The 72,089-nt window shown below is 43.9% G+C and overlaps 1 protein-coding gene across 1 annotated transcript; it reads right to left on the reverse strand.

Annotated features, from left to right (window-relative positions):
* Nucleotides 1-19,413: 19,413 nt before the first annotated feature.
* On the reverse strand, nucleotides 19,414-38,148 carry LOC126443333 (speckle-type POZ protein-like). Its single transcript, XM_050090927.1, has 4 exons — nucleotides 37,583-38,148; nucleotides 28,579-28,740; nucleotides 19,692-19,801; nucleotides 19,414-19,538 (listed from the first exon to the last, which is right to left on the reverse strand). Exons 1-4 carry the CDS (start codon nucleotides 38,146-38,148, stop codon nucleotides 19,414-19,416), a joined length of 963 nt encoding a protein of 320 aa, XP_049946884.1.
* Nucleotides 38,149-72,089: the final 33,941 nt, after the last annotated feature.

A 72,089-nucleotide genomic window follows, 5' to 3' on the forward strand; every position in this document is an offset into this window, starting at 1 on the left:
TACGTAACGACTATCAGGCTTACATACTTAGAACATATACTGCTAATGAGATTTTAATGCAACATTTTGGTACTTGAAAAGATACTCTTTATTTGAAGTACATTCAGTGAGATTAAAGATGACTTAGCATTTGATTTCTTTGACAGCTACACAATTATATCACGACGCTACTAATATGTCACACAATTTATATTGTTGCTTTTCCTGTGAATCTGTTTCATATCTGCACAGTTTTTCTGTATTATTCTGGAAAGTAAAATATGTTTTAGTGGTATCTTTTGTGGTATAGCTACAATGAGACTGCCTTTTTTGTAGCACAACAATACGTTACATTATAGTACTTTCTTTATCACAGTAAGGTATGTAATAACTACAATATCTATACGCAAAGCATTTCACTTTCGTTTATGATGAGGTAAGTACATTGACTTCAGCAGAACTTTGCCTACAGAGGACGATAACTACGACAGTTCCACAGAATTATCTTACAGCAAGACGCACATTTAGCGCTATAGGACACGCATTTGAGTGATTAATTTTGTACTTAAACCATTTATTTTTCAAGATTTTTTAATTACAAAGAAAGTTTTCCATGATACATTTCATTCCATTGCTGTAATCTGTAACACCTGAGGGTATAATTACATTAATCCTCAGGGGGGTACACGCTTACTTTGTGTACCATGTGTTTGGCAAACACAAGGAGCCCTAGCGAATATGGTATTTGCTTATACAACTTTACACATCGGTACCATATTTCTGTAACACAGAATTACACAGATATCTGATTATTTGGTAGAGAAACAAACATTCTTTTTCCTACGTCAGTGACACATGTTTACGCAATTACACAGTTGGATAACTTCACACTTATGAAATTGTATTTTGTCTGTAGTTTGTGAATTGTTCATATTTTTTCAGAACCATTGTGATACTATGAGAGCTTTGAATGTCGTACTTGGTATGGGATCATGATTTTTAAAGTACGTTTGAGGTAGCTGACACTTTTGAAACGAGCGGAGAATTTTTTGTAGGTTTTAAAATATTCAGAAAGCTACGACGATTTTGAGATGTGATTGATCTGTTATGATGTTATTATTATGACAACGATGTGTATTATGCTGTTGAGGTATGTTTATGATCAATAATCTGATGCTATATGAGGAATTTGGTTATGTTATGTATTTATTATGATGAAATATTTAAGTGTCGCTGCAAGATTGATGTGTCGACGAATATGTACATGTGTAATAAGGTAAGGAATAAGGAGTAGTGGTTAGGGACTCTGATTTATGAAAAGGATGTTGGAAACAAGAATCGTACTTTAAGAGTTATGAAATGTGTGTATATTCGTGAATGTATCACAATGCCGATGAAAATTTTTTGGGCACTGTTATATTTACAGGATTTTGTTTCTACACATTTGTAACAAATTCTCAACCTGTGAAAATATTTTTATATGTGACTGTCACTGTAGCAGAAACTGCTGTCGTAAATATTTCAGTAAGAAAGGTAAGTGACTTGACGTAATGCGGTTTGGGCGCCCAGCTGAGAGATAGTCGTCTGACAAAAGAAAGCCATTAGGTGGAGAAAAAAAGAAGATGCCATTATCCTCGCTATTGACATTTCTTTGTCGAAAGCATCGCAAATATGACACACTCAAACTCGAAAACATATGATTACACTGTGGAGCTCTTAATTTATGATATTTACTAAAATGCCTAATGAAATGATGAGAAACATTTTACATCTATTGTCTTTCCAGTTGAGAGATTGCTCATTTTGTTTAATATCTAGTTTCTAGCTGGACTGCAGCATTGGTTAAAATAAAATTTTATAGATGTACTAATATAAATATTTTATGCCTACAGATCCAGTAAATAATAACTTTATAATCTATTCCAAAAAAATGAGGGAGCACAAAAAGACATTTCCCTTCACAGGAATTGCGTACATAATTTTTGTCAATGACTGGTAACTTATTTAGTAGTGTAAGTTAAGGTGATGCATCACTCTAGTGTTAAGATGTGACATAGGTATTAAACATGGCCATTTTTACTGTAATATTTTTTCTGCTCGAGCTTTGTCATGTTTAGATACAAGTTATTACATTTGCTGCTGCTGTTTGCCAGGCATAATGTTGCTGAATTTGACTTTGTATTACACTGTTAAGCCAGTTTTACTACGGATTTATTTTTCTTGTTTGCTGCGCATTGCCTTATATTAGTTGTAATATTGCATTTGATTTGCTAATTTATGCTGCTTGCTTTGACAATTTCCATTTTTTTCATTGCTGTTTGTATTAATTGTTTTGTGCTGCTGCCTTGCCTCGTCCCTTAGTTTAGCATCTGAGCTCAGTAGATTTAAGTTAGCTTAAGAGGGGTAGACTATATAAGAGAATGAGTTGCGATGAATTGGAAGAAATGCATTGAGAAGTTTTACTAAAAAAGTACAGAAAGCAGGTATAGATAGGACTTTTTGGAAATAATGAAGAATGAAGGGAGATCTCTGAGAAGCAAAGAAAGTTTTGTTTGCAAAATACTGTAGTAAAACAAACCCTGTCCTTTCCTTGTGTTATCCCACTATGTGTTTGTGTACCCTTGTGTATTTGTTTTCTTCCTGTCTCTGTGTACTGTTTCATAGAATTTCTTTCTCTTCTAATACTAAGCTACATTCACTATGATGAGGAATACTGTTATCCTCAAATATAATTGGTATTAATAATATATTTACTTTGTAAATATGTTTAGACATTATTTATTCTGTTTTGTTTTAATGCTCATGTGAGAAGTTGATGATTCAAAAGTTATTCTGATCTTTTATGGATTTACTTATGTCATAATTCCTGTAACACTGATGTATATATGTTCATTTCTATTGTTTCGTAAAGCCTGTATTACTACAAATGTTATCTGTATTTTTATGTTTTTAATTATGTATTTTGTACCTTTGTTATTGTATTCTTATGTTATAAAATTGTAATTGACACCAGTTCATCAAATGAACTAACTTGTAAGTTACATTTCACTGCACACGTTTCTGTTGGTCATAGTATATGGACAATATGTGAGAAGTAGGGACTGATAGTGTTTGCATGTGTGTTAATAATTCAGCAAGGGACTGGATAACAGCATTGCTGATTCGAAGGACATTCCAAAAAAAATTTTGTGAGTGCACAAGTGGTGGTTCATGGACTTGCTATATTACCCGCAAGACTCTTCAATGGTGATTGTGCACCTGCACAGCCAAACAGATGGCTGCTGGCCATCTCTACAAGGACTACAGTGGGTCTGCATCTTTGATGACCCACCAATACCATTATTTCTACAAGGATTACAGTGGGTCTACACCTTTGATGACTCACCAGTACCATTATTTCTACAAGGACTGCACCTCTGGTGGCACAGCAATAGCATAATCTCTACCAAGACTACAGTGGGTCTGCTCTGTGATAACCTACCTACCAATATTCTTCAAAACTTCGACTGACTCTGCTGTGGGTTTGCTCTGTTGTGGCCCATTACCTGTCTGCATGTCAAGAGTCAGCACTGTCTTTCCGTTGGAAGGACAACACTATTTCAAGACTGCATGGAAATCCATTATTTCCATGTGCATTCTCTTTTACTGCTCAGACTTTGAAAAAAAAAACACTGCAATTTTATTGTGATGAATGATAAGGACTGTCTTTACGGACTGTGAGAAAATTTTAGCTTTTGAACAACATTGTATCAATAAGTGTGTGCATTTGATATCTTTGTTATTGTAATTATGAAAAATTTTATCAAATCATTATTGGCCACTGCCCAAAACAATTTGTAAAACTTTTTTGTGGGGAGCATGGGGGCTATGTAAGTAAGCTGTTTAGGTTCTTAAATTGCTAACACCGCCGTACGTAGCGCTCTGTATGAAAATCACTGGCTGTGCTCTGTGCAGTCTGTGGCTGGTTGGCATTGTTGTAATACTCGCTATTGTAGCGTTGGGCAGTTGGCTGTGAACAGCGCGTAGCGTTGTGCAGTTGGAGGCGAGCCACCAGCAGTAGTGGATATGGGGAAGTGAGAGAAACAGTACATTTGTAAGAATGGATGTCATGAACTGCTATGTATATTATGACTATTAAGGTAAATACATTGTTTGTTCTCTATTAAAATCTTTCATTTGCTAACTATGCCTATCAGTAGTTAGTGCCTTCTGTAGTTTGAATCTTTTATTTAGCTGGCAGTAGTAGTGCTCACTGTATTGCAATAGTTCGAGTAACGAAGTTTTTTGTGAGGTAAGTGATTTGTGAAACGAATAGGTTAATTTAGTCAGGGCCATTCCTTTATAGGGATTTCTCAAAGTCAGATTGCGTTGCGCTAATAAAAATATTGTGTGTCAGTTTAAGCACAGTCATGTATAATTTTTCTAAGGGGACGTTTCAAGCTACGTGCGACTGTGGTGTCACTAAATAAGAAATGTTGCCTTCATTCCACTTCAATCCACCTCATACTCTTTCCTGCTCTAATTTCATTCCAAATCACTAGTCAAATCATCCCCCCCTGTCTCGCAATATTCAGACACAGTTCACTTTAACTCAGACGCACCCACGGCCGCCTCCACGCCTACTCTGCCACGAGTCCGCTGCTCGGCGCCTGCCTCGCTACCCCTCTGACGCCACAACTCCAGCGATCCTCGCTGCCAGGCAGACTCTGACCAGACTGCCCGTGAAGAATAACAGACTCAACATTGTCGTTTGGCGTCTCAGGCACACATAGTACGTATAAATACCGAAATGCAAATGGCAAACTCACAGAAAGTCGGAAGAAGAATTTTAAGGAAAATACATGGAACTAAAAGAAACGATAATGCTGAGCACAGGTTAAGAACAGACAGAGTGCTGTACTTGAAAATTGAAAAACTAAGTGATGTAATGTGGAAGAGAAGACTACAGTTTTTTGGAGGTATATTCGGAATGGATAACAGCAGACTAACCAAACGTATATTCAGATTACTCTATAGCTACAAATCCTAGCCCGCATGGTTCATAGAGACTGAAATGGACTTGGAAAACCGCGAAATTACAATAGACATAATAGAAAACAGAACACATTTCAGAAAGGCAGTTCAAAAGACAGAATTTGAGGAGATAAAGAAAACAACTAGACGAAAGCGGGCTCAAGAAGAAAGGGAACGACACTCTGAAAGGGTGAAGGAAATTTGGAAACTAAGGCAATCTAATACAATGAAGAGTACTCACAGTTGATTCATCGTACCCTCCAAATGGGTTATTCGAAAGAAGAAGGAGAAGAAGAAGAAGAAGAAGAAGAAACTTACAGTAGACCTATTTCACAATCTATTTCGCTATCCCACAGCCTCTCCAGCTAGAATTTTGCACGAGCATGTTTGCACATGTCAAATATTGTACTGAAAAATTCGTCTGCGTAATATTACACAAAAATAGTAGGAAGTAGAGTAGTATATTATAAAGAAACATAAATATATAACAGAATATGCAATATATACATGTGACTGGCATATATGCAGTGTAAACAAGTCATGAAAAACTTTTTTGTTTTGTAAGTGGCAGTGCTCCGTCGCTGATAAATTAATTTGCAAAAATCATCGTCCATTTCTTGCTCACGTGCACTCCAAGTAAAGTTACAAATGTTGATTTCACTGGCGTTTAGGTGTATTTAGAATGCGCTACATTTCGTTTGAAGGCAGTGTGCACAAGTTAAAGAAAATTGTCCACTAGATTTGTGTGGCCTAGTTGTAAAGTCATTAACTGTGGGAAAAATGCCATTCACGGCATTTTCCTTTGCCGTTATTCTACACAAAATGTCGTGAGACTGGCTGTGATTACGTCGTCTGCTTGTCGTAGCAAATGTGTATCGAAGCAATGTCTTTTCGTGGTTTTCGTACACGGAGCTGCTGGCACGAGTGTACACAGTGCGCTACGCAGCTCATGCTGGAGTGTCTTCCAGCACTCACAACGCTGTGATATCTGACCAGGTGAGAGCGTCGTACCCTGACTGTGTGGGAGGCGGCTGAGGGCGGACTTGGTGGATGCTGTACCTGTCCACAATGAACCCAGTGACAACTCAGAGCCAGACCGCTCACAAAAGGTACTTCCACGTCACTTTAACAAAATGTCTGTGAAGCCATCTAAAATCACGATAATCGATGTGGCATGCCGTCATAAGGAAAACGTCCATAATACGTCCAACTGTCTCACAGTGCAGAGAATAACTCTACTCGAGTCCATCAATGTGCTCTTTTCTCAAAGTACGTGTATCCTGTTACAACGCAGTGAAAGAAAATAAATCTTTTACATTTATCTAAAACTACATAAATTATGGTGAATTCTCAGATTAAAAAACAAAGAATAACAAGCATTTCTTACGAATATTCAAATTACAATATACACTGCTGTGTCGGCAGTGACATGTCAGACAGAATAATTATAATGGAAATCGGTTTCACGCTGTGAGAGAAAAGAAACATTAAAATACAGTAACCACTACATGTACAATGCGTTGTGAGAATATCAGTAGGCAAACATTGCCGTCTGTCTTCTTACTTTTCACACAAGCATGCGTCTGCCACTCGTGTTGTTATGCATGCGTACAATACTGATTTCTGCAGTGTGTATGTTTTTATATACTCGAGTAGATGCCCATAAGGATATAGGCTAAAGGGAAGGAAAGGAATGAAATGTGAACAATATTTTACTGCTGTAGAGAGAAAAAAAAAGAAATTATTACATCTGTCTTTTGCCTCTGAGTCACAAAACATAAAGCAAACGAAAACGTGTTCACGAAACCTTAACCTATGCACGTGCCGATTTCTTAAAACTGCCGCAAATGCAAAATTTAAGTGGTACCAGGAAGAGTACTTAATATCTACGAAAAAGTAAGGTCAAGATGCAGAACGGAAACAATTAAGAATTTATCTCTTTCTGGTTAAGTCTATTATCTAGAGGCGAAAAAGAATGAGAAATGGTATTACCCTGTAAATGAGAAAAAAATACACTAGCGCAAGCAAAGTCAGAAATTCATCAAAACAAGTACATCGTAATAAGCGTCTTCAAACTTTCTCATTGCTGTTCACAAAAAATTGCATATTTTTGAAACAATGTGTTTATCTTCCTGTAAATTCGTAGCCTTGTATTATCGTTTTGCAACATCTTTTCTAAAACCATTAAAGTACTACTCGTCAGAGATACACACCAAAACACAATCAACAAGGAATGCAACAAGGGCGAAATCATCACGCAGTCCGTGACAATACCTAACATCAATATGCCACTTCATGTCATAAATAATAAACGCCTGCATAATAACCATAAAAAGTTCGCCATTCTCACTTCCTATTATCTCATCGTATTCTCATTATAAAAATCTATAAATCATTGCTACACATACTTCATCTATAATGAAGCCTTAAGTCTTCACTTCACATACGACACCTACAATAAAATTCTGACAGTGAATGAAGAAATCCTGGTTATATCTCAGTCTTTGAGTATCTCAGTGCAAGACGCTTAAATTGAATATCTCCTCCGATTACTGACAGTACGTGTTATACCTGTGAAAAAATATATACTCTATCTGTTTTATCAGTACTGTCTGGAATCCATTGTTGCATACTTCTATACGTTACCCTGTAAGAGAAAATGCTTTACGACGCGCAAAATTCGATTTATTGTTTCTCGTGTTGCTTTTATGTTCTGTGATGCCTTTGTCATTGACGAAAAAAATTATTGCTCTCTTCTTTTACGTAATCTCTGCTTGTACAATGATGTAATGTAAAGATCGGGGTGAGTTATGTTAGAGCATGACGTGATATGTGCTCTGTTGTATCTATTACATAAAAATAATGACAGTGAAAATTAACATACAAAGTGGCTTGTACTTATAGTACCGGATGAGAAAAAATTGTTATTTTTCATGTACACATACATGTCAATGAAATAAAACCTGTAGAAAAAGCTTAACTACAACGCGCAACCGGTTGACGTCATAAGAAAATGAAATACGTGTTGTCAGAACATAAGTGTTGTATATTGGTATGGTGTAGTCATCTCTAGGAAGAGCAGAAAGTCAAATAATTATACAATGAAAGGTTTTATATTGGTGAGGTGATGGAAACCTCTGGAAACTTTCGTTCTGAGTGTTTCAAGATGTACTACGTTCGGAAGTGGGATTCGTCGACTCCGAAATCGTCCGTTATACAGGAATACAAATATTTGACACCTGTTCTTTGCTTTAGAAGACAACGGGTGCGCTCGAACTAAAACTTTTTGTCCAACTTTGAATTTTCTATTGTGACTTACCTTCTTTATTAGCATTTTCCTTTCCTCAGCTGCCTTTTTTGTATTAGTAATTGCAATGTCAATCAATTCACGATGACGTAAACATTATGACTTGGGGAAAGAAACAAGTTCTTTTATTTTGTCTGGCGGATTTTTATTCTTCAAAACTAAAAGTTGAATCATTAGGAATTCTGTGAACGGTGTGCTGAAATATCTGTCCCATTCGGTGTGTTGTTTGGTTCGTCTGTTGCTGCTTCACAAGTGTCTACCTTGGCTTTGATTCTTCACCTATATTGTCGAGAACAGAAGATGGGTCAGTGAAAAATTGTGTATACCATTGTGTATTGTTTGTGCGTGGAAAAAGCTCCAATCTGTTAATTTCCTGTTCCTCGATGGAAATGCTCTGCTGAAACTGTACTGTTAATCTCTTGAATTAAACAAAGTTGTCCCTGTGCTTCAGTGATCTGGCAAATAATGTTGTACATGAAATGGTCCCTGTGCGCTGATAATTTTCGTAGCAAACAGATCGTGAAATGGAAATGTCTCACCTCGTAATGTAGTTGCTTGGAAACGCAGTGCTTGGTTCTCTGCGCACGCCAGTTGCAAAGTTCTGACTGCAGTTGCTGAGAGCTTACTGCCGATGCTCCAGCCAGCAAGTAAACTGTGTTGTACACACCACTGAGTGGGAGACTGCTTTAAATAAAAATGACTTGGACCGAGGATGTGGACAATGCTCTTAGGTGAAATATTCGTTTAACAAACTGTTTTTACATTATCTGATATATTATTAACTGTATGAAATTTATGTTACAACATGCACTGACATTGAAAAAGGACAACATTTATGTCAAATGCTTACTCTCACAATTGTTAGAAAAATAATTGACAGACATGAAAAAACCCTTACAGTGAAAATTAAACAATCTTTAATGAAAAATCTCAATTCCCCTCACATGGCTGTCTAATTCAACAATGAATCTAACTACGCGCGACTGCAGTGCCACCAAATAAAAAAATGTTTCCTTCATCCCAGCAGCGATGACAAAAACGAACACACCTTCCAGCGACACAGTTGCCCTGAGGAAAGACTGCGAGCGAATAATAAGCGACTCAGAAGTGTCTCTCAGCGTCTGAGAGATACGTAGTAGGTACAAAATCCAGAAGTGCAAATAACAGACTCCCAGTAGACCTGTCCAGTGACAGGTTTGTTCTCCTGCTCTTTCTCGGCAGGTTAAGCTGTGTGTTCTGACTGCCACCATTTACTCTGCCACCTGCTGGGCTTTAACTCCAAATAAAGATGAGCTACTGGAAAACCGGTGTTGACATATGGCCAAATAAGTATATCCGTCTTTCATCTGGTAAGCGATTACATCTTATTAACGATTTTAATATTACATCCTGGAACCTCGAATGCTGTCTACAGAGTCCTATATGAAATGTAGCAATGGGTTTGTTCGCCTTCTTTTTATCAGCAGGTTAATGAGCATTTGATGGGTGCCGCCACAAATTTCTGGGTAGCATCTGGCTACTCGCTGCTGCTGCTCATACGGGAAACAGCCGCGTTTCAAGTAGCCAGGAGCGGGAGAAGGCACTGCTCATACCGGAATCCAGCTCTGCGCATGCGCACGAACGCGCTGGCAACTGCTCACAGGAACCTCGGGCTTCCCACGCAGTCGCCGCCGCGCGTGCGCAGTGGCGCCTGTTTCCTGGCGCTTCCTGGCAGCTGCTCAGACGGACGTAAGCAGCCGTAGCGAGACGAAAGGCCCCAAAGAATTGTCGCCAGAAATAGAAAATACTTTTTTCGTTACAGATGTGACAGAGGCTGAACTTAATTTATCAGCATATGACGCGGAATGTACAAAGTAGCTGTTTAGCGGAAGAGTGGAACTGTTTTCTGGCAACACTTCGATGATTAATTCTGGTTGGGAAAGACAGTAGCTTTTTAGTTTCATTCCGTTCAGCTAAACACAAATCTAGAAAGAAGAGGGATTTGGTTCGTGAAAGCGGAAGGAAAGCGTGACGCATTACAACTGTAACAACACTCATGTTGCCATTTTTCCAGATGTCGATGAGTCTGTCACTACTTTGTCTGTGGGTAAGGACGACCTTTCCACAAGTCCTGCACTTTCCAGCCGATTGACACAGGTAACAATGAACACCTGACCCACCCACAGTGATAATGTGTATTACCCTGTATCCGCCTCTTAACGCCTCTCTATGAAAGCGTCCTTTTATCCCAAATTCAGAGACTGGTTTCATTGTTCACGGTAGACTCACTGTGAACAGCGGTCCTATTCTTTACATATCAAACAAAACGTACCAACAGCTAAATATGAATTATATACTTTTAAGACCTTCTTCTCGGTACCTTCTTTATTATCTTTCTGGACGTGATTTTCTGCGATGTTTTGGGAGCGGATAGTCCAACTTGGTGAAGCTACAAATTCTTTCACTCCTTACATCGTTAGCAATATCGGAAATCATGTCATGCAAGATGGTGTTTCTGTCACTGATTGACTTTTCTATTGCTTCATAGCAATAGGTCCAAAGTGTGTATATTAAACGTCGCGATTATTAACGACCGGATTTCACGTTATTCTGCATCTTCCTATTCATCGGATTGCTTTCCACCAGGGCTACCAGTATGTAAGCATTCCTTACCACACACTTCTCAGCACGTTCTTTCATCCCATACACCAACGCTTTCCGTACTTGCGGCATGGAAATTTTAACTCTTAAATTTATTTCGGAAACATTTGCTGGTCATCTAAGTCACTATCGTTGGCCGTTTCTTTACGAGAGTAACTGCCTACGATTTCTTCACTTCGGAGAACCAGCAGTCGGTTTTATCGAGCATTTCAGTCCCAACGAACCACATGCTGGACTATTTAAACGCTCATCTGGGAGGTTAACAACAATTTTGTTCTTCACACAGTCCTTACAGGTGTCTGCCTTTGATGCGTGTTTCACTTTGATGCATTCAGTTGGCGCCAATCCTAAATCTCCGTAGCAAGCTGCGAAACATTCACGGCACTCACTATGACCTGGGTGGCGAGACTGAACGCGAAGAATTTTTTTAACACGAATTACGCTCATGAGGTGATGGTGCGGATTTATTCTTTGCTGGGCGTTGTGTAGCTGTGGCTGTGGATAAATGACGAAACGTGTAAGCAGTGGGCGTGGCGGGAATTGTGTACGACGTGAGATCGACTTAACGGCACTACTTTGAGTTCTGGTGGACACGGTGTGTATTTTGCCGTAACCTCTCACACCTCGCTACAGCCGGCAGCTGGGTACAGGAGTGCGCTGTGTCGCCTCTACACATGGTGTCCAGCACCACGGCGACGGTGTGGAAGATTGCGTGCGACGTGGTACGAAATGTGTAATGCAGTTCCTATCGCAATATTGGGTATAAATATGAGAGGACGCGAAAGAACAAGACTAAAGCCAACAGGCGCTCGCCATCCAGAGTAGCTTAACTTGGGTTGGCGGACGAGAATCGGTGTATTCAAAGAGGTACATCCGTGTGGGCGTCTCTCCAGACATACAGAATTGACAACTGTCGGCCGAAACCGGGCAATATTTTATCCAAGGATGGCCTTCCTGCAATGTGTAGGATGCGGCAATGAAATTACGTGTGTAAGTGGTGGTGAAGTGTTGGTCTGTTTCTACTGTACTCCACTCCGTTCCACCCTCGATTGGATTCAGGAGTTGATACTGCTGCTAAACTGGACGCTCACGCTTTTTGGAAAATGCCCATAATGCAGAAATATCTCGTGTTGGCACTTGAATGAGAAATGGAAACGGGGTGTCCTATTTTCCGTGTCAATTTTCTAGAAGTCTGGGCCACAAATCTGAATGAAGTTGTGAATTTGATAAATGAACTCAATTTCTGTAGTATCGTTGTAATCATATTCGTTGTAGGTCTGTTGCCGACAGCACGGGTGTTGCTTCCTTTCACGGCAGTAGCAGGCAGTGTGTGTGTGTCGGGCGGTCTGGCTGTGTACTCGGTCTGCCGTGTGCTGGAGACAGAGTTAGCTCAGGGGGACTTTGTACCGACATACGTCGAGTAATGGAAAAATGTCCGTACTTCACATACTTGTAACTGTGTAGTTTGTTATTGTTATGACACTGCGTATGGCTGAAGTTTGCACAAGAAATTTCGTATTGCAAGATAACGTTTTGTCTCATAAGTGAAACAACTGTTGTCGACATAGCGTTTAGTGTTAGTACACCGTATACGGCCATTAGGCAGATGTAACCCGCTGAGATACAACTGCGAAATTATTGGTAGATCGGGGGAAAATATCTTTCTAATATCGTGACGTTAACTGCCAGCCGGACGCTGGTGTCTGCGATCACGGCTGAATTTTGAATTGTCGAGTGCAACTGGAGCTCGAATCGCCAAACAGTATTGCAGATTTTATATGCTAAGTGATAATCCCGATTTAGTTTCGGCCTCCCCGTCGCGTGGCCGGTCTTCTCTCTCTCTCTCTCTCTCTCTCTCTCTCCCCCCCCCCTCTCTCTGCTCGCAGCGCCCCTACCGCCTGTTCCCGCCCCCACCGCTGCTTCTGCGCATGCGCGGCCCTCGGCCGGATTCGCTGCCCGCATTCCGCGTCGCGCCCCCACCTACGACTTTCCCCGCGGCGTAAATGTCGCCCCCTGAAGCTACTTGTACGTGGATAAAAGTGCTGTAAGCATTTTTCCCTAAACTACCAGACTGAATGTTTACGCAGGTTTTCGTCACGTAGGGAGTAACGCAGCATGTTACAGGTGTGGATCGCTACCCACAAAGAACACTTTCTTTGGCTCGAGTTCCATTGATGACATTCGGATCTCTGTCATTTCTGTACTGTTCTCTCGTGTTCTGGCGTGCGCCGACGCGCACTTGTATGGAAATCAGTGCCTTAAACTCATCGCTGTGATCCTACAGCGTACTGTACGATACTCTTCAACTTCTCCCACTGATACCCACGCTTTTAGTACTGCAGAGGAAATTTAGGTGCTGACTGCTCAGGTAGTCTGAAGCCTGTTTCTCGTCGCTCTTGCTAAGCAGAACGACCTTCCCACATTTCTTTGTATTCCTGTTTACAGTCGTCTTCAGTGATGCTGTAACGGCCTTGTGATCCACGATTCCCTGTTCTACCCTAACAGATACGAAAAGTTCGAGTCTCTTTGTTACCGGCAGGTGTAAGATCTTATCTTTACCAGTCGGTTCACAGATTAATGGCTCGAGGTAGTTTTTGGGTAAAGCACTTGGATTAATTTATTATGATTTTCTGGCCCTACCACCAGTTTTAGCCACCCGAGTCTCCTTGTATACATGGCAACATTAAGTTTCCACCTAAAACTATAACATGGCCAGCAAATTCACGCGAAATATTCTCCAGGTTCCCCTCAAACTGTTCCGCCATTGTTGCTGCTGAGTCTATTGAAGCGTCCGATCACCACGTTTGATCCAGCTTTAACACTTCTCTTGATACAAATTATTTTACATTCGGGATCTCCACTGATCTCTCTAATGTAATCCTACTTTTCACTGCTTTAAACACCAGTGGTCGACCTCTCTTTACAACCTACGTTGCGACCGGAATTTAGAATCTCGTTGCTACTGACTTCGCGCTTCACCCAGCTTCCCGTCCCTACTGCTGTGTGGACATTGTTACTACTTATAAGCGAGATGAGTTCTGAGAACTTTCCGTAGACGCTCCTGCAGTTAACTAATACCACGTTGAGACAGTGAGAACAATTCAAGGCCAAGTTCTCCAGATTATAGCGTGCTGCATGCGTGACGGCGCTGGATCGGTTGTAGTAAACACATCACGAGTTGCGCGGATTCTGGGAGCAGTGGCCACCCAACGTCGGTCTGTCGCCAAAGGACGAAAAACCAAACAGAGCTCTTAACAGACGAGTAGTCGGAAGATATTTCTCGAACCGTCCCTGAGAACTAACCTGGCACGGCCTTTTACTTACCAAATATTCTACAGTCCTCCGTTCCGAATCATTGATACATGGGAAGTATGTCAGTACAAACGGCATAATTTCAGCTCCATTCTCGATTGGTTCCTGAGTTACAGTAAGCCTAGCGTGAGAATGAACCTTGTCCACTACAGTTGTGAAGCAGCTTTTTGGAAAAGGAGGACAATGCAATTTTATAATCTCAATGCAGTTCTACAGAACTGTATAAAAACTAAATTTTGAACGGAAGTACGTGAAGGATGCGCTTGGCACTTCGGCTAATCGTAATTGGAACTGATACTTTGAGCTGAAACTTATGAAAGCTGTTAACTCTTGTGGGCGTAAAGTTTTTCAGTCGATTTCAAACTTTTTGATGAGAGTACAACACATTCGCGACTGCAACAGGAAAGGCTGAAACACCTGTGGTACTGACAGTATCCTCCGCCACACACCAGAATGCATCTGTGAAGGTATCATATCATTTCAGACGTTTCTGATCGGTAAATTCTTTCAGAAAGGTGTTATTTGTCAATTTTTAAGCAGTTTGACACAAACTCAGATGTGTTAGATTCTATGTTCATTTGAATTATAAATACAAAAGCAGTTCTGGTACAGTCATTGTTTCCATGTCTTAAGATAAGTATTAACAGTATCAAGGGCCAACATTTTAATCTGAATCATTAGTTTTGTAGACTAGTTGAGTATATAAATTACATTCAAAACGGCCTGCTCTCTCGCAGGCAAATTGTTTGATGAACTGACTACAGGGGATTTCGCATCGTGTAGCGTGTCCTTCACATACATTTTTATACAGTTCTGCTGCACTGTATTGAGATTTACGCATTTCGGTATCAAATTTCAACAATTTCTCAGATACCAGCCACACACTTAAAACGACGAGTTTAAATGAATACGAACACGTTTCAAAAGATATCTCTTTACTTTTATCACAACATATATGCTGTGAATGCCGTTGTGTTTGGTGATGCGATGAACGCAGACGGAGTTCTGGGCTGTTTCCCCTCTGCTGAAGCGTGCCGTACCGTTGCAGTGCGCCGTAATACCAGAGAACAAAAGACGAAGGCCGTTAAAGGAGCGTTCCGAATTTTCGGCAGTCGCCGTTCTTCAGCGCGCTCTAGCGCCGTCATTGCTCGTCACAAAATCAGACCTGATTGTTGCGTTTCGTAGAAGAGTTTGACTGCTGTAATTTTGTGGCGGGTTTTCAACTCCCAGAAACGCATAGTCTTCGTGAAACGAACGAAAATCTGAGAAAAGAGTGAAAATTTGTGGGATCTTTCGTTGTGAAGCCGATCTCCTACAATGCACCAAACACGAAATTCGGATTATAGAATCACAAAACACGTAATTATAGAAGCGCTGAGAAATGATGTTCCGCAGTTTCGTTATGGGACAACCTCCAGTTTTCTGCGCTTCATTCAGTTGCGGAGGTAAAAACATACATACACACAACGTTGTATTTGAAGAATCTGCCAAAGGAAAGACGTCTAAAACTAAATTCTGGAATATTTCTAGTTATTTAGCTCCGTTACTTTGTAGATTTTTCCATTTTCTTCGAAGGCGGTGCGCTCAACACCGATTATGTTAATTATTTTTCCACTTCAGCTCTAAGACATTTTTTTGCACAATCAGATGTCCGTTGCGTCACTTGAATTACATTACAGTTACGAAATTACGGTTGAACCTTTCTTCGCCAGATTGTTCTGTAGTCTCCTAGAGACTGTCGCAACATGTAAGAACTGTTCTATAACTGGCAATGGGAGAAAAACAGAATACTTTTCCTAATATCAGCCTTTACTGTGCAACTGTCAATAAACATATACAGGGCTGATAATATTTCGTAATTATTTTCTCATGTAGGGTGTGGGTCGTCCAGCACTGCATTCAGACTCAGTTCTGGAGACATATTGTGCTGGACCAGCTGGAGGCTGTCAACCACAGAGGTATCAGTAAAAACACGAAATGTAGAAATTACCCCAAAACTAATAACATAACACAAAATATTTAAAATATGAAACGATGTAAACAATCATGGTGCCAAGGTGGACAATGTGTTTTGCATTATAGCACAGCACTGTAGCTATCAACGCAGCGTGCGAAATCACAATAAATTCTCCAGTTCCTGCGTGGTGAGTCGTTTTAAGTATTTTACTCGTAGTATGTAAGCGCGTCGCACCAGGGAGTGTGCTGACATGTGTGGTTGTGAGTAATTCATGAAAGGGTGTGTTGCTGTTGTGGCTTAGTGAGGCATAGTTATACTTGGAACCTTCCTCTCATTTGTCAGACGAATACTTCAGTTCCTCTTTTTTGGTTTTTGACAGTTCTGTCATTATACTAATACTAAATAGGTTGCAGAAGAAACGAACCTTCCGTTCTTAGAGGTAGGCCAACATATTTAATTACCATTGCCCACTGTCAGATAGTGTAATTGTCGGGATATATCTGTGAAAGTACATCACTTCAGAGGTTGCAAATCGGTAGATGATCTGAGACAGGTGTTACCTTGTGAGTTTTGAAACAGTTTTAACACAAAGTTGGATGCGTAAAATTTTGTGTTCGTTTGCTCTGTAATTACCGTAAAACTGCTGGTACAGTGATTCTTTGCGAGGCTGAAGATAAACATTAACAACATTCAGGGCCAACATTTTAACCTGAATCATTTGTTTGCAATCAAATAGCACTTGTAAGTTTCATCGAAAACGCCATGCTCTCTCGCAGGCGAATTGTTTGACGTGGTGCCTCGACTGGATTTCGCATCGTGTAGCGTGTGCTTCACATACTTCCGATCAAAATTTAGTTTTAGAACAGTTCTGCGGGCCTGCTCTGAGATTAACCTATTTACATATCAACATAAATTTTACCAGTTTCTCAGATACCAACCAGACATTTACATACACGAGTTTAAACAGGAACACGTTTCAGACTATTTAGCGTCCGGTTGTTGAGCGATATGAGCAGTGAATTCCGGCGTGTTTGACGATGCGAGGAAAGGGGACGGAGTTCTGGGCTGTTTCCCCTCTGCTGTAGCGTGCTGTGCCGTTCCAGTGAGCCGCAGCAGCAGGCAGCACCAGCTGGAGGGCGTCAGGCGCGTCCCGAACTTTCGGCGAGATGCATAACATGGCTCTCTGTTACCTCCTTAAAGAGCGTTTAATATCACGGCGGAGGCGTGTAAGATTGTGTCTGATGTGGAAGTCATAGTTGCACACAGAGGAACGAAATGTCAGTTACACGTGGGGAAGACGCGGCAAAAGGAAGCACTCGAGTTAACTGCGATACTTCCCCATGACGTTTCTCCTCTGTCTCCAGTACAACTGCTGTTTCTAAAAAAACTCATTTAAAATGAAAGTGGCAGCTACGGACAGTTTTAAAAGAAAATATCGGCAACGAGAGGGTCTGTGTGGGTAGGTGCCATGGATCCATTTGCCGAGAATTGGCCAGGATTACAATGGGCGGTTGGACTTGCTAATAACCTGGACTGCGGGAGCAACACATTGAACTAAGGAGCATTCAGAAGTATTTGAAATTATTGGCTGCAATAAACATACGTAAAGTTGTACTTCAAACCAGAAAAACAGATGTTTCAAGTAGTAGTAAGAAGAGTCTGCGGAAGAATTAAATCAGCTGAGAAATGTTGAGATACTATTTACGCAGAAAGTTGCAAAGTAGCGGAAAATATTGGAATATCACCTGAAGTGAATGTAATGATTGATGACGGAGAAAAACGGCAAGGCAGAAGAAAACGCTTAGTTGATGAAGCATCAGGGGACGATTTAAACCATAGCTCGACGAACAGTTTTCAGCTAAATGTTTGCCACGTTATTACACAGCTGTAGGGAACTTGACTGTAGCGCGTGCAGCCACACGCAACACGGACACATTCCGTTTCCCGTGGAACTACGTAAGCGAACACGATTCTCCGGTCCAAGAGCTTGTGGGAAACGACGAATCTTGCTACAGTGTAGACGTTAATAACGAGGGTCTCGGAGAAGAAATTTTACTGTTGAAAAGATTCGTGAAGGCAATGTTGTGTCTGAGCATTTCTTCTGCGTCTTGTCAGTACTCTTTGTGAGTGAAGTGTGAGTGACGGCCTCACGGAGTGTTGTGCCGTTTGCCTGCTGGCGCCTCACAAGCAGAGAGGCCGCTGACAGTTGTGGCAGGAGTCACGGAGTGGCGGGGAGCGGCGAGCTGCGTCAGCTGCGGCCGCAGGGAGTGTAGTGAGGTGACAGCAGCTGAGTTGACAGGCGTACACTCTCTCCACTACACTTATTTACTCGATGTATGAGTCAAAGTAAGTGTAATTTTATTACCTGCAGTTGCACGACTTGCGTCACCGTCTCAGCTGTGCCGTTGTGACCGATGAGTGTGGAGACTCGTGTGCGTCGTTGGGAAATTGCTTTCGTGTGCTGAAACTCGGGCCTCGGTGTTCTGTCTCCAATACAACTAGGATTGCTTTGCTCGTTGCAATCTTTTACGTCAAGTAGAGACAACAGTACCAGATAGAGAGGATTTCCTCCACATTTTGTATGCGTGTCATGTTCTGGTCTCATTGTGTTTAGTTAAATGTGGACTGACTGTATGGTTCCAGATGATGGTCGCATTATGTAGTGTGCATACTGCTACTAATATCTCATTGTTATTAAACACAACAGGTACGGTAGAGTAGAATGTTTGCTGAATATGGAGAAGTAAATTGAGTCTGATATCAGGAGCGAGAATTCTGGTGATAGAAGTGATACAGCGTTAATCTCGGTATGTTGCAAATTAGAATAGTCTGATGTAGCACCTTGCAGACTGGTGTGAAATACTTTTCAGCGATCAGATGTTATAGAGCAATTGTGTTTGTTCACAGTGAACTGTTGACTTTTGCCAAGTTTAGTCTGGAAGTGTACTCGAGACATTTTCCTTGAGAGAAGGATTGTCCGTTCTTACGTGAATTATTTTACTTTTATCTGGCGTTGTCTCAGTTTTGCTACAGCATTGCTTAGGGTATTTGCGTGCTGTATGTTACTCTAAGAGGGCTGAAATTAGTGACTCACAATAGGATTAAGTTTTTTGGATCTTTATTTAAAAAATTATGAATATTGCTCTCGTACAAACTCTTTCAGTTCCTGTTTTTTTTGCACACAGAGTTCGCTGGACTGCCTGCCTCATGACAGCATCTCCACCAGCCGCCTGTGGTTGTAGTGCCTGGCGAGGTCCAGCGCTGTCTGCTCACCATCACCAGCTGTGGCCCCCCTGTCGGCCCCCGCGACGAGCAGCGCAGCCGCCACTTCTGCGTGGCCATAGTATGCCGCGTAATGCAGCGGCGTCCACCCACCGCCACTCCTGGCGTCCACCGCCGCCCCCGCCCCCACCAGCAGCCTCGCCGCCTCGACGTCTCCCCTGCACGCTGCCCAGTGCAGGGCGGTCCACCCCCTCCACTCGCCCCTCGCCCCCACGTCGGCCCCTGCGGCGATCAGCGCCCTCAGCTGCCCCACTGCCCCCTCCTCAGCCGCCTGGACCAGCCTCCTGCCCCTCTCCTCTGCAGAGAGGCTCCTGCACAAAACACACAAACTGCCACTCTCTGCTGCAAACACACAACACACAGAACGAGGAAAACAGTCACACGAGGAAACAACTGCTGCGAATACAAATCTGTCCTGAAATAAACCTACCGTATTCCCCCTCCCACAGTACAAAACAGTGCGCAATTGTGTGTATGTATTAAATTACAGCAAATCTGTTCTATCCCCCTTATAAGAAAATCTTCATTCATCGTCCATTACAAACAGCATTATACAACCTCTGAAAGAATTTCATGACCACATTTTGTCACACTCATTCCTGCAAGTTGAAAGGTGGCTACACTGAGCCACAGCGCCAGAAATTGCGCCAAAGAGTTTTATTCCGCCGCCTCCACTGGCAGTTCTTGTCGAGATGTGGCAGTAGTCAGTGCTTGCTGAGATGTCGTAGTAAAGAGTTCTTGTCGAGATGTCGTGGTGGAGTGTGCTTGTTGAGATGTGGTAGTAGCGAGTCGGTGTTGAGATGTTTTAGTAGGGAGTGCTTGTTCCATGTTTCATGCAGTTGTTTGATGGGCTAGACAGCAGATGTTGTTCTAATGGAGATATTGTAATGATTAGAGTGCTTTTCATCAATATATATGAAGGTAACAAAACTCGCTTTTTTTCTCATTATTTCAATGTCTTGAATAATGCGTCATTACAGGTTCAGTCAACAAAGCATCTGGCTTGTCTTCTTGTATTAGAGTGTAATTCTGCTTTTCTTGCGTAATTATAGTATTTCTATTTTCTTTAATTACTTCAGTATAAATGACATTTAAAATTTCTTGTCTTATTGAAGAAGAACTGCGCCAGATGTGTACGTTGAATCACACTTCCACACACAGAACAGCTACACTTGTGCTTTGTTGGCTTCGTAGATTTTATAGTTGCTGGGGACTTAATTAATTGTGTTAACGGAAATTTTCTTTCATTCTTTGTTGTTGTTCTATGCAGTCTTTGCCTGTACAAAATGTTCACTACATGAGCCCACAAGAGAAAACTGCTCTGTGTGATTATCGGTTTACATGCAAACTGACACTTCGATAATGCAAATACCAGGAATCGTGTTATTGTACATTACACAGCCATTACGCTTGCATATTCAAATTTATTGTAATAAATGAAACCTCAGAAAGAAGCATCCTCCTTTAAATGACACGACAAAAGTTTTCTCACTTCGCTACTATCTGGGAATGCAATCCAGCAAGTAAAGACGAAATATCTCAAGTATGGTTTCAGTCACAAGTAACAAAGAGTGTCCAAGTTGAAACTTGAAATGATCTGCCATAAAGTTTTGCTTCCCGGAGATTCGAACGCAGCACTTAATCGGATGGTTAACTAAGCAGAATGAAACGCCAGAAACCGTCATTTTTAACCAGCAATGAGATGACAAACTGAAACCAGGAGACGAAAGTGTTTTGTGTTATGGGCATTCGAAACCAACACCTATCGACACGGACCTCTAGTCACGTGTAGACGTTATATAATGACTTACTTCGTTAGCAGCGAAATGTGCGCATTTCTGTATTGTAAATAAAATTATGAAAATTTTCTGCTGACTAGCAATCGACCCTGGACACACAGTTGATGACTACATACAAAGATACCTCGACTGTACTATTCTCTTTCACCAGTAGCTAGGAGTGGCATATTTGAAACTGACACGACAGGACGAAAAGCTGCCCGTCTGACTTGGGACTCGAAACCAGTACCACCATTATTGTTAACAAAGCCCAGAGAATAGTTAAAATCATAATAATATCTCACATGTATTTTGCTGAGCTCATGTTGCAACTTAAAGTGACATGCCAGGATTCGAACCCAGGGATGTCTCTTGTGAATGTCTTTATGACTTTGCAGACAAGTGGAGACAATGAAGCAGTGGAAATGCATCATCTGAAAGTGATCAAACGTGGCGAAAAGGGAGATCTGAGTTCCAATTCCAGTCCATCGTCAATATTTTCCACGTCTCAGGCTCGAATACAGTAAGAGTCAAGTGCGCTGCGGCCTTGTACAGCAATTGGCTCATTGATTTAAAAAAAATATCGCTTAAGAAAGGTGACTGGTGACAGAGTTTCGACATGGCGTGACTTCCGCCTCTGTCAGGGCCCAACCTGTAGCGACTCTCCTCCAGGCTACCAGAGGTGGGAGAGATGCTGCTTATGCTTGTTAAAAATGATTACCGGATGTGAGAAACGTACCCAGACCTTCAGCATATGTAACAAGAATCATTTCAACTTTTTCTTAACTAGCAACTATTGCCACGAATTAAAATTCATGCTAGTTGCGGTATTCAAATCCACTACATGCAGACTAGGAACTCGCGCCCTTAACCCCTTTTCTTTCATTTAATTTTTTAACCATTCCGAGGTCTGGCCACGACGCCTCCCCCATACCTGTCACAGAGTCGCTGCGCTATTTTCGCGCATAATTTTTTTATTTCTTTTATTTCTAATTTATTTTTTATTTTTAGCACTTCATCTGAAAGACCGTGTTTGCACACAAACTCAGCTGAGAGCGACGCCTTCCAAGTTCCGTGTTAACGATGGTTTGCTTTCCGATTTATTTCGCAACATCTTGTAACTCGCCCAATGCCTCGGTTCCCGAGGCTCGTTTGGCAAGTTTGTCTTCTGCCACCCCTGAGTACTGCACGCGCTGGAAGCTCCGTGCTGAGATTCCTGATACAGCGGGTGACGATGAATGTAACGCAGAACAGCAGAAATCAGTGCAGTCGCTTCTGGCTAAAAGGAGTTTTGAGATACGGAACGAAGTGAAATAAAGTGTACTAAAAAGTACGACGTGTTCTGTCGTGAGGACCAGCTTTTCCTCCGAGATTCCTTCAACACAAAATAGAGTGCTTCTGACCTATGTATTTCAAATTAGATTTCTGTTTCCTTAAAAATAAATAAGGCAGTAAGAAACACCGTTTAACACAAAAGAGCTTAAGGACGATACATTATGATGTTCTTGCGTTCACGCCTTTTTCTATTCACTTTGCACACTACTCCACGTAACTGTATGTACTGAAACATGTTGCGAATTTCCTCTCGCAGTTTCCCGCCTCAGCGACGCACACGCCGCCCCGTGGCCCGCTTGTGCCCGGCGTGCGTGCGGCGACCCACCCAGCGCCCGCCCGTCTCGCTTCCCTCTGCTGGCAGGTGGTGCGTTGTCTGTCCTCTTAGCCAGTTTACAGCATTCCTTTATTCACACGGCACGTCGCCACGATTCAAGAAAATTGGAAGGCAAGGTACTGGGAGTAGAGTTCGTGTTATTGTGGCTAACAATTGTCCGATAACTCACCAGGTGTCCTTCACTTGAGCGCGTACCAACCTCGCCTGCTATCAGGTCGTAATTCTCTCACGTGCTGCCGACCACCCAGGTGGACTGCCTCAAGTTTCGCTTTGGTTGCTACTTTCCTGTTTACTGCCCTCTACCGAGTAGTTTTCACACTTGTTGGTAGGTGAGGGGTGCCGATGTTTGTCCAGATGGCCCTCCAGCCGTAGTGTGGCTACTTTTGTACAGTCACGTTTCCGCTTTTGCTTCTCATTAATTCCACGCACATGTTCTTGACTTTTACCATATTCGACGGCCAACTCTGGTTTGAGTATAACTGAGTTGGAATCAAAATTGTTCAAAATGATAAAAGCCATTGGCGACGTGCCGTACATCTGTGGGTGGATTCGAGACAGTGGGAGTAATTTCGTGTGGTAAGTGCGGCGTGAGGGCCGCGTGTGTCTTCTTCCGCATGTCGTGTGTGGAACACACGAATATAGTTTCTGACTTTCTCCCAAAGTCGGTGAGGTTTCATCCCCCCCGTTTCCGCCTGAGATGGTAAACGTGTCAAACTTTATCTTAAAAATATTACCACGAGTTAGAAAATGACTCGTAGCTGACAGAAATCTTGCTGCTATTTCACGTGGTATGGGTAAAACTTGTGCTGTAGAGATGCAGCTCACTCACCAGGAGTGATTCGCTTTTTTAGCACAACGAATTGACGCATGGTGCAGGGAATGGCAATTTAACCTCAATGTAGACAAGTGTAATGTGCTGCGAATACATAGAAAGAAAGATCCCATATTATTTATGTTGTGGCGTAGCAAGACAGCCACGCCACGGAAGTAGCCGAAAGGCACGCGTTTAGTTTACGCAGGCAAGAGATAGGTCTGTAACAGGATACGTAATGAATGCTATAAAGAAAAGTACGTAGCTTCTGGAATACTTAACTTTACTCCATCCTTGGTACATCGCTATTGACGATATAAGTGAGACTCCATAGATACATGCAATGTTACTAATGGCGCCTTGCTAGGTCGTAGCCATTGACTTAGCTGAAGGCTATTCTAACTATCGGCTCGGCAAAGGAGCTAGGCTTCGTCAGTATAGTCGCTAGCAAAGTCGTCCGTACAACTGGGGCGAGTGCTCTTCCGTATCTCGAGACCTGCCTTGTGGTGGCGCTCGGTCTGCGATCACAGAGTGGCGACACGCGGGTCCGACATGTACTAAATGGACCGCGGCCGATTTAAAGCTACCACCTAGCAAGTGTGGTGTCTAGCGGTGACACCACGATTTAGCTACAGTATATCAGGTCAGCAACTGGAAGCAGATAATTCCATAAATTATCTGGGAGTAGGCATTAGGAGTGATTTAAAATGGAATGACCATATGAAATTAATCGCCGGTAAAGCAGATGCCAGACTGAGATTCATTGGACGAATGCTAAGGAAATGCAGTCCGAAAACAAAGGAAGTAGGGGCAGTATACTTGTCCGCCCACTGCTTGAATACTGCTCAGCAGTGTGGGATCCGTACCAGATAGGCTTCATAGAAGAGATAGAGAAGATCCAACGGAGAGCAGCGCGCTTCGTTACAGGATCATTTAGTAATCGCGAAAGCGTTACGGAGATGACAGATAAACTCCAGTGGAAGACTCTGCAGGAGAGACGCTCAGTAGCTCGGTACGGGTTTTTGTTGGAGTTTCGAGAACATAACCTTCACCGAGGGAGTGAAGCTGTATATTGCTCCCTCCTACATATATCTCGTGAAGAGACCGTGAGGATAAAATCGGAGAGATTAGAGCCCACACAGAGGCATACCGACAATCCTTCTTTCCACGAACAATACGAGACTGGAGTAGAAGGGAGAACCGGTAGAGGTACTCAAGGTACCCTCTGCCACACACCGTCGTGTGGCTTGCGGAGTATGGATGTAGATGTAGATATAGACACTATTTACATTATAACTTAATAACTTTATTTTTAATACTATTCACTTAAAGCGCTCTCCGTTACAGGTACGTTCCTTGGCATCACCAAAGACAGTGTAACACCGAATACAAAAGATTTTTCATAAGGCGCGAATAACGGAATGCTTCCAATCAGAAAAACACACAGTACAAGGAAATCTCATCAATGACCAAAGAAAAAGCATTGAAAATGTGTTAAGCAAATGAAACAGTCTAATGAATACTATGCAAGTTCGATAACGTTAGATAATTTGGGAGACTACATTCCTAATGCTATTTCTTACATTTAGCTGTAGAGTGCAGTAAACCTAGAAAAGAAAACAATGAGGTGTACGCTGTAGTAACACGAACGTATTGCTACGTACCATGTTAACCTTACAAGAAAAATATTCTAGAGTAAAACAATGTTCCCATAGCGCAAACGCCCATAAATAGTCGTGAGTTGGCGAGATATTGTGCCCTTCCTGCACAAAAGGAGGCTTTGACAATGCGCAGCCCACAGTCACAATGAAGTTGTGTCACAGGACTACCACGAAAGTATGTGTGGAAAAGTAGCAGTGGGTGCACACATATAACGAACTCAAGTTAACAAGTTATTCAGTGCCCCAATTGAGTGACTACACTTGTTTCTGCATTTAAAAAAAAACTAGAAATTATCTCTGGAGAAGACGAAACAACAGCAACTACGTTTTCAAATCCATAAGTTTTTTCACTTTTAGACCTACAGTGCACTGAATCAATTTAGGAAAAAAACTTATGTGGAGACGTTTTCTAAAAACTTCTTAACTGGTTGTGGGTCTGTCTGAGGATAACTTTGCTACAGAAGAAATAAAAAATTCTTTCCAGCGAGATTTCAGCCTACATCTGACACAGTCAGCCCTTTGAAGGGTTAATGCTTCACCCCCGAGCTATCGGACTACCATCACATGTAGCTCGCTCCTTGACCCCGTGGGGGTCAAGTTGGATAATTTTCGGTGTAAAAGGTTAAAGTGGCTGTAGTTTCAGCTTGGAACGAGCTTTCTGCACTCGGAAACATAAATCTTCTAATCTATAACATCCCTTATTTAACGACCATTCAGAATGTTCAATGGTAACGACAGGAAAATATCAAGTAAATGCGTCAGGACGATTCTCTGCCACTCCAGGAACTAAGTCTGAGGTCACAGTGTTGAAATGAAACGTCGGAAATTTGAGGGAAGTAAAAGTAGGATGACTGCAGGTAGAATTATAAGAAATCGAAAAGGAAAGGAACATAGGGAGGACGCATTCAGCACATGCAAAAGTTGGAACAACCTTCTGTGAAATTAAATGCAAGGATGACTACACAAAGAGTGTTTTAAACGCGCAAGAGAGAGCAGATGGAAGAACATAGAACGTTAAAGACCTCTTTGAGTGGGAGGAACTAACAGATAACGTGACAGAAGAAGAGATGGAAGCCGAATTGGAAAACGTGCGGTACTGGCCATTACACTCATAATTTCACAAAGCTCTGGAAAACTTGCACACAAACAAGGTGGAACGGTTAGTTAACATTCCCTCGGAACTTACATGATCTTTTGGGAAGCTGAAAATCAAATGACAATTCAAGTATGTCTGTAGGATCCATGAGACAGGAGTCGTAACAACAGACTGCTTTCGCCCAGTGAGCTAAACAGCTCATTAATCCAAATTACTAACAAGAATAATTATAACACGCAGAAGAATCGAAGATAAAACTGAGGATCTATTCGAGCACACTAAATTTGGAGTAAAGGATCGAGAGAGGCCTATCAGACCTTCGACCTGATAGTGGAAGGAATGTGTAAGAAAAATGGAGATCTTTATTGGATTTGTAGATCTTTAAATGACGTTTGACAATGTGAAATAGTGAAAGTGTACGAAACTTTAAAAAAAATAGGTATAAGACATAGGGAACAGCAGATAACACAGGATATGTACAGTAATGATGAAGGATTGGTGCTTTGATTAAAGATGGTGAAAGACAGCGATGCTGGTAGTCTCCACAAGTATTCAGTCTGAAGACTAAAGAATCGTTGATGGAACTGAAGAAACTTCCAGGAATTTAATTAAAACTGAGAGTAAAAAGCATTTCATTGATAAAATTTCCTGGCGGTATTTCTTTCCCTGAAAGTGAGAAAGAATCACTGGAGTTGGTGAATGTAATAAATAGTCGAATGATCACTGAATTAGGATTAATGAACAGAAGAAAGAGGAAGATATTGGGGAGTGGCGGAAATAACATCAGAATTAAGGACCACGAAGCTGACAAATTGCAGGGATTCTGCTATATGCGAAGCGTATTTACAGTTAGGGACAAGGCGAGGTTGTTATAAAAAGTTATGTAGGACACGAAAACAGGACATTCCTCGCAAAACAAGGCTACTGGTACAAAAGATAGTCCTTAACTGGGGAAGAAACCTCTGAATGTATGTTTGTAACAAAGTACTGTATGAAAATGAATCGTGGATTACGGGAGAAAACGAGAAGGAAATCGAAGCATCCTAAATGCGGTGCTATTGGAGGATGTTGAAATTAGCTGAACTGATACCAGAGGAACACTGAAACGTCCCTCCAGAATAGGTGAGGGTAACAATATGTGGAAAACCGTGACATGTACAAGGGTCAGCGTAATAGGTAACATGTGAAGTCATCAGAGGTCAACTGCAATGGTACTACAGATAGCTGTAGAAGGTAACAACTGTAGGGCAAGACAGAGATGGGACTGCATAACACAAGTAAGTGTGGATTCTGGGCGGTCACAGCACTCTAAGCTTGTTGGTCAGACAGAAAGACACATGGTCAACAGCAGGCAGAGTTTCTGCTTCGCATGTGTGTTGTTACTGGGACTGGCTGTTACTCCAGAGTGCGGCGGGTCGACCAAAGTCGTCCACACCGTGACGAGCTGACGCTCTGCCGACATTTGCTTCTCTTTGCTGCTTGACGAGCATATTTGTTGTTGTTAGCGGAAATTTTATGCCAAATAATTGTTTTTCTTTTTGTCCTGTCTCAGTCCTGCCAACCACCCCAAACGTCTCACAAACATGTGTTTATCTGAACCCTGCTAGACCACTCCAATATACCAAGAGTGCTGGACGTTTACCTCTTTTGACATAGAGAGTCACACATTCAGTGCAATCATAGTGGCTCCCTGCCACCAGATTTTCTGCGTACGACGTTGGAGTATGTGCCTGAATTATCGCTGACATTCGTTGGATGAGAATAAATCACTGAACTGTTGACAATAACTCACTATTTTCCCTACCAACCTATTCTTAATGACTCTCTCTCTCTCACGATGCAACCTCCTATCATGTCGACACAGCCCCATTATTCATCTGACTGTATTATTCTGATTTTAGTGCCAGATCGCTCTAGACTCTGCATTTACACTTTGCTTTTCGGTATTTAAATCATATCTACTACAGAATGGTCGTGTGTGTGTGTGTGTGTGTGTGTGTGTGTGTGTGTGTGTGTGTGTGTGTGTGCGTGTGTGTGTGTGTGTGTGTGTGTGTGTGTATGGTGAGAACTTACCGCAAGTGAGAGACAGTGGCGTCATCAGGTGCAGGAGTCGTGGGCGGTGCAGCAGCAGCTGCAGGAGTCTGGCGGGTTGTGCCGGCAGTGGTGGCGGCGGCAGCGGCTGTGGTGGTGGTGGTGGAGGTGGTGGCGGGCCTCAGCTGTGCAGCGGCTGGTGGGCTGCACACACAGAGAGAGAGAGAGGCACAGTGTGAGCAGGCGTGTCCTCGTGGGGTCCTGGGGCTGGCTCATTGCAGCGCACACACACACTCATACACGCCGACAACAGGAGTAGCGGTCCAGTAAATACACTCCTGGAAATGGAAAAAAGAACACATTGACACCGGTGTGTCAGACCCACCATACTTGCTCCGGACACTGCGAGAGGGCTGTACAAGCAATGATCACACGCACGGCACAGCGGACACACCAGGAACCGCGGTGTTGGCCGTCGAATGGCGCTAGCTGCGCAGCATTTGTGCACCGCCGCCGTCAGTGTCAGCCAGTTTGCCGTGGCATACGGAGCTCCATCGCAGTCTTTAACACTGGTAGCATGCCGCGACAGCGTGGACGTGAACCGTATGTGCAGTTGACGGACTTTGAGCTAGGGCGTATAGTGGGCATGCGGGAGGCCGGGTGGACGTACCGCCGAATTGCTCAACACGTGGGGCGTGAGGTCTCCACAGTACATCGATGTTGTCGCCAGTGGTCGGCGGAAGGTGCACGTGCCCGTCGACCTGGGACCGGACCTCAGCGACGCACGGATGCACGCCAAGACCGTAGGATCCTACGCAGTGCCGTAGGGGACCGCACCGCCACTTCCCAGCAAATTAGGGACACTGTTGCTCCTGGGGTATCGGCGAGGACCATTCGCAACCGTCTCCATGAAGCTGGGCTACGGTCCCGCACACCGTTAGGCCGTCTTCCGCTCACGCCCCAACATCGTGCAGCCCGCCTCCAGTGGTGTCGCGACAGGCGTGAATGGAGGGACGAATGGAGACGTGTCGTCTTCAGCGATGAGAGTCGCTTCTGCCTTGGTGCCAATGATGGTCGTATGCGTGTTTGGCGCCGTGCAGGTGAGCGCCACAATCAGGACTGCATACGACCGAGGCACACAGGGCCAACACCCGGCATCATGGTGTGGGGAGCGATCTCCTACACTGGCCGTACACCACTGGTGATCGTCGAGGGGACACTGAATAGTGCACGGTACATCCAAACCGTCATCGAACCCATCGTTCTACCATTCCTAGACCGGCAAGGGAACTTGTTGTTCCAACAGGACAATGCACGTCCGCATGTATCCCGTGCCACCCAACGTGCTCTAGAAGGTGTAAGTCAACTACCCTGGCCAGCAAGATCTCCGGACCTGTCCCCCATTGAGCATGTCTGGGACTGGATGAAGCGTCGTCTCACGCGGTCTGCACGTCCAGCACGAACGCTGGTCCAACTGAGGCGCCAGGTGGAAATGGCATGGCAAGCCGTTCCACAGGACTACATCCAGCATCTCTACGATCGTCTCCATGGGAGAATAGCAGCCTGCATTGCTGCGAAAGGTGGATATACACTGTACTAGTGCCGACATTGTGCATGCTCTGTTGCCTGCGTCTATGTGCCTGTGGTTCTGTCAGTGTGATCATGTGATGTATCTGACCCCAGGAATGTGTCAATAAAGTTTCCCCTTCCTGGGACAATGAATTCACGGTGTTCTTATTTCAATTTCCAGGAGTGTACAAATGAATTACCAGTGCGGTAATCACATTCATTTGCACCACCTGAGTTCCCCACAGCAGTTGCTCACCATACCACACAACAGGAAGTTCAAAATCAAGCATGAAGAAAATGTACACACAGTGCCTGACACTTACACGGAACTTAATTACAGACCCACTGTACGGGCCAGCTCTGGTACTATCGTTCTCAAAGATTCGAATGATCTGAACTGGATTGTGCCTCTTTGTACGTGACCCACATACCTTAACTACCTCGCATTTCATGTGCACCCTTTTAGATGTTGTCGTTTTACTATACATAATAAACGTCGTAGGACTGGTTGGGCACCAATCCCTAAAGTGTGGCATCTGAGACCAGTACAGACCAAAGTATGTGCTTCAGGTAGAGGCATTTGTACGTCTGCCTGTCTTTGTAGCTGTTGTAATGGTAACAGACAGTCAAATGTTAAGGACAAGTGGCCCTTCCAAAATTTGAAAAATATCATGATTAAAACTTTGAGCTACTTCTCAATTTCCTTATTTAACAACCACTTTTGAAATATGTATGACCTGTAGGACAGCAGTTCCAGAAAGAATTTCAAGACATTTGGCTTACCATGTGCAGTCATTACTGAACAGTCCTCTGTGGGACTTGCGCAGCTGGCTCTGTCCACACCGCTCCCTGTGTGAGAGACCCCCTGCTCTGTGTGGCGGGATTACTGCAAGTCTACACTCTCTGTTCTGTGATATTTGTATGACTGCTTCAGCGCCTCAGCGTCTCTGGCTATCAAGAAGGTTAAGGAGGAAGGTGGTGGTGTATATTTGGTGTATGAGACAGACCTGGAAGAACTCGAAGGTTCCAGCCGTATTATATCATTCCCAGATAGAGAATCCGATGAACTGTAAGAGGTACGCACGAGCAGACGTAGGGTCAGTTAGTTATGGTAGTGAACAAACTGAAAAGAACTGTTAGGAGAAATCAGTGTGCAGATAAATGGGACACTGAAGAGCTGACGAATAGAATGGGTTCTTCAACTTCTGTGACACTGTAGATAACGCGATAATGAATGTCTCAGCTGGAATTTCAGCAGCTGGTGTCACTGACAACGCGAAACACGAAAACTGAACAGAGAAATGTTGGAGCAAGGAAGGCAACTCTGAAGAAATCTGAGCAAACGGAAAAAATACATAAAATGATTGATGAAAGAAAGAAGTACTAAAATAGTCAGGGAAAGCAAGGAATAAAGTATTACAGGTCGCTAAGAAATGTAACTCTAATTTCGAGGGACGATGAAGTAGAATGACAGCAGTAAGTTTCAGGATAAATAAATAAAAAGTGATCGTAGGATGCACACATTCAGCACATAGAAAAGCCTAAAGATCCTTCTGTGAAATTAAATGCAGGGATGACAACACTAACACCCATCCTTCCAGATGTCAGACTCTCAGATCGGTGCCAAAAGCTGTTATGCCGATGGAGTATGAACGAAAACAGGACGTGTAAAGGGTAATTAAAAGTATCACGAGAGCTACTAAGCATGGGAAAAGCGCATCTGTGAGTAACTGCATCCTAGATCTCGCGTGGATGAGAAGGTATAACGTTCAAATACCACTAGTGACAACTGTGTTGGCGCGAAGCTGTTACATGGGACAACATTTTCCTGACATGTACAAACACTTTTCGGAGTTTGTAGCAATGTTCTTTTGACAGTCTGCTTCTTTTGCTTCGTTACTTGAACATCATGTACTTATCATTGATGTTATTATGTTGTGTATTATTGATTATTGTTATTGCTGTTATTTCCACATGTGCGATGCAACTGTTTCTTTATTTTCCTGTTCTGGTTGTATATTCTGTGAAACTACTAAAGCACTCTACAGCTTTACTGCTTTCAGTGAAATGAACCGAAAGCGGACTACCAAGAGAACATTGCTGTGAACTCGAAACAGCCGTTTTACATGTCATGAGCACGTCCAGTATTAGAACCAGAATATAACAGAGCTTTGGAAGGCTTAAGATCCAATAAGGCAGATCATATACATAAAATTCCATCATAATTTCTAAAATCATTGGGAGAAATGGCAACAAAACGACTATTCACGTTGGTGCATAGAATGTATGTGTCTTAGGACTTCGGAAAAATACCATCAACCCAGTACAAAGACTGTTAGAGCTGACAAGTGCGAGAATTACCGCACAATCAGCTCAGCAGCTCACGCATCCAAGTTCCTGACAAGAATAGTATACAGAAGAATGGAAAAGAAAATTGAGGATGTCCTACATGACAATTAGTTTGGCTTTAGAAAAGGTAGAGGCACTAGAGAGGCAATTTTGACATTGTGGTTGATAATGGAAGCAAGACTAAAGAAAAATCAAGACAATAGGATTTGATTACTTGGACAAAGTGTTCGACAATGTAAAGTGGTACAAGGTGTTCGAAATTCTGAGAAAAATAGGGCTAAGCTATAGCTAGAGATGTGTGGTATACAATATGTACAAGAGCCAAGAAGGAATAATAAGAGTGAACGACCAAGAACAAAGTGCTTGGATTAAAAAGAGTGTAAGGTGGGGATGTAGTCTTCCACCCTACTGTTCAATCTGTACAAAGAAGAAGGAATGAAATAAAGGAAAGGATCAGGAGTGGAATTAAAATTCAAGATGAAAGGATATCAAGGATATGATATGCTGCTGACATTCCTATCCTGAGTGAAACTGAATTAGCATAAGGATTGATGGTCATGAAGCAGATGAAGTTAAAGAATTCTGCTACCTGGGCAGCAAAACGGATGGACGAAGGAGGACATCAAAAGCAGACTAGCCCTGACCAAGAGAATTCTACTGATATAAAACATAGGCCTTAATTTGCGGAATAAATTTCTAAGAATGTACATATGGAGTACAGGACTGTATGGTAGTGAAACATGGACTGTGGGAAAACTGGAATAGAGAATCTAAGCATTTGAGATGTGGTGCTACTGGCGAATGTTGAAAATTATGTGGACTGACAAGGTAAGGAATGAAGTCATTCTGTGTAGAATCGGAGAGGAAAGGAATATATGGAAAACACTGACAACGTGAAGGGGCAGAATGATAGCACATCTGCTAAGAAATCGGCGAATGACTTCCATGGTAGCAGAGGGAGTTACAGAGGCCAAGGACTGCAGAGAAAGACATAGATTGGGATACATACAGCGAATAATTGAGGACATAGGTTGCAAGTGCTACTCTGTCATGAAGGGGTTGTTGGCACAAGAGAGGAATTAGTGATGGACCGCATCAAACCAGTTAGAAAACATGACCCAAAAAAAAGCGCGTCGTCCCATATAGCACTTTCACACATAATACGGTAAAAAAATTAGGGTCGTTGGATTGTGAACCCATGATCTTTGATACAGGAATCTTAGGCTCTATCAACTTCCACATGAAAGTACCATACGTTACATACTCACTGTTAGGCTTGTGAAGTGCTCTGTAGTCCTGGTGTGACTTTTAATTAACGTTTATGTACTCTCTGCTGGACAACAGCAGACAGCACGAACTAAACCGCAGTTTTTGTTGATAAGCTATCGACCTGCAACTTTTGGTACTGATCTGAATGTCTGACATCTGCAGGTTTGGGTGTAAGAGGTTAGAAAAGAATTCCGCTGCTAAGTGCAAAGGGGGGGGGGGGGGGAAGAAAGAGGGACAGAGAGAGAGGGAGGGAAGGGGGGGAGTGAAAGAGATGGCTGACAAAAGTACACTGAGTACCTCCATGAGGTGAGGGACTATTGGATGACATGATGGAAGGGAAACTGAAGTCAAGCTGGAAAACATAGCGGACTTGTCATTAGACACAGAGTTTAACAAAGCTCTGCACGATTTGTGGAAAGAGAAAGCGAATGGTTAAACAACATTCCCTAGCAGTTTATATGATGCTTGCAGGAGGCTGCAATGAAACAACTATTCAAATTCCAGAATGGCAGAAGTGAAGCTGTGAGTACCGGGCGTGAGTCGAGCTTCGGTAGCTCAGTTGGCAGAGCACTTGCCCGCGAAAGGCAAAGCTCCCGAGTTCGAGTCTCGGTCGGGCACACAGTTGTAATCTGCCAGGAAGTTTCATATCAGCGCACACTCCGCTGCAGAGTGAAAATCTCATTCTATAACTTAAATGTTTCGACAGTTGCTAGGAGTGACATGTTTTAACCTGAAATGATGCCTTGAAAACTTTCGTATGTGGTCAAGTCGAAACCAACACCAACCGTCTTTGATGACAAGACATATGCAGACGATAAAATCACAATTACTTTTCTCTTTTGGTTTGATGTGCAGGTACTAGCAGTTGAAATGACTCGATGAAAATCTTTGCAGCCAGCCACGATTACGAAAGATGCTAATTACTATGGGCATACTGCTTGGAAGGATTTCTTACTACAGAACACTTTCGTCACACCATATGCGTGATGTTACATTCTGAGGACACAGATTAACCTTTGATTGTACATTTTTTCTCAGGGCCACAAAATTTCCTTTTATGAAGTTAAAGCCCAGTGGTTGAAATGTCCACCTGACCATCCTGATTTGCGTTCTGGTTTATTTCCTTAAATCGATGAACGCAAATGCTGAGACCTTTCCTTTGAAAGGGAACTGTAGATTTCCTTCCCCGCATTTGGGAGCTGTAGATTCTGCTTTGACTCTAATGGTCTTGCAGTCGATGGCACGTTTGACCCTAAGTTAATTCTTTTTTTCTTTCTCAACATTTCCTACTGAATTCAAGTATTGCACGAAGGTTAAGCGGTCGTATTTCATTACATTTGCCAGTAATCGATTGGACCGTACCGGTAAACTGTCACATCAGAGGAATACTATTCGAAATGAAAAAACTGTTTCCTGATGTGAATTCTTCGCTGCACTTAGCACATACACTCACAAAATGTTTAATGCACCGTTTTTGAATGTTGAAATAATCATCCTTGTAACCTTCAAATGTACAACATTCAATACATCACTGCAAAAACCACATACACTCACAAAATGTTTAGTGCACCGTTTTTGAATGTTGAAACAATCATCCTTGTAACTTTCAAATGTACAACATTCTATACATCACTGCAAAAACAGTTTATAACTTCAAATAAGGAATGACGACTGATAAATGTACTTATAGCAGCCTGCATTACAACACATCAAGCAAAATCTCTACGACCTTATACATGAACCTACTTGTTTCAGTTAATTGTGCCCTTTCAGGCTATATGCATCAATGTTGAATGCAATACGAGGAAAAGGTATGCACTTCCCTTACACAGTTGTGTGATATGTTTTTTAGGCCTCCTTCCACTCCCCTACAGCCTTTGGTAAATTTTTCCACACGGAATTTATCCAGGGGGATCCCCTGTGCTGCATTTACTGACGACATGCCTCGTCTTTGCCAAGATCAATGGTGTGAATAATAACAGAATAATAACGAATGACTTCCCCAAAAAACTATTGTATTGGATAAACAAAGCTGCTTTGTAGCTTAATACCACCTCATGGTAAAAAATAAATTACTTTTGAAATTGCAGTGAAAGAACGATACTTCCAGAATAAAAATGGGCCCAGTGTCTGAACACAATAATGACTATGAATGACTGCCTATGAATGACAGCAAAGGACTTGGAAGAGCAGTTGAACGGAATGGACGGTGTCTTGAAAGGAGGGTATAAGATGAACATCAACAAAAGCAAAACGAGGATAATGGAGTGTAGTCGAATTAAGTCGGGTGATGCTGAGGGAATTAGATTAGGAAATGAGACACTTAAAGTAGTAAAGGAGTTTTGCTATTTGGGGAGCAAAATAACTGATGATGGTCGAAGTAGAGAGGATATAAAATGTGGACTGGCAATGGCAAGGAAAGCGTTTCTGAAGAAGAAAAATTTGTTAACATCGAATATAGATTTAAATGTCAAGAAGTCGTTTCTGAAAGTATTTGTATGGAGTGTAGCAATGTATGGAAGTGAAACATGGACGATAAATAGTTTAGACAAGAATAGAAGCTTTTGAAATGTGGTGCTACAGAAGAATGCTGAAGATTAGATGGGTAGATCACGTAAGTAATGAGGAGGTATTGAATAGAATTGGGGAGGAGAGAAGTTTGTGGCACAACTTGACCAGAAGAAGGGACCGGTTGGTACGACATGTTCTGAGGCATCAAGGGATCACCAGTTTAGTATTGGAGGGCAGCGTGGAGGGTAAAAATCGTAGAGGGAGACCAAGAGATGAATACAGTAAGCAGATTCAGAAGGATGTAGGCTGCACTGAGTACCGGAAGATGAAGAAGCTTGCATAGGATAGAGTAGCATGGAGAACTGCATCGGACCATTCTCAGGACTGAAGACCACAACAACAACAACAACATTCCCTTAAAGCAAATAAAATCCCTTATGTACTGTTTGGATTTGGAGAGAACGAAGAATTATGTTGGGATACTTGCTGGCATGGTTTGCACACTGAAAAAGGTGACAGACAAACTATGTAACAGAGACAAAGCTGTAGTACTGAGGTGTGAATAGTGAATACTCTGAAAATCTGCTTTTCTACACGAAGAAAATTCCGCAGATCAACATCAGCTGTCGAAAACTGTAAATATGTTGCCACCCTCGTCGAACCGTTGTGCAGTACGCTTCCTTGCTTGAGGTGTCGGCCAGAAGTGACGTACTCGGTCGTCGTCTTCATGCAGCGTGACTCTATTCAGAGGTGTCTCATTGTCATCAGCCACAGAGGCACTGAACAACTTTAAACGCTGCTCTATACGAACAGGCTTACAGCAACCCGTAAGGGCTGCCGGCTACAAACTACACACATCACTGTGCTTGAGGCCGGGTTGGGCAGTACAGCTTTGTGTGCACAGCAGAATGCGTCATGCTGCATTCACACAGTGAATGTATTCTATTCTCCTGACACTTGATCCCAAAACCTAAAGAACCACTTTTCCTACACGTGTAGTTCGACAGATAAATGTCTACAAATTGGTTGTCTGATGATTTTTGCTAGAAAACATACCTGTTAATGGAGTGGACTCAGCTTAGGGATTCAGCTAACCTGATACAAGAGGACACTGATAGCATCGTGAGCTAGCAGGAAATGACAGTCTATGATTGCGTATCTTACAGCAGTGACACATCTAAGGAAACTCAGTGGCAAAAATTATAGTGAGGGAAATACACACACACACACACACACACACACACACACACACCACACAGACAGACACACACACACACACACACACACACACACACACACACACATCCAGAACTGAGGGACACGAATGAGTGGGTTGTCTCACACTTACCTGCTTTTTGGTGGTGGATCATACAGCAACCGGCTCACTTCGATCAAGTCTTCCGGCTGCTTCCGCATCGCATCTGCCCACCCCTGCGTGGCCATCACCTCGTGGGTACGGGCCTTAATAAATTCGATGGCGGCTCGCCTGAGGTCACTGCAGGAGTGGCGGACTGCGAGGACGGCCGCGGCCGCCGCAGTCTCAACCGTCAGCTGAGCGGCCACCTGCCGCTCGCACTCCGCCTTCAGCCGCGACACCCCGTACTTATCCGCTGCAGCCAGCAGCTGGGGGGCCGCGCCGGGCAGCTGGGGGGCCCGCAGGGTGTACAGGTAGGAGACCAGCTGCCTCAGCACCGGGCCCCCCACGTCCGGGATGCTCACCGCGCCGCTGCTGGCCTCGAGGGTGTCGTGGGCGAACATGGCGGCGAACACAGGGCTCCTGTCCGCCAGGACGGCCCTGTGCGCCAACAGCCGCGTGTCACCTGCCTCGAGTATCACCACGGCGTCGTCCCCGGCGTCCAGCAGGTCCCCCAGGTCCACGGCCGCCGTCTCCGTGATGTCCTTAACCACTTCCATTGCGGACGATTCTGAAACACTGCATCACCGGGCAGCCCTTTCAGCTTACAGGTGACTACTGATACTTCTCGAGTGACGGTTCATAAAAAGTGGTCCATCACCAGCCAGTGGCAGTATCGTCACATCTTTGCTGTGTTAGACTGATGCCATTGGTCAATACCTGCATATCTTTAATAATACCTTTTTAAATAGTTACGGTTTTCTTTCAGCACATTTTATTTGCGTGACAAGCTCCAGAAGGGGGGAGGCTTCATTTCCATAATTTTTTCTACAGCGACATTTTATTTGAACTGGCAATTGTTCGAAGTGGACATCTACCAAAATACTAAGAAGGTTGTACAGAACTATAGCAGTACTTTATTCAACGAGATATTCTGTTCACTTCTTTCCTTCAAGGAAACAACATTATTTTATGGCTGGAATCTATATTATTCGTCATTGAACCAACAATTGTGCATGTAGCCTTGTACGAGTTGTTTCACACAGGTCTACTACAACCTGGAGGGTGCTTCTGGGAAACATTGCCTATGGGAAGCAGGCCTACTCAGCCTGCAACTCATTCTCAACACTTCTCAAATAGTCCAACAGGACAACATCTGACGACCACACCCAGCGCGATATGTCAGAGCCAGCCACAGAGCATATACTTTCCCTTCAACTAACACGTATACTATTATTTTGTAGCAGAAGTCACTGAACCTCCGCATTGCAGATGGTACTGATAATAGTAGATAACCACTCGATGATACAGATTCTGGACAACGAGGTCTAATTTTCGCTGAAGAATTTCCCAGTTCGTCCTTACACTGACTGTGTACACTGTGTGCATTAGATGCCGAGACTGGACCTTTGAATAAAATGGGAAATCACTATCTGCTTATTGGATTTACGTTGTTTCATTAGTAACAGTCGCTGAAGAATCCATTTTAAAACAGCAATTCAGAATAGTTCTGTAGAAGTCGAGAATCAACATGAGCCATGTACTGACAATGTTCCTGCTCATCTTCTCGGTGTGGGAGCAATGAATGTGAAAGGTTGGCTCTATACTCTTATGTGTTGAACAAGTGAACGAGGGAAACCGTCCACGAATCTTGAAAGAGACATTTGAATTTTCATCCACAGACAGAAGAATGACTTAAAAAGAGAGAAAGTACTGCACATTTAAGGTAGTTGTCCAGCGGAAATAGTAACTTTATTTCCTCAAAAAGGTCAAGCCACATTTTAAGAAACTCAGTCTGGATTTATAAAAAAGTGCGGGGCTGGTGGCGGTTACATGGACCGCACACACGCACACACGCACACACACACACACACACACACACACACACACACACACACACACACACACCACGCTGCCATCACACTGCTCCAGTGACAGTCGAGTACCTCCAGACTGGAGAACAGCAGCCGCCACGTACACACGCAGGGGCCGCCAGAAGCGGCCACGCCCTTAACACAGCCGAAAGTGTTCATCCGCTACTGTTTAAACGTCGACGGACGCGGAAAACTAGACAGAGGAGGTGCGACCAATACAGGAAGACTGCCGTCAAAGCGTCACAGAGGCACCACATCATCAGGGTACAAGAAGCTATGCGGCTGTCAATCTGCAGATTTGTTCAGGTAGATGAACAAATGTCAACTTGACAGGGGATGGTGATAAATACCTTATGTCGGTAGTTCTGCCAACTTGACTACACGATCACTGGAAAGAAAAGTGTGTGAATTTTACCCACGCAACCGCATGTCTTTGTGCCTTTGGTTTAAAACGTCGACCTGGTAACCACCTCCTATAGCTGCAGACAAAACAGAATCTCAGGAGGAATGTTAGTTCTCTTATCTGTTGAGACATAAAGGGCTCCTGGAAACCATAACTGGCGAATCTGCCCATGGGGAAAGGACCAGAGGAACACAGCGGTTGGAATGAGAGAGACATGGAGACTGGAGATCGGCTGTCAAACAATCTCTGGACTGCACATTACACACACATACACACACACACATACATTAAATGGACGCTGCTTTCATCTTGCAAAATTTTACTCCTTGTTCTCCATGTGGGTAATTACCATAACAGCAAAAAAATTATAAACATAGGAAACTGTTTCTGTCTCAGTGTCAGATCACATGTTCTTCAAGACACTCATAAGGAACTTGCAAACTTGCGACCGATGATAATTTTCTGTCTCAGTATCTCACAGTTTGAAGTGACGGGCTATGCCTGTTCAGGAACTCCACTGCTGTAACGCAGGACCCAGTTCATCGACTGGACGTTAGAATGTGTGGTTTAGTTTACTGGAGGTACCATTAGCTCTATTAGCACGGGACCTTGGCGTTTAATGCCATGTTGCACTAATTTCCAATTAAGATAGTTGTGTCGCATAGACATAATACACAAACGAAAGTAGTTCTGAGAGATGACTAGCAGGCATTGCACCAGTTTATAACTTTGCTGTCCATCTCGTGTGACTTCCTTCACAGAGCCAAAGTCATGCTACCTGAGGGATTTGTTTATGTCTGACATTTTCTTTTTTTTTTCAGGACTTCGATCTAGGACTGTGATTACACCAAGACAACCCACATATGTATCTGGAACACTGGAATGTTTGCAAGTGGGTAAACTGACAGAGTGATTGTGAGCTGTCTTATCGATTTGGTGTCACTTTTCGACTGTTCTACAGTGTGAGTCATTCTACAGTCCAGACTTATTTCGACAATGTGTGTAAGGCACAGTATCTAAATCAAGCTTGTTTTTCTCGGGAATCCTTAAAACAATTATGCAATTGAAAAAGTTCTGTGTTTGCAGCATATGTAAGACGCTGAGACTATCACTGATTAATATCACCCCAGCCCGTATAAATCGTCAACTGTAAAACGATAAAGGTATGTAATTTTATATACAAATTTCTCGCGCATGCCTTACAATCAATTCCAGGAAATTTATGAGACCGTGCTGAAAAGCAAGACCTCCGAATTTTTTCGTCTGTTCTCAACATCAGCTGAGGTATGACACGACAAAGATGTTGCTCGGTCGACTTTCCCGCCTCGCTGAGGAATGTTACAACTTGAGAACTTTTAACACTGCAGCACGTCAGCAATCGTGAACGATTTAATGATTATAAAGAATGCACCTCGAAGGCAAATACACTCCTGGAAATTGAAATAAGAACACCGTGAATTCATTGTCCCAGGAAGGGGAAACTTTATTGACACATTCCTGGGGTCAGATACATCACATGATCACACTGACAGAACCACAGGCACATAGACACAGGCAACAGAGCATGCACAATGTCGGCACTAGTACAGTGTATATCCACCTTTCGCAGCAATGCACGCTGCTATTCTCCCATGGAGACGATCGTAGAGATGCTGGATGTAGTCCTGTGGAACGGCTTGCCATGCCATTTCCACCTGGCGCCTCAGTTGGACCAGCGTTCGTGCTGGACGTGCAGACCGCGTGAGACGACGCTTCATCCAGTCCCAAACATGCTCAATGGGGGACAGATCCGGAGATCTTGCTGGCCAGGGTAGTTGACTTACACCTTCTAGAGCACGTTGGGTGGCACGGGATACATGCGGACGTGCATTGTCCTGTTGGAACAGCAAGTTCCCTTGCCGGTCTAGGAATGGTAGAACGATGGGTTCGATGACGGTTTGGGTGTACCGTGCACTATTCAGTGTCCCCTCGACGATCACCAGTGGTCTACGGCCAGTGTAGGAGATCGCTCCCCACACCATGATGCTGGGTGTTGGCCCTGTGTGCCTCGGTCGTATGCAGTCCTGATTGTGGCGCTCACCTGCACGGCGCCAAACACGCATACGACCATCATTGGCACCAAGGCAGAAGCGACTCTCATCGCTGAAGACGACACGTCTCCATTCGTCCCTCCATTCACGCCTGTCGCGACACCACTGGAGGCGGGCTGCACGATGTTGGGGCGTGAGCGGAAGACGGCCTAACGGTGTGCGGGACCGTAGCCCAGCTTCATGGAGACGGTTGCGAATGGTCCTCGCCGATACCCCAGGAGCAACAGTGTCCCTAATTTGCTGGGAAGTGGCGGTGCGGTCCCCTACGGCACTGCGTAGGATCCTACGGTCTTGGCGTGCATCCGTGCGTCGCTGCGGTCCGGTCCCAGGTCGACGGGCACGTTCACCTTCCGCCGACCACTGGCGACAACAATGATGTACTGTGGAGACCTCACGCCCCACGTGTTGAGCAATTCGGCGGTACGTCCACCCGGCCTCCCGCATGCCCACTATACGCCTTCGCTCAAAGTCCATCAACTGCACATACGGTTCACGTCCACGCTGTCGCGGCATGCTACCAGTGTTAAAGACTGCGATGGAGCTCCGTATGCCACGGCAAACTGGCTGACACTGACGGCGGCGGTGCACAAATGCTGCGCAGCTAGCGCCATTCGACGGCCAACACCGCGGTTCCTGGTGTGTCCGCTGTGCCGTGCGTGTGATCATTGCTTGTACAGCCCTCTCGCAGTGTCCGGAGCAAGTATGGTGGGTCTGACACGCCGGTGTCAATGTGTTCTTTTTTCCATTTCCAGGAGTGTAGAATCCGGTTTCTGTTTGCAATCGAGGCGGATTCTTTATAATCACTGAACGTTACAGGCCTCTGGCGCTAGAGGGCTCTGACTTGCAGCGTGTGACACGGCGCAGTGCAGCCTAGCTGTGTTAGTGCCTGAGAGGCGGTGTGCTGTGGTTCAGTGTCTGACTGCAGGAGAGTCTGCCCACACGCGGAGCGAGCTCTCCTTCAGAGTGGCGACGCCAGACCTCACACGAGCCATGCCACGAGTTCACTCCGTACAGTCCCGACTTGGCGCCATCCGATTTTCAGCTGTTGGCGAAATTTAAAGAAACGGCGTCAAGATCTTTGCTCTGATAGTGGTGTCTGGTGTTGAGGTTGGGTCATCAGTGCCCGTGCAAAGTCCCAATATTTCACACAGTCCAATTCCTGTACTCAGCCGCTGTCACGAATGATGTTGATTATGAAGTGACGAGGACAACACGAACACGATGTCCCCAGGCAGAGGAAATTCCCAACCTGGTCGGGAATCGAGCCCGGGTCCCCGTGATCCAGAGGCAGCAACGCTAGCCACTAGACCACGAGGTGCGGACTCTGGCAGTGGTGAGGCAGTGCGTGGAGAGGTGAGGCTGTGGGTTCGTCAACAGACTCAAACATTCTACAGTGACGGCATCGAGAAACTGGTCTCTTGTTGGGAGAAATGTGTTCATCACAAGGGTGGCCGGGTTGACTAATAGATACGTAGACATGCATATAGATATGTAGAATGTTAATAAAGTTGTGATTTACTTAAAGCGCCTTAAGAGTTTTCAGATAAAAAAATTCAGAGGCATTACCTTTTGGCTAGCACTAATATTCGCAATCTCAAATTTTACTTTCCCATTCGTTTTCATGCGTCTTATTAAGGTATTAATAAATACAATGTCTGGAGTATTATCGCGGTCTATTTGCAGTGTAAGTGACATACAAAATCAACAAAACTAAAAACACTGCAAGTAGAGACTCGACACCAGGACCTTCGGATTATCGCTCTGATCTCTTTCTAGTGCGCCAACCGCCGGCTGGGAATTTTGCTGACATAAATGACTCACTCCTCGTCCGACCCGCGCCATAAAACCTAACGTTTGCTAAACGCTTGACGCTCTGCAGCCCCCATTTACGTCACTTTCACTTGCGGCCGAGTCCGGCAGAGACTACACATGTGGAGCGAGTCGGTGTCGACGGGCAGGCGAGCCGCCCTCGTGAGCGTGGGGTAGAGCCCTGTATGAGAGTGTTTTTTTTCCTTTATTGTTATTTTGACACCTGGCACAGGTAGGCCAGCAGCGGCATACTACGCCGCTCTTCGGGCACACATATGACTAATGATACAAAAGGAGACAATTGCAGAACAGACATGGTGGATATAAAAAAGTAGACATACAAAATTAAAACACACGGAGCCGTACACGGCCACAGTGTTCAAAATAAAAATGTTCAGAAACGTGGACACGCACAGAGAAGACAGAGATGACACACGCGAAGTATGGAGCACAAACGATGAAACACTGGCGACGATCTCCGGCCCGCGAAAGTTCTCTATACGTGTACAGGTCTGGGGAGCTGCCAAAAAGGGGAAAAGTTGGGGGGGGGGAGGGAGAGGGGAGGGTGTAGATGCCAGTGGCAGGGGAGATGGGAGGGGGAGGAAACAAGGTAGGGAGGTAGGGGAGGCCCGGGGGAGAGGAGGGAGGGAGGGAGGAAGGGAGAGAGTGTGCCCTTGGGGAAAAAGCACGGGGGGGGGGGGGGAGTGGGCTCTGAGCACTTTGGGACTTAACACCTGAGGCCATCAGTCCCCTAGAACTTTGAACTACTTAAACCTAATTAACCTAAGGACATCACACACATCCATGCCCGACGGAGGATTCGAACCTGCGACCGTAACAGTATCGGGGTTCCAGACTGAAGCGCCTAGAACCGCTCGGCCACCCCGGCGTGCGGGGGTGGGGGGAGGATGGGGATTTTCAAAGTTGGTAGGAGGGGTAGATGGAGGGGAGGAAGGCATCATCAGGGAGGAGGAGTCGGTGGAAGCCACCTTGGGTATGCGAGAGAGCGCCACCAACCTCTTATGTGCGGATTGCCGACAAATGGCGGCTGCTATTGGTCGGCTGAGGCGAGCGGAGGGAGGCAGCCATTTTGAGCCTAAGCAATATGTGAGCGTAAGTGGCAAATCTGAATTAACTAGCCGATATTTTAGTATTTACAGGTGTTGGAAATATATATACTCTTTGTGTATTAAATTAAGATCTTAAGGTGGCATTTTCCACTGTTCTATAGTGAAAACGCCGCAATCCTGTGCTGTAAATTGTTATACGAAACCAGTCCGAGGTAGCAAGCTTTTCCGCATTCCACAGGGCGCGAAAGGAATGCGAAAAGACGCGAACTGTGGCTACACCGTATTGAAAGAAAAGATACATTTCCATACGAAACAGCTAAATTGTGTGAGATAAGGAAACTTATCTTTGCAGCAGATAATTATGTGAATCACATATTACAAAGCACAATGGAAGAGTGCAAGTATACCTCAGCCGCCGGCATGGTAACTCAGTGTGTTCGGTCAGAGGGTTAGCTCCCCTCTGTAACAAGAAAAAACTGAGTTGATGAATCAACGGTGAACATAAACGGGTGTTTTAGGACGTCCGCCCCGAACAGATGCACCGAACGAAGACGAACAAAAGAAAAAAGAGATTTAGTTAAAAAAAAGTCGGTATAGCATTTGATTTATGATGTGTGGTTCCTGGGTTCAGTTCCACCTAAAAACCAAAAATTTTTTTCACTTTATACATTTTTGTTGTAATAGTTATGTAGAAATAGCTCTAAATGCATTAAAAAAGTTATTGATAGTATTAATAAAGCTACATCCACATCATTTTTACAATAACGCCTACGATCACCATTGAATAAGAGACAGAACCTGAAAATCAAATCTTCAAATACGGATGTACTTCATGTATATGAAATTTGAAAAGGTTTATTTTGTTAGTTATTCATAGTGCCATCTTTACTTCTTTACAGGTATTACTTTTGAACTTTATTTAACAGTGTAATTAGGATTGTCATTATTAGCTTCACTTCACACCTGATCAGTTTGAAGCAAATCGTAAGGATGGTGTTAAAAACTGAAACCTAATGCGGTACCCACTATATTTAGCCATCGTCCTCAAATTAAGGGACGAAAGGCACCAAAGGACAGGGGTGTGCAAAGGGAACCTGAGTGCACTTACACTAGACAGAGACAGCCAGGTACTGTTTAAATATATGTAACTAAAGAGTAACTTATCTATCTTATTCACTACTAACTTTTTATGAAACTTAAATTTCTCGCGTTGTCGTTCGACAAAACATTTTTTTCTTTTCAGGCAATGAGCAAGTTTGCGCACTTCCTCAAGACGTTTTGCCGGATGTTCACAGTTCTGACGTCGGATTACCTCCTGAGAATGACACTGAAACGGAACTAGAAAGTTTGAAAAGGAAAATCCACTTATTGCAGAAGTAACTACACAGTGCGAATGGTAAAATTGGTATAATGGCTGCATCTGTGAAACCTTTTTTAAACGACGATCATATCTCGGCACTGCAGAAAAAAAAAAACTATGCGAGGGACAAAGTGGTCACTGGAAGCTATTAAGAAGGCTTTCATAATTCGATTAGCTTGTGGAAGCGTTGAATACAATGCGGTAAGAGAACTGGGACAACCATTACCAAGCGAACGAACTCTACAAAGGAAACCTGAGTCTCTGGCATTCAGTCCAGGTATTTTGGAGGATTTCGTATCCGCTCTTAAAGTGAAGGTAGACACCACGAATCCTTTTGAAAGACATGTTGCAATAATGATGGATGAGATGAGTCTCACGCCAGGCCTAAATTACGACATTTCATCGAAACTCGTAATTGGCTATCCAACACTTCCAGCAGCTAATGGTTCGTATGAAAAACATTCTTGTCACCTCTTGGTATTTATGCTTGGTGGTCTAAGTACCCAATGGAAACAAATAATTCGTTACCATTTCACCGGGAACTCAATTTCAGGTAAAGAACTAAAGTCTTTCCTGTGGCAATTAATTGTGAAGGATGAAGTGATTGGTCTGATGGTAGAAGTTATTGTATCAGATATGGGTGGACAAAATCTGGCACTGTGGGGTGAATGTGGTATTATTGCTGGCCGTCATAATGAAACAAAGAATTTCTGCCAACATCCATTTTCTCCAGAGCGGAATCTGTACTTCGTGCCTGACGTAGCTCATATCTTGAAGAATGTGAGGAATCACCTAACTAATTCCGACCACATTATCCTACCACGGCAAGCAATTGCAGACAATAATTTGGCGGGACCGGTAGTATCGATTGAGCCTATCACGAAACTGTACGAGTTTGACAAGGAAAAGAAATTAAATATTGCTAGGGATTTAAAAGATAAAGTCATAAGGCCAGGGCATTATAATAAAATTAAGGTTGGTCCTGCTTTCGCACTTTTAAATCACAGCGTTGCAGCATCGTTACATTATGCAATAGAGGAACATGTACTTGAAGATTCTGCCACATCAACAGCGTTTTTCATAGCCACAATTTTCCGTTGGTTTAAATTAATGACCTCAAGGAACAGGAAAACTGCCATGAGTAGAACCGTTGAGGACATACACAATGATGTCGTACAGTTCCTTAAGAGTGTCATCTCGCTGTTTGAAAATTGGAAACAGGGGTATCTGGAAACCTGTACAATCTGGAGTTCTTCTAGCAACATGCACAGCTATTAATGTCCAGGATTATCTTCTGAACGAAAAAGGTTTCCAGTGTGTTCTGTTGTGCAGGCTGTCACAGGATGCTCTGGACAACCTTTTCAGTATGGTTCGAGCCAGTAATCCTGTTCCAGAGTGTCTCAGTTTCAAGGTGATACTGCGGCTTATTGCTGTGTCACAGTATTATCGTCGCAGTCGCCGTGGAAGTTATCAGACGGAAGATGGTGAATTTCTTGTCGACTACTTGGAACACAGACGGACGTACGACGAAGCAGAAGGCACAGACGATGCAGACTTGCTTGCAAGTGCGAATTCAGACGTAAGCGATGTTGAAGAAATGCCACCTGAGGAAGCACAGTCTCTACATTATTTAGCAGGCAGAACAACAAAGCAAGTGCAGAAGAAGTATTTGCTTTGTGAAGCGTGCCGAGAACCACTTTCACCAAAGGAGAAGTCTGAATGTGAAGCAGTTCGAAGACTCACTGAACTAAAAAATTACACAGCTCAAGACAGCTTGGAATGCATGTCCCAAGAAATATTTTGCATTATTGAGATGACAGATAAAGTCTTTCGTGTGGATGAAAAACTGTTCCTGGAATCTAAATTATCTCACCAAGCACTGGAGGCAGTTGCACAGAAGTCATTCGAGGAACTCATTGAGAATATTCCTTCCTCTCACAGTGTCGTGGACAGAGTTGTAGATGAATTTCTGAAGACTCGAATTTACGTTCTTCGGAGGAAATATAACTGCCAAGTACTGAAGGAAGCCACAGCAAAGTGCAGTATTGGTATGAGAAATGCGGCAAAGGTATTTGAAGAAGAAGCAATTTATTGTCTTTCGCATGTTTTAGCTAAATTGATGCACAGGTAATTTGTAATTTTGTGTATTTTTTATTTTTAATTACAAATAACTACCATCATTTGTAACAAACAAGCATTAAAAAAGGAAATATGCAAATCGAAGTATGCATTTGTAATTTAATATGTACTGTAAGTCATGTGTGTACCTCAGAGACCTTGACTGGACTCTATCGTTGAAGCATGTAATACTTTTCACAAAGCTCAGCGTGAGAAAAAAATTACTGCTAGCTATATTTATAAGCGTCTATATCTCACAGGGGAACCTCCCCATCGCACCCCCCTCAGATTTAGTTATAAGTTGGCACAGTGGATAGGCCTTGAAAAACTGAACACAGATCAATCGAGAAAACAGGTAGAAGTTGTGTGGAACTATGAAAAAAATAAGCAAAATATACAAAGTGAGTAGTGCATGGGCAAGGTAGGCAACAGCAAGGATAGTGTGAGCCCAGGAGCGCCGTGGTCGTGTGGTTAGCGTGACAAACTGCGGAACGAGAGGTTCTTAGTTCATGTCTTCCCTCGAGTGAAAAGTTTACTTTCTTTATTTTCGCAAAGTTATGATCTGTCCGTTCGTTCATTGACGTCTCTGTTCACTGTAACAAGTTTAGTGTCTGTGTGTTGCGACCGCACCGCAAAACCGTCCGATTAGTAGACGAAAGGACGTGCCTCTCCAATGGGAACCGAAAACATTTGATCGCTAGGTCATAGGTCAACCGATTCCTCCATAGGAAAACACATCTTATTTATTCTATACGACAGTGGTGACGGCATGTGCGTCACATGATAGCAATATGTTGTCGACCCACCTAACTTGCACACTTTGCGAATGGGTAGAAAGATTCTTCTACCTTGCCCGATTTAGGTTTTCATGTGGATGTGATAATCACTTCCAAAAAAGTGATGAAAACATGAGAGTGTGTCACATAAACTGCAATAAATGAATGCATCACTTTCACAGTCGCACAGTTTTCTCTGTGCTCTGTCAAAACATATGTTTTTAACGTTTTCAAATTTTTCCGTGTGTAGACCGTCAAATCCTGCATATCTCCAAGCAAAACTGAACATGTCCTGGAATTTTGGAGAGCGAAGTTGATTATGTGTGAGTGCCTGAACTCTGATAATTGTCTGAAAATAAAAAATTAAAGTTTTCACTCGAGGGAAGACTTGAACCAAGGACCTCTCGTTCCGCAGTTGCTCACGCTAACCACGGGACCACTGCGCTCCTGAGATCGCATTGTCCTTGATATTGCCTATCTTGCGCATGGACTACTCAGTTTGTATATTTTGCTTGTTTTTTCATAGTTGCACAAACTTCTTCCTGTTTTCTCGATTGATGTGTGTTCAGTTTTTCAAGGCCTATCCACTGTGCCAACTTATAACTAAATCTGAGGGGGGTGCGATGGGGAGGTTCCCTTCTCAGTGACAGAGTACCAAATTTTCAGTAAATTTCACAGTAGACGCCGAGTTATCACGGATGTAACGATTAATAACGACAGTTATTTGTTCACTTAACGCACTGTCGTATTCAGGCGAACTTTACAGTTCCGTCCACAGGGCTGCCATTGCGCAGTAGGCCCAAAATGGCGGTGGCCGGCATGTTGGCCCTACTCTCCCGTGTAGAGGGCTCCAGCGTGGCGCTGGCTGGCGCGAATGCCGGACATTTGCCACGCCGGACATTTGCCACACTCGCCCCTTCGCCAGGTAGCGAACCCTCAGGTAAGGGACGCCCTTCCTCGCACTTCTTCTGTCCGCTTTCAAACCGCCGTCTCCACATCTTACTCGATACAACCAGGCCGTAAGGGACCTTCTTCTTCGACATCTTGGCCAAATACAGAGCTTCTTTTACGAAATCGGAATATTTATAACTTAACTTTTGGGAAACGAAAGCAATACCGAGGATAGTGTCAGTATGTAATTACTTCTGCCAAGTATAAATATAGATCCCTCGCCCGTACGGTAGCTTCCTTTCACGCTTACTGATCGCGATAGAAACAGTCCATCGGCAGGGGAGCAACAAGAAAGGAACGATGTAAAGCGAATGCGAATTTATGCTAATCATTTCTTTTTGATCACTGCATTTGTGCCTACTTTAATTATTACAACTGCACGCCCAAAAGACAATAAGTAAAGAAGAAATGGGTATGTGAATGTGGGAAAAGAAGAACGACATACTCCATATTAATTTACTCTCTAAAACGCGATATCCCTTGCGGTGAAACATTAGTTAATAAAGTGTAGCGGGACAATGTTCAAAACATGACTGAAAATACGTTCACTAAATCGAGATGAGAACATCTATGATTGGCATGTCATATAAAGCCGACGTACATTTTTAAAATGTTAGAAATAAGGAAATGAGCCGGCCGGTGTGGCCGAGCGGTTCTAGGTGCGTCAGTCTGGAACCGCGAGACCGCTACGATCGCAGGTTCGAATCCTGCCTCGGGCATGGATGTGTGTGATGTCCTCAGGTTGGTTAGGTTTAAGTAGTTCTAAGTTCTAGGGGACTGATGACCTCAGATGTTAAGTCCCATAGTGCTCAGAGCCATTTGAACCATTTTTGAAGGAAATGAAGTAATACAGAACGCTATGCTTGTAACGTACATTGTTGTTCTACATTCTTTAGCTCTGGTATTTACAGGGTCACAGAGAAGCATCCTAGGTTTTCGAGGGAAAAGCTGTAATGGTAATGATCTCCACTAGAACAGAAACAAGAAGCACAACTTAAGGAAAAATAATGTAATGTGTGTTCCAGCTCACAAGCGACATTGAAGCAGGTAGTTCCTGTGACTTAGTATGGACAGAGGTTATATTCGACAATCGGAATAAATGAATAACTGGCTCCTTTTACTGACCGCCGGTCTCAGATGAAACAGTTGCTGAACATTTCAAAGAAAACTTGAGTCTCACCACAAACAGGTACGCTACTCATACAATTATAGTTGGCAGTGACTTCAATCTACCTTCCGTATGTTGACAAAAATACATTTCCAGACCACATTGTAGATATAAAACAACTTCCGTAATTGTTCTAAATGCTTTTTTAAAATTATTTTGAACAATTAGTTCACGAGGCCATTCAAATTGTAAATGGTTACGAAAACACACTTGAACTCTTAGCCACAAATAATCCCGAGCATCACGACGGATACAGGAATTAGTGAACACACTGTCGTAGCGAGGCTCAATTCCGTAACAAAGAAATTCACCAAAACTAAACGCGAGATATATCTATTTATAAAAGCAGCTAAACATTCGGTTGACTTCTTAGAGACAGTCTCCAATCCTTCCAAACTATGTAAGTGAAGACCATATATGGCTGAAGTTGGAAAAAATAGTATCAACAGCAGTCGAGAGATTCATACCAAATAAATTAATAAGAGACGGAATTGATCCCACATGGTACACAAAACACGACAGAATGCTGCTCCAGGAGCACCGAAAAAGGCAAGCATAATTTAAACGAACGCAAAATCACCCAGATTCGCGAAGTTTTGCTGAGGCTCGAAATTTGGTGTCCATTTCAATGCGAGATGCATTTAATAGTTTGCACAACGAAACTCTCTCTAGAAATGTGGCGGAAATTACCAACAGATTCTGGTTCTGTGGTAAGTAAACCAGCGGAAAGGGTCAGTAGGCGATGGGGAGGAGGAGGAGGGGGAGACAAGAGACCAAAACCTTCGGAGCAGGTAAAATCGAGGCAAATGTCCGCCGTGGCAAACGTCCGCACACCGGCAGGCGCACCGCCGCGCGGGATTAGCCGAGCGGTCTGAGACGCTGCAGTCGTGGACTGTGCGGCTGGTCCCGGCGGATGTTCGAATTCTCCCTCGAGCGTGGGTGTGTGTGTTTGTCCTTAGGATAATTTAGGTGAAGTAGAGTGTAAGCTTATGGACTGACGACCTTAGCCGTTAAGTCCAGTAAGATTTGACACACATTTGGACATTTCTGCAGACGCGCGACCGGCTGGCAGGCGGCAGCAGCGGCGCTACTCACCCTGCTGGCGGAGCGGAGCAGAGCGACGTGGAGCGAGGCGAGGCAGCGCAGCCGGCGGCAGCCGCTCTTATACACCTGCCGCGTGACGTCACGCCGGCCGGCTTATCTGCCGCGGGAGCACGCTTGCGCAATCCGCCCTTCGGATCCCAGAGGCACGTTCCATTCCCACGGGTTGTGATATGTCGCAATACACTCGATAACTGGATTAAACTCGACACGCTCGAGATTGAAAATTTTGTTTCGGTTTCAGTTTGAACGACGTCAAACAGAACCGTTCGGCACTCGATGTAGAAAATGGTTCAAATGGCTCTGACCACTATGGGACTTAACTGCTGAGGTCATCAGTCCACTAGAACTTAGAACTACTTAAACCTAACCGACCTAAGGACATCACACACATCCATGCCCGAGGCAGGATTCGAACCTGCGACCGGAGGAGTCGCGCAGTTCCTGACTGTAGCGTCTAGAACCGCTCAGCCATTCCGGCCGGAGACTAGATGTAGAATGACCGCGATTGTATCACAAATGATTGTCAGTCCGTTCTGCCTCATTCCAGTTAGTATCATGCCACGAAACGGACTCCCGAAATCTATTATAGTTTTTTTTGACATAAGATTGAATACTTTCCCTGCTGATGGAATTTCTACAGCTGGAAGAACAGCGATTAAGGACAGTTCTTGTGGATCTACTGCGTAATAACGAGGATACACCATTACAGTTTGTAGGTGATTTGGGGTGTGCGCCACATTCAGTACACGGAGCTGCCACCTCTGGCGCCAGCAGTCGCTCTACTGTGGCTGGCCAGCAAGCTGAACCAGCTCAGGCGACAGGTGCGGCACTGGCCTCCACGGTGCTGCAGCTGTGAGCCAAAGGCCGCCACTGTGGTTGCCAGGTGATGGCGTCCCAGCCTCACAGCAACCTTATGGTACCTGCTGGAGGATACATTGTGAAACACCGACCCTTCCCCTCTTCCTGTTCCACTCGATAATGCTTCAAGGGAGGAATGGCTGTGAGTAGGCCTCCATGCGTGTTCGACTCTCTCCAATTCTGCCTTCACAGCCTTTTGCGAGATGACTGTTTGTACATTCTAGGGACTTCGACAGTAAACCACACAGTGCTGTGGAGTGCGTCTCCTGCAGCGTCTGCCAGCACACCTGCCTGAGCGTCTCCGTGATGCTTGCGTAACAGAACGCGCTGCTCTTCTTTGGATCTCCGTTAATTCCTCTATCAATCCTATCTGCTCCGGATGCCAGACTGACGAGCAATAGTCAAGTATTGGTCGAACGGGTGTTTTGTGAACTGCCTCCTTTGTGGGTGGACTACACTTCCAGACAGTCCTTCCAATTACCTTGTATGGCTTTTACCTGCCATTAGTTTCAGATTGCTCTGTACACACACATGTAGATATTTTATGGATGTAATTGCTTCCACTGGTTGTTCTGCAATCCTACAATCATCCAGTAGTCAGTCATTATGCCTATTTATGCGTAATAAATTACATCTGCTTATCTTGAGGGTCAGTGGCCACTACCTGCAAGCAAGTGTCGATCCTCTGTCTCTTGAACAGAACACAACAGCAATTACAACCCAAAGTAGCAGAATATCAAGCAGGATTTAGATCAAACAGATCATGTCTGGAGCAAATTTTCAACCTCAAAACCATACTCAAAAAGCGAGGTCTCAGACAAAAAGTGTAGTAAGCATATTTGTACATTTCAAACAGCATACAATTCAGGAGACACGCCCTCACTACTCCAGATTTTACAAGAGAGGCGATTAGATCCCAAAACACGAGAAATCATAAAACAAGCACTCATTGGCACGAAATCTAAAGTAACGTATATGGGGGAGATCTCAGAACCCTTCGACATTCAAACAGGTGTTCAATGTAGTTCTGGACAAAGTTATGGAAGAATGCGAGAAAGAACTCAAGAAATGTGGGATTTGGAAGCCAATACGACTGGGCGTTGCCAAAGACAATGTCTACATACCAGATCTCGCATTTGCGGAATACCTGGCAGTACTAACAGAGAATAAGCAGAGGGCAGTGAAACAGCTGGAAATACTCAAAGAATGTGCAGAAAAAGTAGGTTTACAAGTTTCATTTGAGAAAACCGAATTCTTTTGTTGAAAAACAGAAATTGCAAGCTTGAAAACAAAATTTTGTAAAATTTAACAGGGCCCGACATTTTAAATACCTTAGAGAATTCATTGAACCGACAGGTGTTGAAACAGTTCACATCAACATCGCCTCAACAAAATTAAAAAAGGATTAGGGTTAATCCAAAACCTCTGCAACTAAAAATCAATGTCAAGAGGGACAAAAATTCGACACTACAATACTGTCATAAAACCAGCAATCCGCTATGCAAGCGAAACACTATCTCTTATCAGGAAACAACAACTTGAAGACATCAGAAAAGAAAAGAGAAAGATAATCAGCAAAATTCTAGCAGGAAGACGTAACAAAGGCGGTTACATGCTACAATCGATTAATACAACAGAAAAGTTTTCAAACTTCGAAAATGATATCAGCAAAAGGAGAGTGAAAGTTTTTGGTCATGTCAGCCGACTACCAGAAAATCGATTGACGAGGAGAATAATAGATTATGCAGCCACACTAACGTATTCCGCAGCTTGGCTGGACGAAATTTGAAAGGACCTAAATAATGCAAACATAAGACTAGCTGACTTCAAGAAAGAGACACTTTCAGACTCAAAGAAGACAAATAGGAAGTTGTATCAGAGAAACCAAAAGAAAAATAGTACAGACCAAAGGGATCGGTTGTGCGTAAACAGGTCTTCTCGGAAAGAATGAATGCGTATTGGAAGAACAAGAAGAACTCAAAGAATAATTAATCGAGTTATTTGCTCAACGTTTTCCATTTCTGAAGAGAATTCTCCAACAATAACAACATTACATGTATATATATATATATATATATATATATATATATATATATATATATATATATATACTGTGATAAAAAAATCGGCGTATAATACTCCATAGTGGCCGGGGTGGCCGAGCGGTTCTAGGCGCTACAGTCTGGAACCGCGCGGCGGCTACGGTCGCAGGTTCGAATCCTGCCTCGGGCACGGATGTGTGTGATGTCATTAGGTTAGTTAGGTTTAAGTAGTTCTAAGTTCTAGGGGACTGATGACCTGAGCAGTTAAGTCCCATAGTGCTCAGAGCCATGTGAACCAATGCACAGTGCTACTCCCAAGCTCGTCCTGTTCTTCCGTCAGCTCCACAGCACTGTAGGCAACGGGGCTCAGGTTGGTGCAGCGTTCCCCGACTTAAGGAAGGCATCTGACACTGTCCCGCACTGCGGCCTAGTGGAAAAAATACCGGATTATCGAGTATCGGACTACATTTGCGAGTGAATTCAAGAGTTTCTCAGAGCTCAAGTTGTCACTCTCTATGGAACAGAATCCTGAGATGTATTGGTAATGTAAGCAATACACTGAGGAAGAGTGTTAGTTTCGTTACTGTTTGCAGTGTATATAAATGATCTAGCAGAAAGCGTCGGAAGCTCTTTGACACTGTTTGCAGGTAGTGCGGTTGTCTGTAAGAAAGTAGCAACGCAGTGTCTATTTCCACAACGACCTGGAGAGCACTGATGAATGGTGCAGGCTCTGGCGGTTGACCCTGAACGTAAATAAATGTACGACATCGCGCGTACGTAGGAGAACAAGTGGACTACTGTACAGCTACTGTGAGCAGCATGAAGGCGTAACCATTCAGAACGGCCTTGAGTGGAACGACCTCACGAAACAAATAGCAGGAAAAGCAGACGCCAAGCCGCGCGGGATTAGCCGAGCGGTCTGAGGCGTTGAAGTCGAGGACTGTGCCGCTGGCCCCGGCGGAGGTTCGAGTCCTCCCTAGGGCATGGGTGTGTGTGTTTGGCCTTAGGATAACTTAGGTTAAGTAGAGTGTAAGCCTAGCGACTGATGACTTTCGCAGTTAACTCCCATATGATTTCACACACATTTGAACATTTTTTGAACAGCAGACGGCAGATTGAGAGGAAGAATCTTAAGGAAGTGTAACTCATACACGAAGAACCAGGCTTATAAGGCGCTTGTTTGGCCCATTGTTGAGTGTTGTTTGTCTGCTGCGCTTACGAGGTAGGTCTGAGAGACGAGAGAGAGAGTATGCTACGAACAGCGGTGTGTTTCGCCACCTGATCGTTTAGTCGGCGCAAGAGAGCTACAGATATCAACAGCAGACTCCAGGGGCAGACGCTGCAGGAGAGGTGTTGTCTATCTCGCAGAGGTTTACTACTGACATGTCGAGAGAGTAGTTTCTGGGAAGAGTCGGACAACGCCTCACTGCCTGTCACGTACATCTCGCGATATCAGCGCGCGCGAAAATTCTGGAAATCAGAGCCAGTGCGTGTCTCAGCCACGACCGCTCTTCCCATGCGGCATCCGCGACTGGAAGAGGGGAGGGGCGGGTCAGTTCGTGCGTCCAGAAATACTCTCCAGTGCACGGAGTCACGTGGCTTGCGAACTAGTGATGTACGCGTAGTTTTACAGTGTATCTCTACACATACTATAGCTTCTCATGCAAACGTGGAATTCAGCAACAGGCCAACATGACACTCTTTATCTAATTACTAGATATTATTATTGCATTGATACCTATTTAAAGAGAGGTTTCTGTTTGCAAATGAAGCAAAAAAATACCGTCAGATTTGTTCCAGGTTTCCTCGCAGTCATCGTGAAGTTGCCCTTTCCTGTAGGTCACTTCATCGTCTGAGAATGCAGCCGGTTTTCTCCGCTAGAGTGTTTAGTGTGTCGAGGATATCAGCGACCTGTTGTGCCTTCTCGGGGGGGACACGTGGACACTGTAGTTTCTATAGAGTTTTCGCCTTCAGCACATCGTGCTGTGTTCAGCAAGTCGAAAATTCTCTGTGCCAGGCCCATGCCTGAGAAGATACACCGTATTACTTTCTGATAATAAACAACCTACAATGAGCTACCCTAGCTAATACATTTCTGTAATGTAACAAGGTGTACACGTTGACCTGCGTGTGTTATTAGCCACCTGTCGTGTGTGGTACAAGGGGACGATGTCTCACGTGTTACTCTGTTGACGTTTGCCATGTTTCAGAGAGGGATTTAGTCCCGCCGGAGGGTCTCCACATCAGACTGCAGACCTCCCTGCAGAGCCTCCCCCCCGCCCCCAGTCACCCTCCCCCATATCCCACACCCTCCCGCCCCCCCCCCCCCCCACGCAGCCGCCACACGCAGCCCTCCTGCACACACACACACCCCTCAGCTGCTCCGTCTCCCAAACCACCCGAAATGGAGCCGTTTCTCTCCAGTTGGCCCCTCACTATACCCGAACGGTGCAGAATCGCAAGTTACCGACCCCATTGCGCAAGTGTCGACACCCGATAACGGCGACTCGTTTATCAGCTCATCACAGGTCTGGAGTGTTGACTGCCAGGTGCGCACTCACGTTTCCAGATAAGTGCCGGCCTATCAGCTTGAGATCAAGGTCTCTGCGGCCTGCAAAGAATGCGTCTCTCTGTATATATAAATAATGTAGAACGTTTTCACATTAAATTCGACATCTTACGTATTTACCAATTTATTGTCGCATGTCATCCCACCCACGTATCGCAGCCCTAGAGCACCTCTCGTTTCTAGGAATGCGAAATGTCGGAAGGCTTTCACTGGCCGTTCCCACGTTGGAGGTGCGAGACTGAACACGTGCCGGCCGGACTAGCCGAGCGGTTCTAGGCGCTACAGTCTGGAACCCCGCGACCGCTACGGTCGCATGTTCGAATCCTGCCTCGTGCATGGATGTGTGTGATGTCCTTAGGTTAGTTAGGTTTAAGTAGTTCTAAGTTCTAGGGGACTGATGACCTCAGAAGTTAAGTCCCACGGTGCTCACAGCCATTTGAACCATTTTCTCTAATAACTTTAAATTTGCCCCTCGAAGTGATCGAGAGGCAAAATTCGGAATGAAAAATGCTTGACAGTGCTATGGTTTCCCGTGTCTATCCGCTATGTAGTTCACAGCATACACCTACATCTACACAGATACTCCGCAAGCCAACGTACGGTGCGTGGCGGAGGGTACTATGTACCACTACTTGTCGTTTCCTTTCCAGTTCCACTCGCACAGAGAGCGAGGGAAACACGACTGCCTGTATGCCTCCGTGTGAGCCCTGACTTCTCGTAATTTATCTTTGTGGTCCTTACGTGCAGTGTGTACTGGTGGCTCTAGAATCGATAGGCAGGCAGCTTCAAATACCGATTCTCCAAATAGTATTTCTCGAAATAACGTCGCTTTCCCTCCTGGGATTCCCATTTGTGTCCCCGGAGCATCTCCGTAACACGTGTAGTTCGAACCTAGCGGTGACAAATCTAGCAGCCCGCCTCTGAATTGCTTCCATGTCTTCTTTCAGTCCGACCTGGTAGGGATCCCAAACCCTCCAGCAGTACACAAGTGTACGTCGCACCAGCGTCCTATTTGCGACATTCACTGTGGGTACTCAAGTCTTCACGTCTCAAAACCCAGTCGCGAAAACCCAGACAGAGGGTTTTTGTCTTCCTTTCTGACGTCTTCACAGTAACTGCACAGGCCGCGAGTCTGGGTTTCGATGCTTTCGACACGGCACGCCGAATGAAACAGCCGTGCGAGGCAGGACACATTTGTATATATCATGCAAGAACTGTCAAATATAAACGTACCTCAGCGGGCCGTACATTAATTACGAATTAGAGCATTTCGAGAAATTTCGCGTAAGTATACAGGGTGGTCCAATGATAGTGATCGAGCCAAATATCTCACGAAATATGCATCAAACGAAAAAACTACAAAGAAGGAAACTCGTCTAGCATGAAGGCCGAAACCAGTTGGTGCTATGGTTGGTCCGCTAGATGGCGCTGCCATAGGTCAAACGGATATCAACTGCGTTTTTTAAAATAGGAACCCCCTTTTTTAATTACATCTTCGTGTAGTACGTAAAGAAATATGAATGTTTTAGTTGGACCACTTTTTTCGCTCTGTGATAGGTGGCGCTCTAATAGTCACAAACGTATAAGTACGTGGTATCATGTAACATTCCGTCAGTGCGGACGGTATTTGGTTCGTCATACATTACACTTGTTAAAACTGACCGTTTACCAATTGCGGAAAAGGGTAATACGATGTTGATGTATGGCTATTGTGAGCAAAATGCCCAACAGGCGTGTGCTATGTATGCTGCTCGGTATCCTGGACGACATCGTCCAAATGTCCGGACCATTTCACCGGATAGTTATGTTATATAAGGAAACAGGAAGTGTTCAGCCACATGTGAAACGTCAACCATCACCTGGAACAAATGATGATGCCCAAGTAGGTGTTTTAGCTGCTGTCGCGGCTAATACGCACATCAGTAGCAGACAAATTGCGCGAGAATCGGGAATCTCAAAAACGTCGGTGTTAGAATGCTACATCAACATCGATTGCACCCGTACCATATTTCTATGCACCAGGAATGGCATGGCGACGACTTTGAACGTCGTGTACAGTTCTGCCACTGGGGACAACAGAAATTACGGGACGATGACAGATTTTTTGCACGCGTTCTGTTTAGCGGCGAAGCGTCGTTCACCAACAGCGGTAACGTAATCCGGCATAATATGCACTATTGGACAACGGAAAATCCACGATGGCTGCGACAAGTGGAACATCAGTGACCTTGGCGGGTTAATGTATGGTGCGGTATTATGGGAGGAAGGATAATTGGACCCCATTTTATCGATGGCAATCTAAATGGTGCAGTGTATGCTGATTTCCTAAGTAATGTTCTACCGATGTTACTACAAGATGTTTCACTGTGTGACAGAATGGCGATGTACTTCGAACTTGATGTATGTCCGGCACATAGCTCGCGTGCGGTTGAAGCGGTACTGAATAGCATATTTCATGACAAGTGAATTGGTCGTCGAAGCACCATACCATAGCCCGCACGTTCACCTAATCTGACGTCCCCGGATTTCTTTCTGTGGGGTAAGTTGAAGGACATTTGCTATCGTGATCCACCGAAAACGGCTGGCAACATGTGTCAGGGCATTGTCAATGCATGTGCGAACATTACGGAAGGCGAACTACTCGCTGTTGCGAGGAATGTCATTACACGTATTGCCAAATGCATTGAGGTTGACGGACATGATTTTGAGAATTTATTGCATTAATGTGGTATTTAAAAGTAATCAAGCTGTAACATCATGCGTTCTCAGAAATGATCACAAAGGTACATGTATCACATTGGAACAACCGAAATAAAATGTTCAAACGTACCTACGTTCGGTATTTTAATTTAAAAAGCCTACCTGTTACCACTGTTCGTCTAAAATTGCGAGCCATATGTTTGTGACTATTACAGCGCCATCTATCACAAACTGAAGAAAGTGGTCCAACTAAAACATTCATATTTGTTTACGCACTACACGAATATGTAATAAAAAATGGGGGGGTTCCTATTTTAAAAAAACGCAGTTGATATCCGTTTGACCTATGGCAGCGCCATCTTGCGGGCCAACGATAGCGCTATCTGGTTTCCCCCTTCAAGGTAGACGAGTTTCGTTACGCAAATAAAGAAAAGATGTTATGTGGACATGTGTCCGAAACGCTTAATTTCCATGTTAGAGCTCATTTTAGTTTCGTCAGTATGTGCTGTACTTGCTCGATTCACCGCCAGTTGGCCCAATTGAAGGAAGGTAATGTTGACTTCGGTGCTTGTGTTGACATGCGACTCATTGCTCTACAGTACTAGCATCGAGCACATCAGTACGTAGCTCAACAGGTTAGTGTTCATCACGAACGTGGTTTTGAAGTCAGTGCAATGTTTACAAATGCGGAGTTGGGAGATGCCCATTTGATGTATGGATTAGCACGGGGCAATAGCTGTGGCGCGGTACGTTTGTATCGAGAGAGATTTCCAGAACGAAGGTGTCCCGACAGGAAGAGGTTCGAAGCAATTGATCGGCGTCTTAGGGAGCACGGAACATTCAAGCCTACGACTCGCGACTGGGGAAGACCTAGAACGACGAGGACACCTGCAATGGACGAGGCAATTCTTCGTGCAGTTGACGATAACCCTAATGTCAGCATCAGAGAAGTTGCTGCTGTACAAGGTAACGTCGACCACGTCACTGTACGGAGAGTGCTACGGGAGAACCAGTTGTTTCCGTACCGTGTACAGCGTGTGCAGGCACTATCAGCTGCTGATTGGCCTCCACGGGTACACTTCTGCGAATGGTTCATCCAACAATGTGTCAATCCTCATTTCAGTGCAAATGTTCTCTTTACGGATGGGGCTTCATTCCGACGTGATCAACTTGTGAAAATTTACAATCAACATGTGTGGGCTGACGAGAATCCGCACGGAATTGTGCAACCACGTCATCGACACAGATTTTCTGTGAACGTTTGGGCAGGCATTGTTGGTGATGTCTCGATTGGGCCCTACCTTCTTCCACCTACGCTCAATGGAGCACGTTATCACGATTTCATACGGGACACTCTACCTGTGCTGCTAGAACATGTGCCTTTGCTAGTAGGACACAACATGTGGTTCGTGCACGATGGAGCTCCTGCACATTTCAGTCGAAGTGTTTGTACGCTTCTCAACAACAGATTCGGTGACAGACAGATTGGTAGAGGCGGACCAATTCCGTGGCCTCCATGCTCTCCTGATCTCAACCCTCTCGACTTTCATTTTTGGGGGCATTTGAAAGCTCTTGTCTACGCAACTCCGGTACCAAATGTAGAGACTCTTCGTGCTCGTATTGTGAACGGCTGTGATACAATACGCCATTCTCCAGGGCTGCATCAGCGCGTCAGGGATTCCGTGCGACGGAGGGTGGATGCACGTATCCTCGCTAACGGAGGACATTTTGAACATTTCCTGTAACAAAGTGTTTGAAGTCACGCTGGTACGTTCTGTTGCTGTGTGTTTGCATTGCACGATTAATCTAATTTGAAGAGAGGTAATAAAATGAGCTCTAACTCGGAAAGTAAGCGTTTCTGGACACATGTCCACAAGACTTATTTCTTTCTTTGTGTGTGAGGAATGTTTCCTGAAAGTTTGGCCGTACCTTTTCGTAACACCCTTTATATATATATATATATATATATATATATATATATATATATATATATATATATACAGCAGTCCCAGTGTGTGCGTACCGCGTGCAACGGAGAAGGGCGTTCGGCGAGTGGGAACTGTGAGCGGCCCAGCTGGGAGCTGGCGGGTGGCGGCTGTGGGCCAGGAGAGTCCCCCCGTGGGGCGCGCCGGGGGCGGCCTCCCCCTCCCCCTCCCCCTCCCCCCCTCCCCCCCTCCCCCACACCCTCGCCCGTGTCGCTCAGCTGCACCCTGTGTGCCAGGCTGCCTGCGGCTCGGCAGCCGCTGCCCAGGTTGCAAAGTAAGCTGCAGCGACCAATTATACGGCGAGTGCCATTTGGAAACACTCGAGTGAAGGCCACGGCAATACTGAAAAAGTGTAAAATTCTCCAAAAAAATCTATTCAGCCACAGGAAGTACAACTACTACTTTGACACGCCACGTAAAATCTGTAGACACTGCTGGACATAGAGAACCAGACAGGTCAAGCATGAAGTCCCGCTTGCCCGTCCTCCAGCTCAGCTACGCTACGGGAAACGAAAGAACTGGTAATTTGATTACATTTTTCGGTAAGAAACGAACAGCAGTATACGATGAACGGAAATCAAAAGATATTGACTACCTTATTGCTGAACTGACTGCCACTAATTTTGCGAACGATGTCGGCTTGTAACGCTTAATAAATTAATGACGCCATGCTATCACTTTGCAGTATGCCATTCGTTTCTGTTTTGCATTATACCTTACAGTCATCAGTTACATAAATAGCATAGAATAAAACCAAATTTTTATTTAAATAAATAACCAGAGTATTTCATATACTGGGCTTCGTTAATCATAAGTGATAATTACGTAAGCTTCTTTCCATCAGAACTATTAAGCAACCTCCGACCCCGACTTTGGTTCCGATAAAACCACCTGCGTCATTTATCGGCAGTGACCTGCCGGCTGCTGGTTACAGAAGCGGCAAACGGCCAGTGGCTGTGAGGTGCGGTCGCTTCTCAGGGAGCGGTCCCCAGTTTGAATCCCACTGTGGCCACTTGTTACCTCGTTATTCTTTTTCCCGTTTCTTCCAGTTACACGTAGGAGGCATATTAACTTCAAAGACCTAGTACTGACACTTCAACGACTTAATTCACGACTTTAAAAAGTTTAGTTTTTCGTTTGATTTTGATTTGTTTAAAATCGCGACTCATACTCATTCAACGTCATTTGCTACACAAAAAAAAAATTACAATCAAACACGCTTACACAGCTAAAGAGTTTACAGCGCACAGAAGCTTCGGCAAACTTTTCCACGTACTGCTGTCCTTGTGGCGCGAGCAAAGGTCCCGTAAGATAAAATTCCACCTTCCTGGTACTCGACATACTTGATCGATGGCCCGATAAAGTTGGCGAGCACTTGTTCTGATTGCCACAGAGAGCTGACACAAGTCACGTACAGACACTCCAGAGATGTGACGTCTACTAGGTAGATGCGTGGCAAGTCCTGCGAAGAGCGTCGTATTGTTTGTACTTTAAACGAGCCAAGTGCTGAACACAGGCAAAAACGCAACACTTGGTCGAGCTACGGGCCACTCATGACACTGGAATAGAAATATTTCGAGCTTGTATGAGCTACACGATTTCTTCTGTTTATTGTGACCTGCACCAGAGTTGATGAAAAGGAAACGAGAAATGGCAGAAAATGTTTTGGCGAACTCGCAGCAGTTCGATTTGTTGTAGAGCAATTTGTGAATAACTGCAAAGAATCGTATCGTCCAAGTGAAGTTCAGAGAAAACTGTGGGTTCATTCAGTACAGGCCGAACTTGCCCGCCAAGTGTGCCCTGAAGGTGTTTGCTTTCTGTGACGCAAAATCCTTTTACACTGGTAACGTGCGAAGTTAATGCGTATACAGTCAGGACAGTACATTAAGCCAGGCACACCCCCATAAACTGTACATGCATAGTTGGATAACGTAATACGAAAAAGAGATATTTCGCTTGTGAAAACTTTTACTCTAGTGCTGATTGTTTGCTGAAGAAGAAACTGACATTCAAAGGACCTATGAATAAGAACAAGCAAAGCTGTCCGGTTCTCTGCTTTTGGATTTCGAAATGTTATTGTTGTTGCATCCTATTTACCAAAGAATGGGAACTGGGATTTGCTGCTATCAACAATGTAGAGTGATGTATTTTGGATCGAGAAACACGCAGACGTCGGACTTAATAAACTTTTTTAATACCGCCAAAGGTGCCGTGGACACAGTGTAAGTAGGCTGTTTATGTTTTCTTATTGGTAACGCCACGTAGCGCTCTGCATGAAAATCACTGGCTGTGCTGTGTGCAGTCTGTGTCCAGTTTGCATTGTTGTCTGCCATTGTAGTGTTGGGCAGCGACAGCTGGCTGTGAACAGCGCGTAGCGTTGCGCAGTTGGAGGTGAGCCGCCAGCAGTGGTGGATGTGGGGAGAGAGATGGCGGAGTTTGGAAATTTGTAAGACTGAATGTCATGAACATGTATATTATGGTTTTTCAACACTATTAAAGTAAATACATTGTTTGTTCTCTATTAAAATCTTTCATTTGCTAACTATGCCTATCAGTAGTTAGTGCCTTCAGTAGGTTGAAACTTTTATTTAGCTGGCAGCAGTGGCGCTCGCTGTATTGCAGTAGTTCCAGTAACGAAGATTTTTGTGAGGTAAGTGATTTGTGAAACGTATAGGTTAATGTTAGTCAGGGCCATTCTTTTGTAGGGATTATTGGAAGTCAGATTGCGTTGCGCTAAAAATATTGTGTGTCAGGTTAAGCACAGTCTTGTATAAATTTTTCAAAGGGGACGTTTTATAACAGTTGTCCAGTAAGCCAGTAATTATTCCATTTCCAGAAGAATCAGAAGATGGCCCTCATGTTTTTTTGCAGATATTGAACACAGCAGGAATCAGTGGCCATATCACGTACAGTTTTCCACGTCCAGGTGTCACTAAAAATTCTGAAAACCTCTGAGTTTGTGATTACTGGAGCTCAATCTACCCTCAAGAGCCTAAATCAGATGCCTACGTAGGAGTGTGAAGGAATCCTTGAGGTTTTTCAGATACAAAAGAAATGTTATGTCCGTTGAAGAAACACCACGAGAAGTCAAGGTCCGCTGCTACCTTTGTGGAAGGATGAAGATTAGGGTAACGACCGTTACAGGTATTGAACGCTGGCGCAAATAAGAAGCACATTCGTTTGAAAGATGCACTTGCTGGTGAGAAGCTGGTAGCCAGTTCGTATATGGGTAGAAGTTGTTGAAGGTTTTATTCGTACGTGTGCTTATTATGTGAAATTTTACTGAAATCAATCCTATGGATTATTTCACCGTAGATGGGGGTGGCACTTGATATCATGGTGTGTTGTGGAAATGTGTGTCGAATTCAACTGAATCGATGAACGAGTACGAATTGTGGAGTACTGCAAAAGTCTACTTCAATCTGAGACGCGAAATTTAGTCTATTTATTATGTCTTTAATTCGTAAATGTGTTGTTCGACGTAGTTTTAAGATATTGCTCTGACATATTTGTGCACGTTTAGTTTAGGATGTCAAATACGCACCACATATACTGACCCTGCCAACGCACAGAATGTTACACTTTTATCTCTGTTATGTTTTGGTGGTTCTATGTGGCTGTATTCGTTAAGCTGTTGTGATTCGCGGTGCTGCTTCGATTACCTCGTTCTCTTCCTGAAACACAAGGTTCGACACCCCAGTGCTGTTGAGACGTGTGACGCGACATTCCTTCGGAGATGCGCGCCACTCCAGACGAACGGCCACGGCGGAGGCGCAATGAGACACACGGAGGGTACTCGCAGCTGCCGGTACGGAACACTCGTCAGCTGTGTAATAGGCTGACGACAGTGGGGATATCTGCAGCGCCGGGACTCGAACCCGGGTCCCCAGCTTTACACGAGCGCCGCCGCTTTGGCCGCCCGTGCGCTGCGCACGGCCACACCCGAACTTCCGTATCATACGTCGGCGTTGCTGCGCCACAACCTGTGCTGGTAGACACATTGCGGAAGTTTCCCATACAACGGGGGAGAGGCACGTTTTAATGCAAAGTCGCTGCCTGGTGTTGGCGTGTGAATGCGATCCTGCAGCGGCTGTGTTTCCGAGGAGAACGGTGCAACGTTCTTTTGGACGTACGTCCACCTCCCAAGGAACATTCGCTCTTCCTAACTGCACACACGTATGTATCTGCAATTGTTGTAATATTTGACGGCACGAAGAGCATGAGAATGATGTAGTCAGAATTGCAGTGCTATTTAGGTATCAAAAGATGTAAATTAGGCTGGCGAGACTGCGAAACTCGTTACGTGACGTACAAGTTGAACTTTTCACGGAGGATCGAAGCGGGACTATAAAAGGGCGGCAGCCGTCCTGCTGAAGGGCAGTGTTAGACTGTGCAGGGCAGCGCTGGTCAGAAACAGTTTCAGCCTCGAGAAGTAATTATTTCAGCAGCAGTTATTTCGTAGGATGTAATTATCGCCCACTTGACCAGGAATATCTCTGGTTAAAGGACGTACACTGTTTAAAATAAACTTTGTTGTATTTTTAATACTTTCTTTACACAGCACAAATAAATAAAACTTTAACTGCAGTTCCAGTGAAAACGGCAGAAATCAAATCAGTAAACGTAAATTAGCAACAAAAGCACCAACCAGCAAGCGAGCAACAAAAGAGATCTAACAATGTCGTGTAGTAGACTACATAGACCGAAATAATCTACAGCACAACATTCTTTTATTCCTTTACTTGCTACTCTTAGAGATCACTTTGTGTTTAAATAATACTGAACCTAAAAAATAATAAAGGCACTTTAAAATATGTCACCTACAACTGACGGAAAACGAGAGGGACTACACATCTTGCAGGTTCCCGTAAGAGTTCCAGCCTGGTGTGTATTCGGACTGAAGACATCACTGGCCGTTTCGCCTTAACTGCGTATATGTGGTGTCTGTTCTTTCGGAAAACGTGTCCTGGCAAGCAGGAGACTTTGGTTCGAATATCTGCGCGGTAAAAATTTTGAACATTCTACATTGATTTAAATCAATGCCCACTCGCAGACAATACTTGCAGTTCATTTGTGGGTTTCTAAATGTAGTTGTCCTATTATTGAAGTAAGATCCAGTTGCTAAAAGCATGTTATTCGAGGCAATTATACAAAGTAAAAAGAAAAAAAGAAAAGTATTACCTTTTGGTCAAAACTCATTATAAATAAATTAATAAATATATATGCACTTCAAGTTAAAGAATAGATCGTGAAGTAAATTCAGACAGCGAAATGTTTCAGCTTCAATGCGGGTTCTTGCCAAGATGTTGGCGTTGTTGATCAGTCTGTAACCTGCGTGCGCTATGTTAGCAATGGAATCCCACAAGAACGAGCGATCAGTGTGGTTCCTGTTCGGAAATCGATAGCAGAAGCTTACCGAGTTCTTGTAACTTACGAATCAGCCCAGTTAGGCTTAAATTTTCCAGATCTAATTAGCGTATCTTTTGATGGTGCTCTAAAGATGACATCAAGTATACTGGTCTTCAGCGGCACTGAAGGAAGAAGTATCAGAATTAATTTTCGCGCCTTGTTGGGCGCATGTTTTAAATTTAGTGCTGGGAGGCGTGACTGAAAGCAGCGCTGAAGCAAAGAGTGTGTTTCGGTCCTTGAAGTCTACCAGTGTATTTATGCACGAATTATTTAAGCGCACATCTGTATGGGTGGACAAAATTTTGGAATTAACAACTGGTCAACAAAAACTGAGACGATTACAGAACATCGGAAAACGGGACTGTCGGCTCAATACAGAGCCTTGGCCACTATTAAGGAGGAAACTCGACACGTCGCGTTGGTAAAAAAACTTTTAAGTGTCACCTTCGAGAATGGAGTTCGAGTTAAAGATTTCGTTGCAAGCGCAGGCGTTGATGAATTCATTTTTGAAATCGGAAACCATCCTGACAACCTTTACATTCAACAAAATTTTTGAAATACCAACCCCGGTAAGCCAGTATCCCCAAACCGCAACAGTAGATTATCGTAAAGTTTGGGGTCTTATCAGATGTTTGGAGATAAGTTTAAAGAAACCAATTAGATAATTTTGAGGACGTTTCCAGACCTCCAACTCTGTTTGTATCCCAGTTCAAGGATTAATGCAAGCAAAAAATACTGATATCGACAAACGGAGCACGCTGCCATTACGAAGAATATCTTAAAAATCCAAAAACCACGGTGAGTTATGCTAGGACGAAGTGGCATTACTGCCTGCTGATCCAAAGTGATCCTATCCTGTTTCCGTCTACAGAGTCATCATTAACGCAGATTTAGTTAAATCAGATGCAAAATTCAATTGCTACGAACATTTAGTGAAGGATTTCGCGTTCTTGGATCCGGAAAACTTCGATGAAATTAACAAATATTGGTTTCCTAATGCTGCATTAAAGTCTCTCGCATCTGCTGCAAATGCCGATCGAGACTTTCTGTGAAAAGAATTACAATATTTCGCCAAAAAGTTTTAATGAACCGTCTGAAACTCTTCGGTGACAACACGTTCCGCCTAGAAAACAAGACGTGAATGGTTCATATTCTCAGAGGAAGAAGACGCCGATCGAAAACGGCTTGGACCAAACTGCAAAGGACGTCATTTGTTTTTCCCGCAGAGGTTCTGACTCCTGGCGAAGTTGCGTACGACGTGCATGTAAACTTTTGTCACAGTATGACACAGCACAGCGGTACGTTGTCCAACCTGTACGTTGCTTTACTGTGTAATACTGACAATTTCGTTGACGCAAGTGACTTCTGAAAGTCGATTTTCAGTGCACTGAAGCGCTTTAAGACGAGATTTAAGTCTTTACTGGGGCGAGAACTGCTGAATTCGTTGATTATTTGAACCACAGAATTAGATCTGATCAAGGATAATGGGAATCGAATCTTTCAGGATCGAGTTGTTGACAGCTTAACTGAAACTTCTGCTCTTTTAAAAAAAAATTTTTCATTAGGTAGCTTTTCAGTTGTTAGAATTAATTGGAAGTATATTTACGTAATAATACATATAAATCACTGAAAGTTAATATTCTGCTCATGTTGTTATTATCCCATAGTATCGCACCTACCCTTATCCCAGGCTTGCAGGGAATCACCCGGGTCCTTCCAGCCCAGGATGTGATGACCAACAAGACAAAAAGAAAGATCTAAATGTGTTCTGTAAGTCATTATCCAGCAATACAGAGCTAATATTGTGGTAACTGCAGTGCGCCACGCAGTAAACAAGACTACATTACCGTATAACAGTCTGTGCACCACTAAGTGAGATTGCATTACGATGATTGTGTGGGAGTAACAGTACGGTATTTCTTGATCTCACGTTAGCGACCTACAAGTTTTACTTTCCGACCCTGAGAAGGTTTTATAACAGTGGATGCTATGAAATAATACTCATGCACGTAACTGAAGCCCTACCGTGGGACGTAATATTTGCTTCACACAGAAAGGAATGAAATTAAAAAAGTAAATCGATGCGTGAAACCACCAAATTTGCCGAGGTGCAAGAGGTGGTTATAAATTTTAATGAATTGCTTTTAATAGCTGATTTCACATTTAAATGAGGGGATTGTTTATGTGGTCCAATATATTGAGGGTTATACAGATCAGAGTTTATGGGATGGAGGAAAGTTATTTGCACTTAGATTCAACCTAATGAATAAATTAGTTATGTGGACGAAAATACGTTGTTATTACATGCGGCCGATGACAACATAATGTCGTTAAGTAATGCGGCGCGTCGCACTGGAGAGAGAATTTCCAGTCCAGGACGAGATTAGTGATGTCGCTGGGTGTGTTGATCTAAACACTGGAGATCAAGATAGTGGCCGGGGCTTCAGTGTCTGGAGAAAAGAGAGAACTGTAGTGAACGCAGTGAAGCCTAAAGGATTCTGCCACAGGGAGACCAGTTTTAGTGCCTTTAGTGCTGGGATGACAGTATAGCCGTGAACGACGGGCACAGGAAGATGGGGGTGAGTGTAATCTGGAGGGCGGCGGGAGGCAGCGGCTGCAGGCGGTACACCTCACTGCAGGCGACGTGCAGTGAAGGCAAAGAAGAGAGGGGAGCGTCATTCGTGTCACGAAGTTAACCTGCTTACGATTCCGGGATTCGGAAAAAACATATCGCAGAAAAACTGCTGATATTCGTAAGTCATGTATGGTTAAGGTGGCCTTTCGATCGAATATCTTACAGAAGCAACAACTTTAATAAACGACGGGTATACCAGACTCGATGTTAAGCCTTCTGAAATGTTGCTTTTTGGAATATTTAATAGACTATGCACCAATTTCTTAATTAAGGCTAAAATACACAAAGAATTTATTTTTTCAGTCTAAGTAAATGTGTAAAGTAAAAAAAAAGGTCACGATTTAATGTAAGGAACGTATTTTTTTTGCTGTTCTGGTAGACAAAGTTCCAGAGAAATGTTTATCTATCGAAACTGCAAAGCAAGTTGAAGGAACTCGCCGTAATTTGTTTTTGGATTACATGAAAGCAGGACCGCGCGGAATTAGCCGAGCGGTCTGAGGCGCTGCAGTCGTGGACTGTGCGGCTGGTCCCGGCGGAGGTTCGACTCCTCCCCCGGGCATGGGTGTGTGTGTTTTGTCCTTAGGATAATTTAGGTTAAGAAGTGTGTAAGCTTAGGGACTGATGACCTTAGCAGTTAAGTCCCATAAGATTTGACACACATTTGAACATAAAAGCAGGATCTGTGAGCCCTCTCTCTCTCTCTCTCTCTCTCTCTCGTTTGTTTTCGATGGCTGTTCCGAAAATGTAAGTGTCGCTCTGTAGCGTTTGGCAAATAATTACGCTAATTTAATTTCAAAAGCCGTGTTTTAATTAAGACTGTACTTTCCTTTATCATTAATTCCACTTATCAAATTATTATGCCACATTTTAGAAATCTGTGTTAAGTCGGCAACTACTTTAGAAAATTTTTATTTCAGCGTCCCTGAGATCTCTTTTACCGGTCTTTCTTATCAGTATCCGAGCTGCGTAATTACGCAAACTGCGTAATTTTTAGATCGATCACTGGCCTCTAAACAATGCCGTCGGCCTACGTTCTCGTCGGTCTGATGCTGGTTGGCGGAATCTATAATTTCGTTATCCACAAGTAAAAATGTTCTATGCACCATTTTATCATTTTAGAAGCTTGCCACCAGTAAAAGCAATAAATTTAATATTGCATTCTTTTTTAAATGCCAGTAATATTAAAATTCGATGCTGAGTACGTTCCAGAGCCTGGGTGAACCTTTTAAAACACACACGACAAGCTTCAAGGAGCTCTCTAACTGTGACAAGTCATACGTCACTAAACACACGTACACAACAGGCTGTCCATTCTGAGCCATCGAAAAAACTTTGACAGATTCAAGGGTGCGACGTAACAGGTGGAGGGAGCAGATGTAGGAGGAATTAAAGATTGCGAACCAGAGCAGACGGTTTGACGACGTGCTGAAAGGACAAACGGAGAACTGCGGCGACAGACTGCCGCACAGCTGTGCTGCTGTACCACGGGTACTCTGAAGTCTGGCGGCAGGTGGCCGACGTCTGCTGAGAGGGAGTTGGAGAGTGGGCAGTAGGGCTGGCCAAACACGACGCTCGCGTTT

The sequence above is a fragment of the Schistocerca serialis genome, unplaced genomic scaffold (assembly GCF_023864345.2).
Source record: "Schistocerca serialis cubense isolate TAMUIC-IGC-003099 unplaced genomic scaffold, iqSchSeri2.2 HiC_scaffold_1458, whole genome shotgun sequence".
Lineage (NCBI taxonomy): Eukaryota > Metazoa > Arthropoda > Insecta > Orthoptera > Acrididae > Schistocerca > Schistocerca serialis.

Coding starts and splice junctions, on each gene's coding strand:
- LOC126443333 (XM_050090927.1), bottom strand. CDS start 38,148: ATGGAAGTGGTTAAGGACATCACGGAGACGGCGGCCGTGGACCTGGGG. Junction 19,802..28,578: donor GCCACTGTCTCTCACTTGCG/GTAAGTTCTCAC, acceptor TGTTTTGTGCAG/GAGCCTCTCTGCAGAGGAGA. Junction 19,539..19,691: donor GGCCGACGTGGGGGCGAGGG/GCGAGTGGAGGG, acceptor ATGGCCACGCAG/AAGTGGCGGCTGCGCTGCTC.